The sequence below is a fragment of the Oryx dammah genome, unplaced genomic scaffold (genome assembly GCF_014754425.2).
Source record: "Oryx dammah isolate SB20612 unplaced genomic scaffold, SCBI_Odam_1.1 HiC_scaffold_28, whole genome shotgun sequence".
Taxonomy (NCBI): domain Eukaryota; kingdom Metazoa; phylum Chordata; class Mammalia; order Artiodactyla; family Bovidae; genus Oryx; species Oryx dammah.
In genome coordinates, this window is record NW_024070212.1 from 55,670,915 (window position 1) to 55,743,003 (window position 72,089).

At 36.4% G+C, this 72,089-nt stretch overlaps 1 protein-coding gene and 1 long non-coding RNA gene across 9 annotated transcripts; one reads left to right on the plus strand and one right to left on the minus strand.

Annotated features, from left to right (window-relative positions):
* Window positions 1–8,659: 8,659 nt before the first annotated feature.
* On the minus strand, window positions 8,660–10,543 carry LOC120856918. The gene is made up of 3 exons (XR_005719515.1): window positions 10,462–10,543; window positions 10,027–10,113; window positions 8,660–8,699 (listed from the first exon to the last, which is right to left on the minus strand). It is a non-coding gene; the product is annotated as an uncharacterized LOC120856918 (long non-coding RNA).
* On the plus strand, window positions 10,436–48,191 carry ODF2L (outer dense fiber of sperm tails 2 like). 8 transcript variants are annotated; one of them, XM_040232412.1, is made up of 16 exons: window positions 10,714–10,839; window positions 17,922–18,090; window positions 19,934–20,066; window positions 22,740–22,799; window positions 22,927–22,998; window positions 23,535–23,651; window positions 26,964–27,149; window positions 29,545–29,654; window positions 30,401–30,536; window positions 37,248–37,358; window positions 38,591–38,695; window positions 40,882–41,040; window positions 42,339–42,424; window positions 42,508–42,670; window positions 44,981–45,106; window positions 47,227–48,191. In XM_040232412.1, the coding sequence occupies exons 2-16, from the start codon at window positions 17,978–17,980 to the stop codon at window positions 47,353–47,355; spliced, it is 1,806 nt and encodes a 601-aa protein (XP_040088346.1). In that variant the 5' UTR covers window positions 10,714–10,839; window positions 17,922–17,977; the 3' UTR covers window positions 47,356–48,191. The 8 variants fall into 8 exon arrangements, with proteins under 8 accessions (XP_040088339.1, XP_040088344.1, XP_040088342.1 ...); XM_040232405.1 differs by lacking the exons at window positions 10,714–10,839; window positions 40,882–41,040 and adding an exon at window positions 10,436–10,627; XM_040232404.1 differs by lacking the exon at window positions 40,882–41,040 and having other exon boundaries at window positions 10,700–10,839.
* Window positions 48,192–72,089: the final 23,898 nt, after the last annotated feature.

The window sequence follows — 72,089 nt, forward strand, 5'->3', positions numbered from 1 at the left end:
ACCTCCAGACCTGTGAGTAATAACTTTCTGTTGCTTAAGCCACCCTGTCTATGTTATTTTTGTTTGGGCAGCCCAAACTGACTAAGATACCAATTAGATACAGTTGGATAACTCTATATAGCAAAGATAACTTTAAATCCTACTTCATTTCTTACAAAAAACTAATCATACACTTAAATATAAAAGCTTAGAATCATAAAACTTTTAGAAGAAAACATAGAATATCTTTGCAAATGTGGAGTTATGAAGCATAAAACCATAAAAGGAAAAATACTGATCAATTAGATTGTACCAAAATTTTAAAAATTCTACTCATCAAAAGAAGAGTACAATTAAGAACTGTGAACTTCCAGATGTTCAAGCTGGATTTAGAAAAGGCAGAGGAACCAGAAATCAAATTGTCAACATCCGTTGTATCATCAAAAAAGCAAGAGAATTCCAGAAAAACATCTACTTCTGCTTTATTGACTATGCCAAAGCCTTTGACCATGTGGATCACAACAAACTGTGGAAAATTCTTCAAGAGGTGGGGAATTTCTCCTGAGAAATCTGTATGCAGGTAAGGAAGCAACAGTTAGAATTGGACATGGAACAACAGACTGTTTCCAAAGCGGGAAAGGAGTATATCAAAGCTGTATATTGTCATCCTGCTTATTTAACTTATATGCAGAGTACATCATGAGAAATGCTGGGCTGGAGGAAGCGGAAGCTGGAATCAAGATTGCTGGGAGAAATATCAATAACCTCAGATATGCAGATGACACCACCCTTATGGCAGAAAGCGAAGAAGAACTAAAAAGCCTCTTGATGCAAGTGAAGGAGGAGAGTGAAAAAGTTGGCTTAAAGCTCAACATTCAGAAAACGAAGATCATGGCATCTGGTCCCATCACTTCATGGGAAATAGATGGGGAAACAGTGGAAACAGTGAGAGACTTTATTTTGGGGGGCTCCAAAATCACTGCAGTTGCTGACTGCAGCCATGAAATAAAAAGATGCTCACTTCTTGGAAGAAGACAGCTTATTTAAAAGCAGAGACATTACTTTGCCAACAGAGGTCCATCTAGTCAAAGCTATGGTTTTTCTAGTAGTCATGTGTGGATGTGAGAGTTGGACTATAAAGAAAACTGAGCACTGAAAAATTGATGCTTTCGAACTGTAGTGTTGGAGAAGACTCTTGAGAGTGCCTTGGACAGCAAAGAGATCCAACCAGTCCATCCTAAAGGAAATCAGTCCTGAGCATTCACTGGAAGGACTAATGCTGAAGCTGAAACTCCAATACTTTGGCCACCTGATGTGAAGAACTGACTCATTGGAAGAGACCCTGATGCTGGGAAAAATTGAAGGTGGGAAGAAAAGGGGATGACAGAGGATGAGATTTTTGGATGGAATTGCTGACTCAGTGGACATGGGTTTGAGTAAACTCTGGGAATTGGTGATGAACAGGGAGGACTGGCATGCTGCAATCCATGGGGTTGCAAAGAGTTGGACACAACTGAGCAACTGAACTGAACTGAACTAAGATACAGACTGAGAGGAAATATTCACATTATATTTGATTATAGTACAAATATAAAAGACTCCTACAAATCAGTAATAAAAAATAACCCAATAAAGGTGAACACAAATCTTGAATAACACTTCATAAAGATATACATATGGCCCATAACCGTTAAAACGGTGCTCAATAAGATTGTTAGTTATCAGGGAAATGCAAATTAAAATCACAATGAGAGGCCACTTAATATCTATTAAAATAGCTTTAAAAAGGTGATTATAATAAATATTGGCAAAAATGTGAAGCAATTGGAACTCTAGTTACATTGCTGGTACGATCACTTTGAAGATGAATATAGCATTTTGTTATAAAATTAAAGATATGTATATCCCATGACCCAGCAATTCCACTTCGAGGTAAACAAATGAAAACAGGTTCATAAATGTCTTTTACAAGATTGTAGCAGCCTTATTTATAATAATCCCAAACTGCAAGCTACCTAGATAGCTATCAAGAAGAGAATTGATGAATTGTGATATATGCATATAACTGAACACTACTCAGGAATAAAAGGGAACAAAGTACTAAAATGATGCAAGGAACGTGAATGAATCTAAAAAACATATATATTGAATAAAACAAGCCAGACACAAAATAATATATAATGTATGGTTGCATTTATATAAAGACCAAGAATAGGCAAAATTAACCTCTAGTGATGAATTAGAAAATGGTTATCTCAGTGTGCACATAGGTGGTGAGAAGGAGTGAAGGTAGTTTTGGCTGATGAACTAGAAAGGAATACAAATAAACTTTCTAGGTTGATCTAAGTTTCTAAATCTTTGTTTCAGATAGTGGCTTTATCGGTGTATATAATTGTCAAAACTCATGTTCTGAACATTTAATATCTGTTTTGTACACTTTATTGAATGTAAATTTTAACTCAGTTTAAAAGTGACCTGTGGTGATCAGGAAATAAGTACTTATTAAAGGCAAGCCTTTGATGAGAATGGCAGAAATGAAGAATACAAACATTATGAGGTGGGTTTGATCTTTATCACTGTATTAAGAGGCTTGAAGCAAAATGCGATAAGCTCAAGAACTGGATTGGATCCCTGGGCTGGGAAGATCCCCTGGAGGAGGGCACGGCAACCTACTCCAGCATTCTGCCTGGAGAATCCTATGGACAGAGGAGCCTGGGGGGCTACAGTCCACAGTGTCCCAAATAGTTGAACACAACTGAGTGACTAAGCACAGCACAGCACAGCGGTCAGGAAGCCTTCTGTGATTGCTTTAAAAACATCTCTAAGGGTTGCTGGGATGACATGGTGGTGTTGGTTTAGTCACTAAATCATGTCCAACTCTTGCAACCCCATGGACTGTAGCCCACCAGACTCCTCTGTCCATGGGATTTCCCAGACAAGAATACTGGAGTGGGTTGCATTTCCTTCTTAAGGGGAACTTCTGGACCCAGGGATCAAACCCACATCTCTTGCGTTGCAGGTGGTCTGTTGTATTGCAGGCAGATTCTTTACTGCTGAGCCACCATACATATCTAAATCAAATATTAACGCTGTGAAGAGCTGAGTTACAAAGTAAGTTGAACAAACAAATTGACAAGGTGAAAAATTAAGGCACTGATTGAAAATGAGTTGGATCTTGAGATTGTAGTGAAGCTGTCTAAATAGACAGATAATTCTGTCATCTTGATACACAGACCTTATAGAGCTTTGGACTTTCTGAAAAACTCCTCCTTCCCTGTCTTATGAGGCTGATTCTGTCTTTTTTGAAAATTCTGAAATAACATTGACTGAGGAATTTACCGTCTCATAACTCAGTGTTATCCTTTCTTTATCCTTCTAAACCAGTGCTACCCAGTAGAAATATGTGAGTCATATACAAATTTTAAATTTTCTAGTAGCCACATTAAAAATAGTAAAAAATAGTTAAAGTATAATGATATATCCTTATTTAATTCCATACATTCACAATACTATCATTTAAACATGTATTCAATATAAAATTATTAATATATTATTCAGTCTGTTTCAGTCACTCAGTCATGTCTGACTCATTGTGACCCCATGGACTGCAGCACGCCAGGCTTCCCTGTCCATCACCAACTCCTGGAGCTTGCTCAAACTCAAGTCCATTGAGTCAGTGATGCCATCCAACCATCTCATCTTCTGTCGTCCCCTTTTCCTCCCACTTTCAATCTTTCCTAGCATCAGGGTTTTTTCCAATGAGTCAGTTCTTCAAATCAAGTGGCCAAAGTATTGGAGTTACAGCTTCAGCATCAGTCCTTCCAGTGAATATTCAGGACTGACTTCCCTTAGGATTAACTCCTTTGATCTTGCAGGCAAGGGAGTCTCAAGAATCTTCTCCATCACCATGGTTTAAAAGCCTCAGTTTTTTGGTGCTCAGCTTTCTTTATAGTCCAATTCTCACATCTATACATGACTACTGGAAAAACCATAGCTTTGACTAGATGGACCTTTGTTGACAAAGTAATGTCTCTGCTTTTTAATATGCTGTTTAGGTTGATCATAGCTTTTCTTCCAAGGAGCAAGCATCTTTCATGGCTTGAAATGGAGTGTCTTTCATTTGCAGTTACCATCTGCAGTGATTTTGGATCCCCCCAAAATAAAGTCTGTCACTGTTTCCATTGTTTCCCCATCTATTTGCCATGAAATGATGGGACTGGATGCCATGATCTTAGTTTTCTGAATGCTAAGTTTTAAGCCAGCTTAATATGCAAAATCAGTGTGTATTTTGCACTTAAAGCATATCTCAATTAGAAATAGTCACATTTTAAATGTTCAATAGCTAAAAGTGACTAGTGTATTCTCCATATTGAACCAAGGTTTCTTAATGTCATCACTATAGACATTTAGCCTGAAAAAATATATATATATTTTTTTGATGTGAGGGCTGTCCTGTTCATTTAAGAATGTTTAGCAGCATCCCTGGCTTCTACCCACCAGGTGCTGGTAGTACCCTCCCACACCTCCAGTTTTGATTCCAAAAAAAATATGTCAAGAACCACTAGTATAGATCTACAGTGTGGGCTCTCAGTATATTCTAGGGCATAAGTAAAAAGTCTGGCCTAGGAAAAGGCTTTCACATAAAAATTAGCAAGGTTTTGCATATTTGTGCTGGCAGAAACCTATGGAATACAATAATGAATTTCAACGGTGTTAGAACAGGCATGAAAGAATACAATTTTTGATGAGACAAATATTTTTAATGAGTATACTTTACCAGAGACCATAGATTTATCATGAGCATCTGGGGTGATTCTAAAGATTTTCTTAGTCTTTTGGTTGAAACCTGAACTTAGTGGTGGCCTGCACTTAAAGTTGAAATGCTAGAACTCTCTCAATATATTTTAGAGAATTGATTTAAAAGATTTAAGGAGATAGAATAGTTGGAACAGATTTATCATGTGCAACCCAGTCATCCATCTCCAAATATGTCCTGAAAAGGCCCGGAAGACCTTCTCTTCACTAATCCTTTCACAGCACTGTAGCTGCTATCCTCTAAGACCAGGGATGAAATTAGGAGATTATGCCATTTAATGGGGTCCCCAATTCCCTAATAGACACGGTAGAATCCAAAAATGGCAGAGGTCAAATGACCACACTTAACCATCAGAGGTGATGTAGTTGTGGTTATGGTGATAGGTAGGAGGGCCAGAGCAGTAATTATAGTCATTTGACCAAGAGGCATCTTTTAGCTGTGGATAATTGAATATGGTGTCCTTACAGTGAAATGGACAATCTACATGATAATGAAAAATTGATAGATATGATGAAGAGAGACCTAAACTTCATCACCTTAATGGAGATTTACAATGTCTTATCATTGGCTTCTTAACTCATGGCTATTAAAATAGGAAGCCCAGTTGGAAGCTTTGGAACTGCCTTTTCTACAGAAAGAGTAAACCAAAAGCAATACCATATTTCTGGGGAAATTCTAGTGATTAGTGCCAACAGCAAGGACTCGAAAAATGCAGGGTGGTGATTCTGACCACACTCCCATTTAATTTGCCATTTGACTTGTGTAGAAGATGAATGGGTTGTGTAAAATGTTGATTCCTAGCAATTCCTAGGAATTAGATGCAATTCCTAGCACCTAATATGCAGATATCACTTTAACAAATGTCTTTTATTCATCCTAATGATATGGCAACCCACTCCAGTGTTCTTGCCTGGAGAATCCCAGGGATGAGGGAGCCTGGTGGGCTGCCATCTATGGGGTCGCACAGAGTCGGACACGACTGAAGTGACTTAGCAGCAGCAGCAGCATCCTAATATGCATGGAACCACGGAAACTATTCAGTTTCATTTGGAAGTGAGAGAATGAGGGAGAATTTATTTATGTAAAGCTTTGATAATTCTTTCACTCCCACTCATAATTTAGTGTACAGGAACCATGATGATTTTATCACCTTATGGGACATCACTTTTGTCTACTCTGTTTATGATATTGTGCTGACAGGACCCGATGATCAAGAAATAGCACATACCATAGATGTAGTAAATTGTCTCTCATAGATGCTATGGACCTTGACACTATCTCATTCAAAGGTGGAATCCCTCACATTTGGGCTGACTCTCTGATATATTTTAGATAACAAAATGCAGCGGAAGAGATTCTGTGTAAGTTGTGTGGCCACAGAGCTGCAGTTTCTGCCTTTTTTGCCTGGAACACTTACTCTTGGGATACAGTTGCCATGAGGAAAAACTCAGGTATCACAAAGAGAGCCACATAAATAGAGGGGGAAGAGGTCTTAGACCCTCAAGTGAACCCACCAAGTCACTAGACATATAAAGTCATCATGGATAGTCCAGCTTCAGCAACAATCCGGTTGCAACTTAGAGAACCCAGGTACTGCCACATGGACCAAAAAAAACATCCAGCTGAACCCTGCCTGAAGTTCAGAACAAATAAAACAGTGTTGTTTCAAACCACTAAGTTTGATAAAACAACAAAAGAAAACTAAAACAAACTGGAAAGAACACATACAATTTGGGGGTGATGGGGAGGGTGGTTTAAACTGTGACAGTTGAGAGTTCTCATACCTCACTGAAATTTCTGGGGTCCAAATGGTCTTGGATATATTTGCTTATTCCCTCAAAATGAAAGTAGTTTCAATTTGCGTCCCTTTGGATCATGATGTTGCATTGGCTAGGGTCACTCATTCAGTTGTATTCACCTGGGAACAAGGCTGTGACTTGAAAGTCAACTGGCCCACAGCTCTAGCACCTCAGGTGAGAGGCTCAAACAGCTAGGATCTGGCTAAGTCTCCTTCCTCAGCAGGGTAATTTGATTTCTTATATGGTGCCTGGTTTCCAAGAAAGGAAAGCAGAACCTTCTAGGTCTCCCAAGGCCTAGGTCTGGAACCAGTCTAGGATCACTCTTTAACTACACTGTATGTTCAAATTCAAGAGGAGGAAAAATAGACTCCATTTGTGACATGTGTACAGGTCTGAGAAGAATTGTTTGGAGGCCATCTTTGGAAACAGTTTATTGTACCACCAAGCTATTTTTTAAATTGCTTTTTTACTTTGCTAAGTATTTCTATTCATCAAGTATCTTTAACCTATTATTTCATTGTTTGCTGTTTTACATTATAGTGTACATTTGGTGCCATGAGGGGAAAAAAAACCTCCATAAATTTTATCTAACACTGCTGAGAGGGAAAAAAAAAACACCAAACATAATTTTTATCCAACTCCACATTGTTGCATCCTACACACAAAAGTCCCACTAATGAGTTTAATGCTTATTAGTCATTTGATGTCTTAAAATGCTTTATATCAGAGGTTTGCACACTATGTCCCATAGGCCAAATCTATCCTGGTACTCATTTTTGTAAATAAATTTTAGTGGAGCACTGACAAGCCATGTGCTTATGTATCTTCTATGGCATCTTTTATGCAACAGTGACAGAGTTAAATACGATAGAGGCTGTATAACCCACAAAATTGAAAATATTTACTGTGTGACCTTTTCAGAAAAAGTATACTGGCCTTTGCTTTAAATTATGCAGAAATCCTGGGCAGATTGTTTCACAGGTGGTCAAGTATTTAATGATTAATCAAGTATTTGGGGAAATTGGGGTTTTTGATGGACTGGAATGTTTTACCATTATGTAAAAATGGAATAAAAGATATTTCTATCCGAAAGTTCCCTATCCAACTAGATTTCAGGAACAGATTAGAGTCAGACGATGAGGGATGCCATATTTACTTTACCTGAACAATTCAGTTAAATAGGTCAATTTAAGAATTTTATGTAACCACTTTGAGATTTTTGTGAATGTTTCCTCTTGAATGTTTATCAGTTCAGTTCAGTCCCTCAGTGGTGTCCAACTCTTTGCGATCCCGTGAATCACAGCACGCCAGGCCTCCCTGTCCATCACCAACTCCTGGAGTTCACCCAAACTCATGTCCATTAAGTCAGTGATGCCATCCAGCCATCTCATCCTCTGTCGTCCCCATCTCCTCCTGCCCCCAATCCCTCCCAGCATCAGAGTCTTTTCCGATGAGTCAACTCTTCTCATGAGGTGGCCAAAGTATTGGAGTTTCAGCTTTAGCATCAGTCCTTCCAAAGAAATCCCAGGGCTGATCTTCAGAATGGACTGGTTGGATCTCCTTGCAGTCCAAGGGACTCTCAAGAGTCTTCTCCAACACCATAGTTCAAAAGCATCAATTCTTCAGCGCTCAGCTTTCTTCACAGTCCAACTCTCACATCCATACATGACCACTGGAAAAACCATAGCCTTGACTAGACGGACGTTTGTTAGTAAAGTAATGTCTCTGCTTTTGAATATGCTATCTAGCTTGGTCATAACTTTCCTTCCAAGGAGTAAGCATCTTTTAATTTCATGGCTGCAGTCACCATCTGCAGTGATTTTGGAGTCCCCCCAAAATAAAGTCTGACACTGTTTCCACTCTTTCCCTATCTATTTCCCATGAAGTGATGAGACCAGACGCTATGATCTTCGTTTTCTGAATGTTGAGCTTTCAGCCAACTTTTTCACTCTCCTCTTTCACTTTCATCAAGAGGCTTTTTAGTTCTTCTTCACTTTCTGCCACAAGGGTGGTGTCATCTGCATATCTGAGGTTACTGATATTTCTCCCAGCAATCTTGATTCCAGCTTGTGCTTCTTCCAGCTCCGCGTTTCTCATGTTGTACTCTGCATATAAGTTAAATAAGCAGGGTGACAATATACAGCATTTATACAGGTGGTAAACAACAACAACTTATAATACCAATATAATTTAAATAAGTATTTTTCTTAACAAAAGCCTAACTTCTGTGTACAGTTGTTTTTCTAATTATGACAAGTTAGCAAAGTTAGCTAGAATCCTAGTTCAGTGCTAAAAAGGCCCCAAGAATTATGTTTTTTGGGCTTCCCAGGAGAGGGCTTCCCAGTGGCTCAGCAGTAAAGAATCTGATTGCTAATGCAGGAAACACAGGAGATTCGGGTTCAACACCTGGGTTGGGAAGATCCCTTGGAGTAGGAAATGGCAATCCATTCCAGTATTCTTGCCTGGAAAATCCCATGGACAGAGAAGACAGTCCATGTGGTGTTGCAAAGAGTCGGACAGGACTGATACGAACCATGATACAGCCTATAAGCCATGCCGCAACTAGAATGTGTCCACAGCTGCTAGAGAAAGCCACTCTGTTCTCATCCCAGCTCAGATAAGGTTCACCAAGGGGGTACATAGAATGCTGAATATGGATTCTAATGTTGCGATTTTTACCTAGCTGTACAGTCTGAAACAAAAGCTTGTGGCTCAGAAAGGGCTTCCCAGGTAGTGCTAGTGGTAAAGAACCTACATGCCAATGCAGGAGACAAGAGAGGGGGTTCAATCCCTGGGTGGGGAAAATCCCCTAGAGGAGGGCATGACAACCCATTCCAGTATTCTTGCCTGGACAATCTCATGGACAGAGGAGCCTGGCAGGCTACAGTCCATTGGGTTGCAAAGAGTTGGACACGACTGAGGGACTGAGCATGCACGCTTGCCTCAGTTCTACTTATCCTTTTGTTTTCAGGTGAGAAGATTAGCTCAGAGAAATTGACTTGCCAAAGGTCATGATCCATCAATTAGAGTAGGTACTTAAATGTGCAATTCCTAGTGCTTTTTAACATTTACATATATGGAAGTTAATGTATTGTGAACTTGTGCTGGGGCTGGGGGTGGGGATGGGGGAGCATTGCTGGAATCATCAACGGAAATTGTTCTTTAGTGAAACCAGTAAGAGTTATGCCACGGTTAAACTGCTCAGTTTTGATAGTTTCTTTATTTGTGAACCTAATGTGATACTCACTATTTTTAACGTTAGGTTGAAGCGTTGGATAACCTTTTTATTTTTTAACTTTTCCAAGTAGAATTTTGCCTTGTTCAATTTATAAAAGTATCAGATTACAAATAATCGGAGACGCGAAAGATGGCTGGGAGGTAGCCGTTCGGCTCTCTCATTTAACAGGACAAAACAGAAGCCCGGAGAATTACCTCGGATAAACGGCTTTTAGCTGTTTACATTTACAGCGAACTTTCTTAAAGTCGCGATTGCCTTGTTTTTTTTTTTCAAATTTCCCCCTTTAAAAAACAAAAGGAGGGCACTTTAGATGATTCAAGCCTAGTGTCAGAAGATTTGGAATGCATCGGCCTTATTTCCCTTTCTGGGTGAACTCAACAGTTAAGACTCTTGGTAACTATACACAAGCGCTGCCCTTCTCTTAAAACAAAAGGTTGGGGGTGGGGGAGTTTACCGGGAGAAGCAACTCGGAGACAGGACGCCTCCCCCGCGCCCCGCCCCCTCACTCCCGACAACAGCAACAGACGCCGGCGCTCGCTTTCCTGAACTCGGCCAATTGGCTGCGCCGCTGCGGGCGACCGAAGGGGCGGGGCGGCCGTTGCCAGAGAAGCTACTTGCTGGTTACCAACCCGGTTTTGTCCCGCTTGCTCCCCGTTGGGGATTCTTCCACTCAGGCCGTTCTAGGAGTTCGCCTGCTTCCGGAGTCGCGTCCTTGCCTTCCTTCCTAGCTTTCATCCACTGCACTGCCCCCCGCATCCTGCTCCCTGCTGGCCCACTCAGGGCTGGGGAGCACAGGTATGCTCGCCAGGGTTTGCACTAAAGTTTACCCAACGTCAGCCTTCCGGGCCCTAGCGGACCCAGCGGCGGCCTGACGTCACGGCGGCGTGATGACGCAGTGGTGGAAGCGACGGTCTGCATTTGGAGGGGAAAATTTTGGCTTGCGCGGCGGAGGGTCGTTACCTCGGGTGGCTTTAAGGGTCCGGGTTGGGGCCGTGGCCGTGGCCTTGGTGAGTTACGGAAGTGAAAGGCGCTCGCGTCCACCCAACACTAACCACAGCCCCTTTCTGCCTACACCTCCCACTCGCATCCTTGACTTGGGAAAGGCAGCGAGGAAGGGTGTGGTCCCTGGAACAGCCTGGCAGATCTTAGTGAGTTGGGCTTGTCCAGGACGGAGACGTGATCCTGAAGGCGCTGGTAACGGCAGCGCTTCTTTAGGAAATACTGCTCCCTTACGTATTCGGCTGATGTTGAAGTGCCCGCTATATAATATACCGGACTCTAGTTGGCTCCGGGGCTCCTTTAGTAAAGAATACTTCAGGCCTCGGGAAATCATTCCTTTTCCAGGGCCCTAGATTTCCAGCCTCTATTCTTTAAAGTGTATGGTTTGGACAATTCACTAACTTCTCTGGTTTCAGTTGCCTTATTCGTAAAATGAGGAATAAGTCACTTTCGAGTGGTTGTAATAGGATTTAAGTTAAGCAATGTCAGGTTTTGAGTAGATGGTCGGTAAGTGGGGCTTGTTCAGGGAGAAAACCACAGCCAGACTTTGGCTGGTGTTGGGGAGAAAATATTGCAAAGAGAGTTTCCCTATCACCTCACACACAGGTTTCCGTTGTTTTGGATGCATGAGGGCTTCCTTGATGGTTCAGTGGATGAGGTTCTTGGAGTAATTTTAAGTACCGTTTGGTTGGTTATGGTTTAAGGAATAGACTGCAGAAAGCCTGTCTACTTTTAAAGTGAGTTTAATGCCGTCCTGCTTACAATAGGATTGTCGCGGTCATGGTTGTTACGGTCCTTAACAGCTAGGTATCCATTTTCTTCTCTTTTGCTTATTTCAAAATTGATGTGTATTAGTAAGGTAGTTTTTGCATCGAAAACTCCCAAAGGTATGAGAAAATGGCTTTGTTTATACCGCTGCTAATCACTGCTTAGTTTGTGCAAATGACTGAGACCCTAGAAGCTGGGTATAGCAATGAGGTTAACATAACATCTATTCCCTTGGGCACAGTTCTGTTGGAAGTCAATGATTGTTCCCCTGGGCTCTGGCTTTAGTAGAACTCAGTCAGTTTTTTGCTACATTGAAGATGATTTGTAATAATTCTGCAAGAATGAATTTTGAAAGAATTATTTTGAAGTTGAGTTGATTCTGTACAGATATCTCTGAGAAGGAAAAAATAATACATTTATTTTTGAAAATTTTTTTGATATGGACCGTTTTTGAAGTTTTATTGAACTTGTTACAATGTAGCTTTTATGTTTTGTTTTGTTTGGCCATGAGACATGGGATGTTAGCTCCCTGACCAGGAGTTGAATCCATGCTGCCTGCATTGGAAGGTGAAGTCTGAATCACTGGACAGCCAGGGAAGTCCTAATACACACTTTTAAAAGATTTTCTTCAAACTGGTCTGTTAATTTTTTACTTAATGGGATAAGCGGTCATTTTCTGCAACTTAAATGTTGAGCATCCATTCATGAGTAAATGAGGGGTTCAGTTCAGTTCAGTTCAGTCGCTCAGTCGTGTCCGACTCTTTGCGACCCCATGAATCGCAGCATGCCAGGCCTCCCTGTCCATCACCATCTCCCGGAGTTCACTCAGACTCACTCCATCGAGTCCGTGATGCCATCCGGCCATCTCATCCTGGGTCGTCCCCTTCTCCTCCTGCCCCCAATCCCTCCCAGCATCAGAGTCTTTTCCAAGGAGTCAACTCTTCGCATGAGGTGGCCAAAGTACTGGAGCTTCAGCTTTAGCATCATTCCTTCCAAAGAAATCCCAGGGTTGATCTCCTTCAGAATGGACTGGTTGGATCTCCTTGCAGTCCAAGGGACTCTCAAGAGTCTTCTCCAACACCACAGTTCAAACGCATCAATTCTTTGGCGCTCAGCCTTCTTCACAGTCCAACTCTCACATCCATACATGACTACTGGAAAAACCATAGCCTTGACTAGACGGACATTTGATCATTTCCATACTGATCTCTTGCTTTTCCTGTATTCTGATTCCTTCATTGTTTTCCGTGGGGTTTTGTTTGTTTGTTTTAATCACCAGCAGGATCAACTTTTGATTTTTTCAAAAATTTTTGTTGCAAGACATGTTGAAATTTCATCTCTCTTGGGACCTATTTCTACTCTCCTCCATATGCCTAACCTATTTTCCAAAACACCACTGGGTTTATCTTTAAGAAATGCACTTCTGATCTGGCATTCTCCTGCTTAAAATTATTTAATGGTCTGCCTTAACCTTTTGGGAAAAAAGCTCTTGAACTTTGCATAGAATTACTGCTTTCATGTGTCCAGTCAGTCTCATCTTTTGCCAAGTGCCCTTTCAAATCATGTTCTGTATGATTCCTTGTTCTTGCTGGTACTTTACTCTCTATCTGGAATGCCTTTTTCTTTTCCCTTTTGCCAGCCTCAGATGCTGCTGGACTCTACTGCAGATTCACCTCTGGGAAGTCTCCCAGGATCCTGCTCGTTGCTTTCAGGGTCCCCAGTGAGTCCCTTATAACCGTTAGCATGCTGGATTTTAGTTGTCTGCTCTCTGTCTTCTCTGGGGCTTCCTAGGTGATGCTAGTGGTAAAGAACCTGACTGTCAATGCAGGAGACATGACACATGGGTTCGAGCCCTGGGCCAGGAAGATCCCCTGGAGAAGAGCCTGGCAACCCACTCCAGTGTTCTTGCCTGCAGAATCCCGTGGACAGAGGTACCTGGCAGGCTGCAGTCCATAGGTTCGCAGAGTCAGATACAACTGAAGTGACTTAGCATGCTCACAGTCTTCACTCAATTTAGACTTGTCTGTGCCTTCAAGGAGCTCAGTCTTACTCATCCTTTATTTCCTTGTACAGAACAGTTTTCATTTCTAAAATATAAACTGAATTTATAAGAGTATTATTAAAACACAGAAGTTTGTGTGTTACTTTCAGCTGTGTAAATTTTATATTTTAGTATCTGCTGGCTTTTGCTTCAAAACTGAGTTCCACCACTTCCTTACTTATAAACTTGAGCAAGCTATTTAACCTTTCTAAAACTTGGTTTCTTCACGTGTAGCTTTGGGATGTTAATAGAAACTGTGTAGGGTTTTTGTGAGGTGATGTTATAAGGTAAGTTAATGCTCTGTTGATAAATGGCAGCATGTCCTTATGCTGTTCATGTGTTGAAGGGAAAGAAAATGTTTTATTTTTATTTGATAAAAGGATACTGACTATTTAGGGTGAAATGGTACTCTGAAGACTTTGGTCCAGTCTTCTGGGTAATTGGGTTCTCTATGAGGCCCACTTGATCTCTTAACTGTTTCAGGTTGAATAATAAATTATTTGCTCACCATCACTTATATATTGGAACCTAACCTATGCCTTTCACTGTATTATGTAATTTTTGAGGGTAAAGAGTGACGAGTATATTGCCTTCACAGATTTAGTAGCCATTTTAAAATATTACCGTTTATATTGCAATTAAATTCTAAACTGTATAGTTCTGAAAATATTATTAGATGTTTAGGATTCTTGGTGGACTGAATCAGTGAGAGAAATATTTTGAGAAGGAGGGAGGACTTGTGCCTTGAAAATGTGTATGTATCCTTTATTTACAAATCAGACACTCTTCCTGTCAACTTTTTTCTCAGTATTATCCAATCTGCAACCCTTTTGTTTTTAAATTCCTTTATTCATTGGACAGAAGCATTAGCTAACTTTCAAAGTTAATCTCTGTCTATATATATAAAAAAAGGTTTTTTTCAATTTTGATAGCTTTCACTCATAAGATCTGTTTTCCATCTCTGGCTATTTTTACTCTGCCTAATACCAAATACCTTTCTTTTTTTTTTTTGCTATGGAGTCCAAAAAGCTATACAATTACATCTCTAGTAAACTTTTGACTAGTGTTTAGTGAGGGAAATGAGTAGCATTTCTGTATCTACTTGATGTTCTTTGCTGAATATTTCATAGTGAATATTTCAGTATAAGCTGCATGCTTTTGTTTGACGCTAAATGGAAACTAGTTTTCCAAGGGTTAGTATTTGGCAAAACAAATATGAAATATGCAAGATTCATATGCTTTTCTCTCCAAAGAGGTTAGTTTTGAATGCATATTTAAAGCTGATTAGTTTGTATAGAACAATATAGGTGCTATGGAATGTCATGGACTATGAGCTTTCCTTTCTGTGATCATGGCAGCATCATGGTCCCTGAACAGCCATCGCTCAAATGCTTCTTATTGGCCAAAATGGAACATAGTTTAGTGAATGTAGCTGAGTTGCCAGAAACCCATGACCACTCCTGGAAAAGGCTTTAAATATATGCCTTTTGGGTAGAAGACTGAAAGTCATTTCTATATAGGAAATTTAATTCTTTAACCATTAAAAATATTTAAAAATTGCTGTTCTTTAGGGATTTGATCATTAAAAGTGTGTGTGCAGAATACATGTCTTTGTTTCACCATGAGCAAATTGGACAAAAGTTTAATACATTTGTAAATTGGCAGTTTATTCTACACAATTGATAACATTTCCTTGTGAAATATCTGCTCTTTTTCCATGCAAAAATACATTTGGTGCACCAAAATGATAGCTTTTTCTTTTTTTTATAAAGGCAAGACTTTTTATGTTAAAGAAAATTATTACATTTTTCAGCATACATATGTTTCTGCTTATAGTATCATCACAACACAAAAATAGTGGAGTACCTTGGAACCTTTCAACAATATTTTGAGAAGTTCCTGTATTCCTATATATTATAAGTGAATAATCCTATATTCATTTCCCACAAAGCCAAGCAAGAACTCAGTTAAAGTACTAATACCAAGCTGAATCTTTTTTAAAAAATATTTCTTTTTCTTTATTTATTTGCCTGCATTGAGTCTTATTTGCCACATGTAGGGTCTTCGTCACTGCATGCAGGATCTTTAATTGAGGCATTTGGGATCTGGTTCCCTGGTGGCTCAGACGGTAAAGCGTCTGCCGGCAATGCGGGAGACCTCGGATCGATTCCTGGATCCCCTGGAGAAGGAAATGGCAATCCACTCCAGCACTATTGCCTGGAAAATCCCATGGACGGAGGAGCCTGATAGGCTACAGTCCATGGGGTCGCAAAGAGTCAGACACGACTGAGCGACTTCACTTTCTTTCACTTCACTTTGCCTGACCAGAGATTGAACCCAGGCCCCCTGCATTGAAAGTGTGGAATCTCAGCCACTGGACACATGGAAGTTCTCAAACTGAATCTTACCTCATAAAATGTTTTCAATAAATTGAGGATCCTTATCCTCTTATACCGGTTTGTAAACTTTTGTTTTAAATATATGAATTTATTGTTCTTTTAGTGATCCCCAGAAGATGACTCAGGGGTGAATAGTTATAAAAAGCATCAGTTTTAATTCATCATATTTCTAAATTACGCCAAGCCTTGAGCCCTCTCCTTCAGTTATTGCTTAGCTTTTACAAGGCTTATAGGTGCTAAGGATTCTAGTAAAGAAGAACTTTTTCTTGAGATTCTGTTGTACAGAGAGACAGATATTTAAACAAGTTAATGGACAAAAGATAAGTACCAAAACTGAGCAAATGAGTAGGTGATAATTTCCTTGATTGCAGTGACTTATCCAAACATATTCGTTTTCATCTTTAGGTTTGGTTTTTCATTGATTTTGTATATTCATGAAAGAAAGTGAAAGTGAAGTCTCTAAGTCGTGTCTGACTCTTTGCGACTCTGTGGACTGAGGCCCATGAGGCTCCTCTGTCCATGGGATTCTCCAGGCAAGAATACTGGAGTGGGTTGCCATTTTCTTCTTCAGGGGATCTTCCCAACCCAGGGATCGAACTCCAGTCTCCCACATTGTGGGCAGACTCTTTACCATCTGAGCCACCAGGGAATGCCTGTATATTAATATTAAAAAAAATTTTTCTGGACTGCCAGTAGCTCAAAATATTGTTATGCCCTAATAACAGATGTTGCATATTTGTAGCAGTCACGTAAATCATCTTAGACTATATGTATCTTATTCTGCATTTCCATTTTGACATGAGTTGCTAGTGTTTAAAAAATATGAGCATACTTTCATTGGCCTATATCCTAAATATCTCTCTGATATGTAGAACCTTCAGACAAAAAAGAGATACATTTTTTACAGACATTTTAAATTTCTGAACTGCTAATTAAATATTGTGAATACTTTTCAACCTTTAATCTCACATCCATCTAAAGATCTGAAAATTCTTGAACACATGTATTTTATGATACAGAAAATTAAAAATAAATTACAAGAAGGTAAAGTATCTCTGCAAAAATGCAGAAGACCTTGAGTAGGATGTTTGATTTTGTATAAACAGAATTAGGGAGACACATGTCCATATATTAGAATTGTGAAAATACAGTGCTAATGATTGCCAAAGCACTAATTCATTACTTAAAATGGAGTAGCTTTGAAGAAATTCATAAATGTCATAAATTTAAAATTCACATTTTAAAATGACATCTCCAAATTTGAGAGAAAACAATTAGAGTATTTAGTAAGACTTAAGATGTAATATCATCTGCCCATTCAGTATCACCAAAGAATACCCTAGATTGAACTTTTTTTAAAAAATAGGATTTATTTCTAGAAATAAGTGAATTTAATGTTGAAAAGTCTACTTAAAAAAAAAAACCTTTATCTTTGCAGCTACTGTTGCCAAATACTTTCAAAAGTATCTTAAAAGTTTACTGTTACAGGGATGAATAACATTCATTTCTTATTGACTAGATCTAACAAAACTGAAATTGATAGTTATGCCATGACTTTTATGTCCAGTTTCTAGTCTGTTTGGATCAAGATATTATTTTAATAGTTCAAGAAGTTCAAGAAATAGACTAATAGTAATTTATACATTCTTATGAGTATCTAGAAAATAGTGACTTTTTGGAAACTGGCAGTTGGTAATTGTTGAATGATTGTACTATGCAATTTTGATACAATTTTAAATTAGTATCACAATGAGTAGCAGCTACAATTTGAGTTTTGTCTGTGAAATATTTTTCTTTTATGCATCTTTAGGATTTTTATCTTATAGGGTAATAACAAAAAAAAGAATCTACTGAAATGTTTAATAATGAAAATATTTCCTAGGTTTCAGCTTATGTGGAGAACTTGCTGTGGAAGCCACCTATAAATCCATTTAATTTATGGAGGAGACTGCAAGTGATGGAAATCATTCAGAAGAACTCTTTTCCCATTTTGAAAGTAGATCAGAGAAAGAACATTTACCAGAGGATGCCAGTGAAAGTCATCTCAGCTGGTATTCTCAACAATAGCAGGGGATAAGTTAATTTTCTTGATTTCAGGGTTTCATATTTTGTCCATATTGTAAATTATTTGAATAAAATATAGCATTCTTTCAAAGATATCATCTAACAGTCTAGTAATTAATATTTATTTAATTTGATTACAAAGTACTCATGTAGCAGAATGTGGCTGTTTTGGAATTTTAATGAAAGCAATTAAAATTGAAAAAATTACCTATAAAAATTTATAAAGTAGATACCTTTTTACCTAAGATAAATGAAAATATAAATACCATGTAATATTGGAAATATAGTTAATGAATACTAATTCACTGTCAGTTGGTATATTGCTATCTAAAAGATACCTGTCATACTTTGCTTCTTTGGTATGGGGATGCACTTGTTTTTTGTATGACTCATTGCTCCTCAAAGTGACAATCTTAAATATGTTTGGTCATATATAATTATTTTTGACTTTCTGTACATGGTTTTTAATAATGATAATTGTCTTTTGTAGCCAGCATCTTCCTTAGGCCCATCATTTTAAGCCAGTGGTACTTAAGAATACAATGTATTTCTTAGAGACATAGCCTCTAAGATGCTATGTCTAAGCATGCCTCTAAGATGCCTCATTGTTGTTGAGCTATTATATTATGTTCCATAGAAGAAAAGTGGTGTCAATTAAAGACACAGTGCTTTCTTGGAATGCTTGGAATTTTATTTATAAATAGTGTAGAAGCCCCTTCAAAGTTATACTTAGATTTTTGTCCAAATGACTCTGCTCATATAAAGATTAAATGAAATAAATTAGTGAAGGTATTCGCAAAGCTTCTTTATACTCAGAATCCACTTCTTTGAGTCACTTTTTAACTCAAAGTTCTCTCTGCTATTAGGAGTATTAGTGAAATGGTATTTCGTAAGCACATCTATATCTGAAATGAAAATTATTGGTGATAGGCTCTTACTTACAGTATACAGAAAGCCTACCTTGGAATCTTGCTTCCAGAATGTTGCTAAACATTCTTACTTCAACAGCTCCTTCAAGCCACTCTTTCAAGCCCTCTATGTGACCCTTATTTGCTAGAGGTTAAAAAAGTGCTGTATCCCATCTGTGGGATATTCTTCATACTATTTGATGCTCATTCTATAAGTTTTGGACATGTACAGGAGAGACAGCTCAAGACAGCTTCCAGACTGACAAAGATTATTAAGAAGCATCCCTATTTCGGGATGTAAAAGTATGAACTTCTTGTCTACCCCCCAAAATGTATTTTATAGTGATACACAGTAGTGTAGATAAAACATAACCAAGAAAGCAAATATTACCAGTTTCACTTTAAATGATAATGTTTTATAAAACCAAATGTGAAGAATTTTTAGGTGTCTGGAGCAGTTTAGTTTTTTGTGTTTCATTTGTTTCGCTTACACATTCTTCTGGAGGAATTTTTTTGTGAAGAACAATAGATTTCAAGAAAGGATTGGGAATAAGGGCTAGAAAGTCAGATCTTTTGTTTTTGGACTAGGGAGAAGGGAGGGAAGAAAAAAGACACACACTCACATAAATCATTTTACAAACTGGAGAACAGATGTTGAATAATTATCAAATAGCAGAGTGATATATTGCTGTTGGTAGTCTTCATATCTTAACATTTTAGAAACTGTCTTACCATTTATAGTTAAGTGTAGAAAAAATATGGAAGTATAGAAAAAATTCATACGTTTTCAGTGACAGTTTAGAGTTAAATTTTGCAGATCAATTTATGGAACTGTAATACTTAATCAGGCTATGCTTAGTTTGCACAAAAAAGGATAACAAATTTATGAAACAGTTTTAACCTAAATTTTCTTTGTGCATAGCCTAAAGCAGGACATCCAAAATGAGAAGACCGAATTGGAAGCATTGTTTAGGGAAGCCGAGTTAGCAACTTGTTCTGCAGAATTACTTCTGCCATTATTTAAGGACACCATTGAAGAGATTAGTTTTGAAAATGTGAGTACTTGACTAGTGAACATCTAATAAAATGAGGAGCTAGGATAGTACTCAGAATGCATTTACTGAGGTCTCATATCTTACAGTAATTACGTTCACACACTGGTATTTGATATAAAAAATGTAAGTTTATCAGTGTTCTTTTTTCCTATGTCATTAATTGCAATTCTTTTCATCAAAGATAATCTCAGGAATGCACTTGATGAGAGGCCAGGCTAGAAACTGTGTACCTTGGTGCTTGACTTACCTGGAGTTGAACTAGAGCCAACTTCTCTCAAGAGTGAATTTAAAATATTCTGAGATGAAATATATTTTCTATAGTACTATGTGGAATAAAAACCTCTATTCTAAAATTACAGTATACTAAAGTTTGAGTTAAGGGCAAAAAATAGATTGTATAATATTAGTTTTATTATAATAAATTCCTGAAATACTTTAGGGTTTAAGCCCTTATTTTGATTTCATTTTACTTTAGTGTACCACGTAACAAATACTATTCACTGCTATAAACTTGGCAAATTTTACTACTATGTGCAAAAGAGGGCCTCCCTGGAGGCTCAGTGGTAAAGAACCCACCTGCCAATACAGGAGACCCGTGTTCGATCCCTGGGTCAGGAAAATCCCCTGGAGTAGGAAATGGCAACTCACTCCAGTATTCTTGGCTGGAAAATCCCATGGACCAAGGAGCCTGGCGGGCTACAGTCCATGGGGTCGCAAAGAGTTGGATGTGACTTAGTGACTAAACAACAGCAACATGTGCAAAAGAATGATTTTTTTTTACTGGGAAAAAGTATTCTTTGCTAATAGTAGCATTACATTTTAGAGTGTCTTAATGCAGTGTCTTAAAATGTGTTTGTGGCTCTTATATTTTGTCAGGCTAATCTTTTCTGCATCCAATTTGAAGATTTCTAAACAGATGGAAATATTAACAATAGAATTAGATACTTAAGCATGTAAAACAAACTTTAGAACATCTTCTTAGAAAGACAGAATATCAACAAGAAATACTAAGCACTATTTCAATAGTGATATTTCTCACTTGAAGGGTATATTGGTTTTTGAACTGTAGAAATTAAAATATTGGTATATTTGAAATGGAAATGATTCTTGAATTTTTGTTTGAAATGACAATCATTAACCCCCACTTTCAGTGTTTCATGAGTAGTTTTACATGAAAGCAGCATATTTTATAGAAAATACATTTTTTCCTTTTGAATTTCAAGAACTTTCATTATTTGTTTTACTTGATTTCAGTTGATTACTATAAAAACTCTTGGAATTTAAGCTCTTGTATTCATTTTTACTTATGCATTCATATATTCCTTTCTTAATGGTTTTATTTAGATCTAATTCACATACCATACAGTTCACTGGTTCAAAGTGTGCAATTCAGTGATTTTTGGTATATTCACAGGATTGTGTAGTCATCACCATCAGCCTTGGAGCATTTTCGTAGCTGCAAATAGAAACCCTTAGCCCTTTAGAATTTTGCTTCTCATCCCCATCTACCCTTTCTTTGTCCCTTATCTGCTTTTTCTGTATCTATGATTTGCTGATTTCACATATTTTTTATCAAGTGAGTGAAAGTCACTCAGTTGTGTCCCACTTTTTGAGACCTCATGGACTATATAGTCCATGGAATTCTCCAGGCCAGAATACTGGAGTGGGTAGCTTTTCCCTTCTCCAGAGGTCTTCCCAACCCAGGGATCAAACCCAGGTCTCCCACATTGCAGACAGATTCTTTACCAGCTGAGCCACAAGGGAAGCCCAAGAATACTGGAGTGGGTAGCCTATCCCTTCTCCAGTGGATCTTCCTGACCCAGGAATCGAACCGGTGTCTCCTGCATTGCAGGCGTATTCTTTACCAACTGAGCTATCAGGGAAGCCCTGATATTTCATATAAATAGAATCATGGTATGTGTGACCCTCAAAGTGAATAAACATTCTCTGCATTCTCATTTAAAATATCTACATGGAGTTCTTTTATTGATTTGCTATAATTCTTTAAAACATTTCTTTTTGCTAGACTTTAGGCTGCTTATAATTTTTACCTGTTTACAAACAGCATTGTGAGCCTCCTTTGTATACAAGTTTCTTGTGATTTTTATGTCATTGGCTTGTACTTTATGAGGCATTATTTAGACATTAATTTTGTAAATTGTGGACAAAAATTGATTTGGAACACTTAAGCAAAAATCTTTCTGGTTTTTAACTTTAAAAAGCTGAACTATGCATAGTAGTTGTCCATATTAATTTCCTTGGAAGGCAGCTGTGGTCACCACTATATGCTGCACCACATTAGTTTCTTCAGTTCAGTTCAGTCACTCAGTCGTGTCTGACTCTTTGCGACCCCATGAATCGCAGCACGCCAGGCCTCCCTGTCCATCACCAACTCCCGGAGTTCACTCAGACTCAGGTCCATCGAGTCAGTGATGCCATCCAGCCATCTCATCCTCTGTCATCCCCTTCTCCTGCCCCTAATCCCTCCCAGCATCAGAGTCTTTTCCAGTAAGTCAACTCTTCGCATGAGGTGGCCAAAGTACTGGAGTTTCAGCTTCAGCATCATTCCTTCCAAAGAAATCCTGGGGCATAAGTGATGCTTAATCCACTTTCTGCTATTGTGTAGAGAAATATAGCTTGTGAACACTGATTTATAACTTCTTTTTTCCACAGAGAGGGGAAAGTTTATTCAACTTGTTAGAGAAACTAACTGATAATGAAAGTGAAAACATTGTAAGTCTTTTATGCTTGGAAGTCTAGTTTTCTGAATTTTTTTGTTTATATGCTGGTTAGTTTTATAAAATTAGCCAACATTACCCAGGTTGTGATATTTCTAACTTTTACATTTTATTTATCGAAGAATCTTAAGAACAAGGTACTTGAAAAGGAGACCTATATCCAAGAACTTTCTTCTTTGTTTCAGAATGAAAAGGTAAGCAAATTTTGACCTTAATTCATCATATTTTCTTAATATTGACTCCTTCTTTCCCTTCTTTCCATGTTGGCCTCCTGTTTATCCTCATAAATAGACACAACATTTTTTAGGTTATTTGGACATTTTCCCCAGTTTTATATCAAATATAATATCTTAATTTTTTAAGTTGTTTTTTTCTTTTTAGATTTTTATGATGCTTCATTCAGGGTACTTGGCATAAGTCCGGGACCTATGTATAAATATATATTTCAGTTTTAGTATAAATTAAGGTATTTCTGTGTTTGTAGGATCATTTTAGACATATCCATGATTTTACTTAGGAGGATAGATAGGAACTTGTAACAAGAGATAATTAGGAGTTATTAAAAAGGGGAGTAGAAAACATCCCCTTGATTTTATATAAAATCCATTCGTAATGGGATTGTTGTACTTTGCTCTTTAGCAAATTTTTAGATAATATCCAAGTACTGTAAAGTTTCATATTGTAGAGAAATACATCAAATAACACATTTTTGTTTTGTTTTCTCTTCTAGGCAAATGCTTTGAAAGCAAGCCGTTTTTCACAATCAGTGAAAGTAGTACATGAACGACTGCAGTCCCAAATTCATAAAAAGGAAGCAGAGAATGATAAATTAAAAGAACACATAAAGGTTGTAAATACTCATCCATTTTTATAGTTTTAAGTGCTAAAAGTAATGAATGACAGTATAGTCTTAATTCTGGAATTTAGTGGTTTTGAAAGAATTCAGTTTAAGTGTTGCCATGGGAAATTCATATTTGAGGCAAATCTTAACATTTCTGGTCTTTCTAAAGATTTGGCTCCAGATCCTAATATGAAAATGCTATCTCTCTTTAGTACTGATCTAGGAAGAATTTGTAAAGATTGAATTACTTAAAAAAACTCTCCTATTATTAGTTACGTTATATTTATTTGGAAAAGCTATTAAATATAAGAGAAAATTAAAATAACCTAAAAATACTGAAGCTATTAATATTTGGTATACAGTCATACCTTTTATGTGCCTATAATATACTTAAATACTCTTGCACTTATTTAATGAAACAATAATGTTTATTATATTGTTTTTGTTACTAATGATAATAACATTAAGATCAGGTAACCTAGCATTGGTGTTTAGATAATCAAGGAAACTGTTATATAGCTTTTTTAGCAGGGAAATTAAGAGGAATTCTCTGGTTTAAACTGCATAGTTTAAATATTCTTGTGGAAGCCTCACAGTCACTTTGAGGTGAGAGTTTGAGGTTGCTATGGTATGACACAAGCTAACTGGATCTACTGTCATTTTTGCCAAAGGAAAAGAAGCAGTGTTGCCACTTTTGAAAGAGAAGTGTACAAAGACAAACCCCACTGAGTGTGAGGACTTCTGTGCTGGATTTCTGTTTGCTTTTATCTTCCTGAATCACGGCAGATACCTGTAGCCCAGGCACATGTTTTTCACGACTGCATATTGAGGGTTGTTTTTTCCTTTAGTGGCAAAAAGCTTTTGCCCATGAAAGAGACATTAAGCAGACTTACGTGAGACATAAATCTTGTCTTTTGTCTGCCATTAGGTGCTTTTTAGCACTTTCCCTGAGATTCCCTGTGTTCTTTGTGTCCGTGTCTTAGGGCACTGCAGATGAACTAGAGTTGAAATTGTACTGCGCTGTCATGGTAAATATAAGAGAATACATGTAATTTAACATCTCAGATTATCTACTACAATTTCTTTTTTTTTTTTTTTAATTATGTCTTTAAATAGCAGTTGGGGAAGTTCTTGAAAATATTTTCTTTAGTTTAAAAATGAAATAGTAAAAATTTTTTAAAGTTAAATTTGACAGTCCTTTTTATATTCATGATATTTAGGAGAGCAAATATAAAGCTATAAAATCCTAAGATTTTGCCATCACATTCACCTGTCTATTACTTTGAGTTTACATTCTCTTACAAAATTCTATTATTTAGAAATAATTAGAAGTTGAATTAGCTCATGGATTTTTTTTACATTCCTTCTAAGACAGTTTTGGAATTTATTTAGGGTTGACAAGTTTTGTTGTTTTTTTTTTAACGAATGCATGCACAGTGAACTAACTCAGTTTGCCAACATAAACCTCATTTTTTTTAGTACTGTTGATGACTCAACAATTTTATTGGGTCTTTTAAATTTTTTAGTTACATTTTAATTCCTTGAGAACTACCTTGAAAATACTTTGAACTCATTTTCTTTCTAGATCTTTAAAATATGTCAACTAGAGTTAGAAGATTTTCACATTTTAGAAGAGACAGAATAATTATCTTTATAATGTACTGCAAGTATAATTCTTTGGAAAAAGGAAAAGGCAAATAGTTGGTTTAAAATATATATCCATTCATTTGGCAAATGACTGACGGGGTTATTTTGAAACTATAAAAATAATTTGATAGTTTCAGCACACTTCCTAATAGTGGTTGAGCATGGGATTTGATAATCTAGTAAGAAAGTCCTGTGGATCCATGTTCAAAATAAATCTATTTCACCCTTAGTGATAAGTGTGCCTGTCATTCATGATGTGATGATGACACCCTGTGGTATTTTAGAGAAAGTACAGCGGTTTTTCTTGGGTTGGGGAGGGTTCTTCCTTTCTCTAAAGCTGATTTAACTATATTGCAGTTTGTTTTCCCCAACTACTTATTAAAATGGGGTTTTTTAGTTTACAGAGATTTTTAAAGACTAAGAATGTTTTGCTTCTCTTAGTTTGTGAAGTTACTTTTTAAAGAGATCAAGCCTTTGGATCTTGTTTAAGATGTATCTCTTAAACTCATTTTTACTGAAAGTTAAGTGTAGTTTTTTGTTGATCATAAGGTAGAAAAGCTCCATCATTTACTGTAACGCCTTTTTTTTTAAAATTAAAATGATTGTCCAGGAAATGGAAGATTAAAACTCAAATTCTTTAATAATTTTGCATTATTTTCAGAAACACACAACTTTTAAGAAAGGTAGAAACGTTAAAACCTTAAGTCTTTAAGTTCTTAGTTAGTACTCAGGTGCTTTAAAATACAAAGTTTTAAGATAATTTGAAATGAAAACATGAGTTATCACACTAAATCATATTCATCATTGACCCAGCCTAATATTCTGTATTTAGTTATATCCCCAAGAGATATGTAAGGAGTTATGTCAATTAACATTATCAGACTCAGTGGATAAAAACATGCCTTACCTTTGCGTAAAAAGATAGCCAAATATCTTTTTACCCTTAATGACTCTTACTGATCTGGTAGTCGGTTCTTGAACCCTGTGTGGTCTTAGAATAATAGCTTCAATAAACTTACTATTTACTGGTCAAAGTAGTACTTTTGTTGTCTTGATTCAGCTCTCAAATGTCAAGACTTCCACCTTAATTCTAGTAAATTAAAATATAGCAAATAAGTTTTTGTTTATCTCATCTATACTCTTCATGATCTATAGATTTTGATTATATATCCTTTAAGCATTTATAATTTGAACTAGAGTCCTAATATATTTGGGGAGCTACTGATTCCTTTGAGCTTTATGTACCTACTGTTTGAATTGTCTCCGGCTTAATTACTTTTTTTTCTTTTTTTTTTGATTTGCAGTAACTAGTGAGTGGTATATATAATATTCTAGATGTGAAATTAAAAAAAAATTCTAGTTAATCAAAAAGGTTTTAAGGGAATTAGTGTTTCTGCCATAATCACCAGTATTAGCTTCTTAGTAAGAGTAGTATTAGTTTTATATAGGTTTATACATTTTAAATTTGCACTAAAATAATAAATAAATTTGCATTGTATAACTGATTACAAATAAACATTGGTGAAATCACCTTTCTTCACTGTTTTGCTTTTTACTAAACTTATTAGTCTTTTTCATAAATTCTATGTGGAAGATTACTTATATATTTTAACAATGTTTATGTCAACATTGGCATTCTAAAATAACTTAACTACTGCTGATATTTTTTAGAGTTTAGAAACCCAAATATCAGAATGGAATTTGCAGTTGAAAAAGAGTAAGTATGAGGCTGTAGCAATGAAAGAATCAAGTAGGCAAAAAACTATCGCTCTGAAAAAGGCATCTAAAATTTACAAACAAAGGATTGAACATTTTACTGGAGATATGGAAAACCTTACTTCCCAAATTAGAGAGCAGGTGAGTTATATACATTCTTCCTTAAAGAATTGTTTTATGTACTTAGTTTATGTACTTAACTTCCTAACGCTTAGTATAATTATCTTGTTAGAAAAACTTTACTCATACTAATTTTGCTTTATTCTTTATTTTGAAAGATTACATAAAGTGACAAATTTATGTTTTGAATTACATCAGTGTTTCCTTGGGACTTTATTTAAAGGATATGTAAGTCCCAAAGCATCTGTGATTAACTATGGGTTTTACCACTTCATACATATTGACCCTTGGAAATTTACATTGCATATTAACATTAAATTAAAGTACCGTTAACAAAGGCCCTGAGAAGGCCTTCAGTGTCAAGGAGGGTATTGAATTCAGAGTTCTCCACCACTTAGTTAGCTGCAGAATTCTTTTATTCACAAAGTAACTCTTGGAACTGATTCTGAGGAATACCAGTTTGGGAAATGCTGATTTGTATTATTAGACCATATGACTTTATTCAGTAATTCACTTCACTTAAAATCCATAATGTATTTAAATACATGTGCTGATGTAAACCCACCATGTGAAAGTTATCTTTGGGTTTATTAACAAAGTTGAAAATTGACTTAGTGCTTTGTTTTTGATGAATTATGTTTATTCAATTACCAAATAATAAAATATTTACTCTTTTTAAGTATCATTGGTATCCCATCTCTTAAGAACTTAGATATGAATGAAATGAAAACAGACTTGCATAAATGCTTATATAAACAAAACAACCTAATGTTTTATAAGCTCAACTGTGAACATTTTAAAACTCTTAATATTTAACCTACATTCAGAAGAATTTAATTAGATAAAAATTGTGGGACTAAGTGCAAAATCTGTAAGGCTGAAGGCCTAGTTGAATGCCTGAAAATATTCCTGTGTGTTAAAAACTAATTGAGTCATTAACATTCTTGGGATTTTCTTTTAACTAGCACCATGTCACTCATGCCCCAGATCATAGTATAGGAAGACTTTGCCACTTGTTAACCTGGTGACTTTGGGTAAGGTACTTAACCTCTCTAAGCTTTAGGTTCTTTATCTATAAAATAGGGGATAATAATACTGCCTGTCTCATATAGGAATAAATGAGAAAATATATGTCAAAGCACAGTGTCTGTCAGACTGCATTTTTGCCACATTAACCTCCTTTCTATTCCTCTATTGCGGGTAGTATGTTTGTTTCACTGTTCTATGCTGTTGCCTCTGGCTGTAATGTTCTTCAGGTTCTATAATAGCTGATTGTTTTAAAAATCATTCTGGTATCTTTTTACTTGATATCTCTTCACAGGGGCCTTCCTTGACTACTCCTTTTGAAATAGCCCCACAACAGTTAATCACATCAATGTCTTAAATTTTTTTCTTAGCATTTATTTTATAGGCAAGATTTCTAAATATCTTAATTTATATTCTAATATAATTGCCCAATATATCCTTCATAATGCACATTAGTATTCATTTGCATGTAATATAAAAACAATACTAGTCTTTTTTAAATACGTTAAAAATATTACGGTAAAAATGTAAAAAAAAAATGTCTCGCACATAGTAGAGGTTGAATAAACACTTGTTCAATGATAGGAAAGAAGGAAGCACCCAATAAATGTAAACTGCTCATATCACTACTTCTAAGTCTTCTGATTAGTAATTATTGGCACCGTTGTCATTCTAGTGAATTTGTCTTTCTTTAGAGAAAGGGTACAATGGCTACAGCTCTTTAGGTGAATTTGTAAAGAGCAGATTCATTTGACAGTTATTTGTTGAGAGTCAGTAGGGTGATCTATACAGAATAGCTTGGCATAGAACTATCATATGACCCAACAATTTCATTCTTGTACATTTATCCAAAAAAGCCCCAAAAGCTAATTCAAAAAGATATGCAGCCTAAGTTCATAACAACATTATTTGTAATAACCAAGATATGAAAACAACCTAAGTATCCATTAACAGATGACTGGATAGAGAAGATGTAGTGTATACACACACAGGAATATTACTCAGCCATAAAAATGAACTTCTGCCATTTGCAACAACGTGGATGGACTTGAAGGGTATTCTTCTAAGTGAAAGAAGTCAGAGAAAGACAAGAGTTCAGTAAATATAAAGGGAATTATCTTCAGTAATTATGAAACATTTTTTAAAAATAGCTCCGTTAACATCCTTAAAATGTTGTTGGAATTGTTATTATATGCATATAAAGTAATAGTATTATAAAGTCATTAAAATTTACTTTAAAGTTTTCCTGTGTTCAGATTTGTACACTGAAATTTTCTGTAACACAAGTTTCATAACATAGCATGAGTGTTTCCTTGTTAATAATGTATTTGTTTTTAGAACAAAGCTAGTGTTATTAAATTACAAGATGAGTACTTTATGTATTTTTTAGGAAGCCAAGTTGTCTGAAACAGTTTCAGCTTCCAATGCCTGGAAAAGTCATTATGAGAAAATAGTAATAGAGAAAACTGAGTTGGAAGTTCAGATCGAAACAATGAAAAAGTAAGAAAAAAGAGTCTTTTTACTATTGTATAAGAAATGTTTTCAGTACTTTCCTCTTTGAGTAGTGTATATATGGTTCCTATGAATTACATATGGTAAAGCTATTGTCTGATTTGCTGTGTTTGCTATTTATAATTTATAAACTTTTCTTACTCTACTTTAAAAATACAATAAAAAATTATTACCCATTAAAATGCATTTTTATTCACAAATTATTGATCCTTAAGGTGTCTTAAATGCATAACAAAGAAAATCTGAGTAAAAATTTGTATGTTTTTTATTTTGTTATTTATTATTAATAAGTTAACAGTAAAGAACTATAAATTTGCTTTTGAATGTTTCACTTTCTGTATATTTTCTTCAATTTTTTTCATTGCAAAGTAGTGTATATTATTTCCTTCTAAAGATTATTTATTATCTCACTTGATCCTTTTATTTAACTCTTTCCCAAAATTGTATATGTGTGTGTATGCATGTATGAATGACAGAAAGACAGGCCCACCTGTGGATCATAGTTTAGATGTTTTACTGACTAGCAAAGAGAATATTGTTTTTCATTAGTGTCATCAATGGATAATTATTTCTAATCAGTTACTCAGGTAGAAGTAACCTTATAGATTATGATTTCCTATTTCCTTTGTTCTGAGTGTGATTAACTTTTGAAACTGTACTTTACAAAGAATAACTTCAGAAGCACACTTAAGATACATATTGTTTGAATGAAAATTTCTATGGCTTTTATAAAGGCAAATCATTAATCTTTTGGAAGATCTGAAGAAAATGGAAGAGCATGGAAAAATTTCATGTGAAGAAATTCTTAGAAAACTTCACTCAATTGAATATGAAAATGAAACTCTAAATCTTGAGAATATAAAATTAAAGGTATGTGTTTGTGTGTGTGTATATCATGTTGTATAAGGACAACTTAGTCCTTTGTAGAAGTAGCTTGAAGTAACAACATGTTTAGAAGTATGCTGTTGTATCATTTATCTTTTATGTTTCTCAGAGTTTTAGAATATCATTATAATAAGTAATTCTAAAACTATATCTTTGTATCTTTACATACATAAATATGAACAATACTTATATATTTGAATGTTTACAGTTATATACACAGATACATGTAAAAATTGTTTTCAGTAGTACTGAATAAGATTTATGAAGCTGAATAACTGTCTCTTTGTCTCAACCTAAGAGAATTTGTTTATTCTCCAATTTTAGCAGTTTAGGTGAATCTCCAAAATTACATTAACTTTAATGCATAAGATTATTTCTAGGTGTCATGGTTATGATAGGATATAGCCTCAGGCTTGGTCCTTTGAAACCAAAAAGTATATTTTTGGCTGCTTCATACCTGGAAAGAATTTTCCAACTTAATCAAATCTGAGGGATAATTGAGTTTTTATGTACCAGAGAAAAGATGTAGACGCTTTTATACTTCCTGAGAAAAAGGATATTTGAGTTCCCACTCATAGATATGTGTAACCTGATGAGACCTGACTAAAGAGGATGACATCATTTTCAGTTCTTTAATACTGTTTTTGGAGGACAGTAAATAGAAGACAGAAAAAAATCTGTTTATGGGAAAAAAGGTGAAAATTGGCAGCTCAAAACCAGAGTGGCATCAGAGAACTGAGCTACTTTTTAGCTCTCTACCCTCCCATTCAGATGAGTGATGGGGCACAATCCATTATATATCCAGATTCAAACAACAGGATGGAGGGAAACAAAAGATGAATTATCTCTCCCCTTTTCCCCATTTCCTCCTCTTTATGGAGACTTCTGAAAGTTCCATACCACTTGATTCTTCTCCTTATTTAGGTATTAATATATGGCTTCCTCTAGTTACAAGGAAGACTAGATAATGGAGCCTTCTAGTGATCCTGCTGCTGCTAAGTCACTTCAGTCGTGTCCGACTCTGTGCAACCCCATAGATGGCAGCCCACCAGGCTCCCCCGTCCCTGGGATTCTCCAGGCAAGAACACTGGAATGGGTTGCCATTTCCTTCTCCAATGCATGAAAGGGAAAAGTGAAAGTGAAGTCGCTCAGTCGTGTCCGACTCTTAGTGACCTCATGGACTGCAGCCTACCAGGCTCCTCCGTCCATGGAATTTTCCAGGCAAGAGTACTGGAGTGGGGTGCCATTGCCTTCTCCAAGTGATCCTGAGCTCTAGCCAAATGTGAATACTCCTTATTTCCTGCAGTTTGTTCATATTTTCCTCTATCCGTATAGTTTTACTATTTTTACAGTTTGGAATTTTTTTTCTCAAGTATTTAAATCCTACCTTTTCTTTAAAGTTCAGTTTAATGCTCCTTCTTCCCCAAATCTCCTCAATTAGGATAAATCTTTCCTCACAAACTCCCATCTTTTATGCAGAGGATGCCTAGGGGAGGTGTGACATATAGTTAGTTCTCATTCAATATTTATTGAACAAATTCTTTTTTTTCCTATTAATTTATTTTGATTGGGAGATAATTACTTTACAATATTGTGATGGATTTTGCTGTACATCAACATGAATCAGCCACAGGTATACAAGTGTCCCCCTGTCCAGAATCCCCTTCCCACCTCTCTTCCCACCCCATCCCTCTGGGTTGTCCCAGAACATCAGCTATGGGTGCCCTGCTTCATGCCTTGAACTTGCACTGGTCATCTGTTTTACATATGGTAATGTATGTGCATCTTTCAATGGTATTCTCTCAAATCATCCCACCCTCACCTTCTCCCACTAAGTCCAAAAGTCTGTTTTTTACATCTGTGTCATCTTTGCTGCCATTCAGGTAGGATCATTGGTACCATCTTTCTAAATTCCATATACATGTGTTAATATACATATATATGTGTTAGTATAATTTGTCTTTCTCTTTCTGACTTGGTTCACTCTATAATAGGCTCTGGTTCACCCAGGTTCATCATTAGAACTGACTCAAATATGTTTCTTTTTATAGCTGAGTAATATTCCATTGTATATATGTACCACAACTTCCTTATCCACTCATCTACCAATGGACGTCTAGGTTGCTTCCATGTCCTAGCTATTGTAAATAGTGCTGCAGTGAACACTGGGGTACTGAAATGTGTCTGAAATGTGTCTCTTTCAGTTCTTGTTTCCTGTGGGTATATGCCTAGCAATGAAATTGCTGGGTTGTATGGCAGTTCTGTTTGCAGTTTTTTTAAAGAATTCTCCACACTGTTCTCCATAGTGTCTGTACTAGTTTACATTCCCATCAACAATGAAAGAGGGTTTGCTTTTCTCTTTACACCCTCTCCAGCATTTATTGTTTGTGGACTTTTTGATGATTCCATTCTGACCAGCATGAGATGATACCTCATTGTAGTTTTAATTTGCATTTCTCTAATAATGAGTGAAGTTGAGCATCTTTTCTTGTGTTTATTAATCATCTATATGTCTTCTTTAGAGAAATGTCTATTTAGGTTTTTTGCCCAATTTTTTATTGGGTTGTTCATTTTTCTGGTATTGAGCTGTATGAATTGCTTGTATATTTTGGAGATTAATTCTTTGTCAGCTGTTTTGTTTGCTGTTATTTCTCCCATTCTGAGGGCTGTCTTTTCACCTTGCTTATAGTTTCCTTTGTTGTGCAAAAGCTTTTAAGTTTAATTAGGTCCCATTTGTTTATTTTTGTTTTTACTTCCATTACTCTGGGAGGTGGGTTATAGTGGTTCTTGCTGAGATTTATGTCAGAGAGTGTTGTGCCTATGTTTTCCTCTAAGAGTTTTATAGTGTCTGGTCTTACATTTAGGTCTTTAACCCATTTTGAGTTTATTTTTGTGTACAGTATTAGAAAGTGATCTAGTCTCATTCTTTTGTAGGTAGTTGATCAGTTTTCCCAGCACCACTTGTTGAAGAGACTATATTTTCTTCATTGTACATTTTTGCCTCTTTTTGTCAATGATAAGGCATCTATACATGCATGGATTTATCTCTAGACTTTCTATTTTGTTCCATTGATCCAAATTTCTGTCTTTGTGCCAGAACTATACTGTCTTGATGTCTGTAGCTTTGTAGTATAGTCTGAAGTCAGGAAGGTTGACTCCTCCAATACCATTCTTCTTTCTCAAGATTGCTTTGGCTATTCAGGGTCTTTTGTGTTTCCATAGAAATTGTGAAATTATTTGTTCTAGTTCTGTGAAAATGACCATTGGTAGTTTGATAGGGATTATATTGAATCTACAGACTGCTTTGGGTAGTATACTCATGTTCACTGTACTGACTCTTCCAATCCAAGAACATGGTATATTTCTCCATCTATTTGTGTCATCTTTGATTTCTTTCATCAGTGTTTTATAGTTTTCTATACACAGGACTTTTGTTTCTTTTGGTAAATTTATTCCTAAGTATATTATTCTTTTGAATGAATTCTATCCTAGAAGAGGAAGCAGCTTTATTGATTATGTTTATATTTTCTTAATTTCCTTAATATCCTTCAGAGAGGAAATTAGGATATTTCATTAATTATAAGTATGGTTTTTAATTACATAAAAAAAATCATTGAGTTAAAGTTTAAATATTATCATACTCTATTAATAATTGAAAAATATGTATTTTTAACACATAATTCTCTGAATTTTATTCAAGGAAAAACATCCAGGTATTTTTGGCATATGTTATATACAATGTAAAATTGTCTAGGTGTTGTATTTTGTTACTTTCTCTTATTTCAGAATAATTTTAGATTTTAGTTTCAAATGAAGATGATACCAGCTGATACTGTTTCCAAGGCCCAGTGACCTCCTCTATGAAAAACAACAAAAATTATTTGGAGGTTTACAAAGTTCTATTTGTTTATTATAGAAAGTTTGAAAAACAGAAAAGCACAAAAGGATAAATCTAAAAATCACCTATGATCTCACAAATGAAAGAAATGAAATTACTATTTTAGCATATATATAATTTGGGGGGGTTTTGGATTACTTTCAGATTTTTTTGCTATTATAAATAAAAATGTGGATGGTTTTAGTCTTTTTTGCATATATATATATGTATATATATTTTGAGGATAAATTTCTGGAAGTAGAATTATATGGTCAAAAGAAAGACCCATTCTTAATTTTGATATTATATATTTCAAAATCACCCATCATAAATGGGTCCTTATACTTTTGGCAACATTTGACAATTTTAAAACAAATCTCTTCAAATTTGGTAAGTGATCTTACCTAATTTTGGGGATTTAGATACCATCTATATCCTGAGGGCTCTCAAATCTATATCTCTAGCCTAGACCTTGGCCCTGAATTCCAGACATATTATGTATTCTACTGCTTACTTGAAATCTCCTCTTGGATATTTCATAGATGTCTCAAAGTTATCATGTCCAAAATAGAGCTCCTGTATTCTTCAGTATGGTTCATCCTACAAAGTTTCCCTTGCCTCAGTTAATAACAGTCATGCTTTCTATTACTTGACTCCTTTCTTTCATACCTACAATCCAGTTTGTCAGCAGATCTACTTCAAATACATCCAGAATCTAACCGCTTCTCTCCAGCATCACTGTCGTTGTCCTGGTTCAGCCCACCATCATATCTCATTCCAGTGACTTCCTACCTCTTCTCTGCTTCTGCCATTGCCCCTGCAGTCAGCATTCAGTGTAGTAGTAGAGTGGTCCCTATAAAAATGTAAGTCGTCTTCAGACCGTGCCACTGCTGTTGGTTAATAGAGTAAACATCCACAAGGCATTATACTATCTGACCTCTGACATTACCTCTCTGACCCTATCTTCTTCCACACTTCTCTTTTTCTTGCTTTCTGCTACATTGGCCTTCTTTCTGTTTTTCTCTAACTGACCAGGTTTTCTCCCACCATGGCCTCTTCCCTCAAAAGGTAAACACATCCTTTTGGTGTTTACTTCAGAGTCTTTTTCAGGAGGCCTTCCTGGTGGCCCATTCTCAACTTGTCCTTACTATCTTGCTATCATGTATGATATATCTTACATCTTGTTCTTGTTTTCTTTGTCTGTATACTCCTTGTTTTTTTCTGTCTATACATGGAGTACGTTAAGCTCATGATGGAAGGGTTTTTGCTTTTTATGTTCACTACTAAAAGACTATATCCAGTGCTTCGGGCATTTTGTAATAACTGGTAAGCATATTTTTTCATGTATTTTTCATCATTTACATTTCTGCCTTCTGGAATTACCTACTAATTATCCTTTACATGTCTTTTTTTTTTTTTTCAAAATTATTATATAAAGGTTCTCTCTATATTAAGGGTATTAATCTGTTGTCATAATCCTTTACTTTTTTGCACATTTTGTTAGCCTGTTTAATACCCTGAGGGGTTCTGAAATTTTGGAGATACACATGAACTTATGTATGTATATGTGTATGTGTGTATGTGTATAATATATATATATATATTTTTTTTCCTTTATGACTTCCTTTGGGAGTCTCTCACGTTTCTGCATATCTTGGGAGCAACGTACTGACTATGATCCAGAAAAAGACTTATCTTTTCAAGGATGTTTGTATAGTGAACATCCTTGGAAGATAGTAATGTTTCCTTCTACCAAAAGGCATGCTTACTGCCTGTTATAAGAGATTTGGGTTCCCTAAATTTGGAGTTGCTTCTCTGTACGTCTCACTATGTGTACAGGTGTCATCGGCCCTCTTGGTATTGCTTTGGGGGAAGTGAGGCTTGGGAAACTAACACAAACACTGATATAAGACTCACCCAGGAGTCTTGTGTCTTCTGCTAGTATCCATGAGACTATGCTAGACTAACTGGTAGTCTTGGAGGGTAAAAATTTCAGACTCTTACAGTTCTTGATATCGTCTTTTGATTTTATGCTTAGTTAGGTTTTTACTATTCTAAAATTAAATCACATTTTACCTGAATCTTCTGTGAAAAACAGTGTAAGCTTAATTTTTTAAAAATATTTATTACACATTAAAATAAATGCATAATTGACCAATGTAAAAATCATGTTTGCTGAAGGTGTATTGTTAACCTGTTTTTTCCTAATGAATGATTGTCTTATTACCATTATAGTGATTCATATTTTCCCCATTTATTTAAAAATCCAACCTTTGTCATATGATAAATATAATCTTAATTTATTTTTTTCTCTATCCCATAGACCCCTGTATTATATAGAGAGGGGTCGCGAAGAGTCGGACATGACTTGGCGACTGAACAACAACATACATTTTAATATCTAATAAGTACTGAGATGCTGTACTTAGTATCCTTTAAAATTTTTATTAGTCTCTTCTATTTTTCCATATGAATTTTAAATTAATTTTCTCATATTCTTCTTCCCCTCAGCTGTTTTGCTTGTAATTATATTAAACTTGTATTGATTTGTAAAAAACTGATATGTCAATAATATTGAGTCCCCCTTCCAGGAATGTGGTCTTTCTATTGTTCAAGTCTTTTATGTCAATAAATTTTTAAAGTTTAAAAATATGTTTTTAATAAATAACTTTTTGAAATTCTTAATTTTAATGGTAATTATATGCAGTCAGAAATAAGCTAATTTTATTAGCTTTGTTGATAAATGAGTTAATTTTTAATGCATTGAAGTACAATGAATTCTAATGATTTATAAAATCTATTTATATATTCCTTAATAGACTACACTTGCTGCTTTGAAGGATGAGATTGCCTCTGTTGAAAATGAACTCTTAGAATTGCAAGAAGTAGAAAAACAACAGAAAACTCTTATTGAAGTTTATAAAACTCAGGTAACCATTGCATTTATTTTAATGTTTGTTAAATTTGGTAGATAATTTAAACACTGTATTTGTTTATGGTTTAAAAAAGCAGAACTGAGGAAAGGTGGAGTTATTATGATAAAATATGATTTATCTCAAAATATTTCTTAAGGTCCCAAATTCATAAAATGATTCTTCTTATCCCTAATTCATATGCACCATGTTTATATTGGATATTCCTAAAAGTGATCTAAAATTAATTGTTAGTTAATTTTGGTTATATTTGTCATCTTGTATTTTTAATGGTATTGATTTAGAATAATGACTCCATTCAAGGGTCATTAAAGCAAAATATTTCCTCTTTGCATCTTAAAAAGTATAATTCATATTTATTCTCATGAAAGACCTGGAAAAGAACATATGTATTGAATAGAGCATGTGTTAATTGGTAATTTATAGAAAAGCTTATGATTTAGAAATACAGTATTTAAGAAAAACTTCATTTGAAAGATGAGACATATGCAGGTCCTTGAATGATGGGTAACAAATTGGTCAACAGGACCTTATTTTTATGAAAGAGAGTGTTTGAACTGAAGGATAATGAACTAAAGGTTAAAGCTGAAGGAAGGAAATAATGTAGGTAAGTAGAAGGACTCCATTCCCATGGTTTAGATGGGAAACTGGAGTTGAGACTAAAATTCAGTTAGAATATTCCAGTTATCCCTGCTGGAGGTAAGAGTGGAGGCTGTGATGGACTGTGTGATGCCTCACTGAAAATATCATCTCGGTCTTCCAGCTGGTTGTTCTGATTTAACCCTCCATCAAGAATACTGTGGATGAGTATATTCTTGGTTCTGGGTCTTGTATAAAGTGCTTAGGTTTTTTGTTTTTTATTTAACAGATTTTGATTTGTAGAGTGAAATAGTTTCTTTGGGAGCTAGTTTGGACCAGAGACCAATTCTTTAAAGTGACATTGACTTGCTAATGAAGGTCTCTCTCTAATATTCAGAGCTCAGGTGAAGATTCTAGAAATATTATGGGAAAAGACAGGTAAATCACAAAAGGATTGTGGATTAGAGTAGAGCAATGAGTGATTCTTGTATTTAAAGAGGGAATAACATTAGATAAACATACTGATGGTACTAATAGGGTAATGATAATGGGTTTAAAATAGAAATTTTAAAATTTAAATTCACATTTTTAGCTTTTTATTTCATATAATGGTCCTAATAAGCAAATACTGTAAAATTTTTTATTTTCAGATACAAAAGGTGCAAGAAGCAGCTGAAATGGTAAAAAGCAGATGCAAAAATTTGCTTCAAGAAAACAGCCTAATAACAAAAAACAAAAATAAAAAATTAAAAAAGGTTGGCTTGACATTTAAAATAATAAAATATTTTATTTATGTTTTGTACTGTATGAATTTTATATGAATTCTTTTATATAAATTTTATATAAATTCTTTCATTTTCTTTAGTTTAGACTTAGGAATTATCTGTTCTCGATGTCTATGGCAATTTGTTTTCTAAGGAAGTAATGTGTCTTCCAGACCTGAAAAGTGTTAATATATCTTTAAAATTTTTCCTAAATATTTAAAAAATAACATAAATGTTTAATTTCTCTGATACAAGAGGAGACTTAAGTAGCATCAAAAAATGGTTATCACTGAGCTTCACGCAAAATTGACTATCTTTCATTTTTAATCTCATCTTTTTTATTCTGATACTAAATCTTTTGTGTAAACCAAAATATTCTCTTTTAAATGCTTTTTTGGAAGAAAAGTAACATTAAAAACAAAAAGAACCCAGAATCATTTCCTTTTTTTTTTCACCCTATTGCAAAAGAATTGAAGGGAAGGTCAGTGTTGGCAAGTTATGATGTTTTTGTGAATATTTTTAAGTTTTTAAATGAAACCGCATCCTTTTTTGGGTCTTCTCACGTTGCTTTTGGTAAGGAAACGGTGAAACTTTTAGAACATTGACACCCCTGACTCCCGGCTGGGGAGGTCATGGGATGTTACTGGTTAGTTGAGTGTAATAAGGTCTCTGGGTTGTCCCCACATCTTGGAATTGAGAAGTCTGAGTAAGACACCAGTGTGAAGAAGAGGTCAGTCAGAGCAGGCATTCTCTGCTGGTTAAAAGAGAGAAAGGTAGCCCATCAGATGTGCAACTTACTACTTTTCACCTATTTTTAGCAGACCAGAGAAGAAATCATTTCATACCTCTTGATTACTTTTTCTCATGAGACATACCAATGCAAATGCCTCCTCTTTTATAGGCAACACTATAAATAAAAGTCTATTTTAGAAAACTTGTTCAAAAAGCTGAAGAGGCTGGAGCCTGTGCAGGGTTTCCAGATACTGTGAGGTCACAGTGTTTTCTTACTGGTATTAAACCAGATAAGCTGTTTTTTAAAGTGAAATGCTTCCTTTTTCTTGTCCACTGTTTTAAGTCTCTTGTCTTTCTCATGGGCTCTTAGATGTTTGGGGTCCCAGAGGCAGGCATTTTTCTAATTTTATCATTTGTGATCCAGAAGGTGTGATGTTGCATAGTAGCTCTCGGTATTCCCCGTCTTGGGGAAAAGTCTAGCTTTTGTTTTTCTTCCCTATGAATATCCTAGGTGCCCTATGTCTTGTTATTTCTTCTTAATTATCAGTTCAAGCAATTTTTATGGTTGCTTCTTGTCACATCTCTACAAAAGTGCTACCGTGAGGAATTGTAGCAGCCCAGAGATAATATAAGTACAATTAGATTTGTTCTTAGTAACATAGTAACATTAATGATCAAATTATAGTCTCCTGAATACTACTGATATTAGGTATTTTGAATTTACATACAGCAAACCTCACTAATTCCGACTGAGTGCAGCAAGGCTGCTTTATTCAAAATATCTGAGTTACTAGATCAAATTTTGGACAGAAGTCTAAAGTCACTTCAGACTGATGGCTGGACAGCAGCAGATTACTGTACCAGCTTTCTTAGTAATGTCTGTGCTTGCATATAAATGACAGGACGGAGTCAAAAGTTTACTTACCTAAGTAATTTAAACATTCGCCCTGCAAGCTAATATCACCATATTCATTTACTCAACAAACTTTTTGTACACTAATTAAAGTCCAACCTACTTTTGTGTTCTATATTCTTATTTAGCGGGTGGGCTTCCCTGGTGGCTCAGATGGTAAAGAATTAACCTGTCATGCAGGAGACTCAGGTTTGATCCCTGGGTCGGGAAGATCCCCTGGGGAAGGGATTGGCAGAATGTGCCTGGAGAATTCCATGGACTGAGGGGCCTGGCAGCGGTCCATGGGGTCATAAAAAGTCAGATATGACTGAGAAAGTTTCACTTTTCATTCTTATTTAGCAGAGTCGAACTTAAAGTTTATTCTTATTTATTTGGTTAAATCTCTTTTTATAAACTCATATACCAAAAAAAAAAAAAAACTCTTATACCTAAAATATTTATTATATTACAGGTATATCTAGTATTTAAGATAGTAAAAACATGAATGCTGAATGTGTGATCTTGCACTTATTTCCCTAATGCTACAACTCAGATGAGAGGCCAGATGGAGTCTCATCTGAAGGAGTTAGAATGTGTCCGCGATTCCTTGACGGCGGTGGAACAGAGGCTTCAGGAGTGTCAGGAGAGTCTGCAGCACCACAAGGGGAAGTGTGCAGACCAGGCACACACCGTTAGGGAGCTTCAGGGCCAGGTGTCCAGCCATCATTTTGATTTTTGTTAGACGTGTTAAATGCTTTGGAATAATTTCGCCAGTTGAGGGCACTCCTGTCAGGGGTTGATTATTTTACTCTTATCTAAATAAGTTGATAAAATGTCAGTTTCTTGTGAACACTGTTATTTTGTAAGCTATTCTTGTTAGTATTTTATAATGAAAAATGGTAGTTAAAATTGCTAATTTAGTTTATTCATACAAATCTATATTTAGACATTTGAGGACAGTAATAGCATGAGAGAAGGAGCAAAGCTAAGCCTACAAGTATATTTTTGATGTCAGGATAAGATGAATTATTGTAATTTACCTTATAAAAATTAGAATTTATTTCTGTTAGAATTATGTGCAAGTTTATTTGGATTACTCTCAATTATTTTTTAAACATATACTTTTTCACTGCATCAGAAGAGAGAGATCATGGGTTTCCTATAGCCATCTCTTAATTAAATGCCTAACACATAGTAAACACTTAATAAATATTTTTTAATCTTTTTTTTCAAAGAAGCATGTCCAAAGGTGGTGGCCCATCTTTTTATTTGTGAAATAATTTTAGGAAGAATTCCCTATCTTCCAGATTAATCTGGATTTAATATTGAAAATCATCCTCTTTTTTTAAGTATAAATTTATTTATTTTAAAAAGAACCCAAACAAAACTTTGCTGAGTTTATCTCCTGAGAAGAGATCTTTCTAGGAAAATGTCAAATCACACTAACTGAAATATGAGAAAAATTCTTTTTTCAAAACTGCATTATTTAAACATAGCTTTTAAAGCAGTGGGAAGAATATTCTATTTTGGTGTAGGCAAGTGTATCTTTGCTTATCTGTTTTGTTTTGCTTCTCACAAATATGTTTTTTATTCAATAGTTACAACTTTATAGATATTCTATTATTAATCACTGCCTGTAGGTGAATCAGAAAACTGTAAGAGTAATCCTAAGTATCCAACAATAGGAGGTTACTGTTTAAAATCTTCATATTTACTTAACAAAATACATGTTCTTTTTCAATAAAACATTACTCAGAATGTTTTAATTGCCATCTGTTAGTAAAAATTTTAGTAGATAATTTTCCATGAGGCAGCAATAGTTTTTTAAAAAAATCTAGGAATTTAACAATTTGTTTTTTAACATTGTAATATTTCTTGGTGTCTCTCTGTGTAGGGATAATAATATTTATACCATCTTCTTTTTTATATTTGTTCTAGCAATAAACTATGCAGACTTCTCTGGAAGTCACTTATAAAGAAAATAACCAAGAAAACTTTTTTCTCTTTTAGGTTGATGAAAATCATAATCTTCTGACAAAGCTTTCTCTGGAAGAGGAAAATTATCTTATTCAGTTAAAGTGTGAAAACCTTAAACAGTAAGTATTAAATTGACTTAAAGTTGGTATTACATTTTTTTTCTACACACTATAATTTTAAAATATATGTCTTCTGTAAAAAGAAAATTAGAACAGATGGATGCAGAAAATAAAGAGCTTGAAAAGAAGCTGGCAAACCAAGAAGAATGTCTTAAGCACAGCAATCTTAAGTTTAAAGAGAAATCTGCAGAATATACAGCACTGGCCAGACAGCTGGAAGCTGCTTTAGAAGAAGGAAGACAAAAGGTACAGATGGCCTTTATTTAGAAACGTTTTAATTAGATTACCAAAGAGTCATCTTTTTAAACAGACGATATCTCATCTTGCCAAACCTACAGTTATTGTTTTTATCCTGATGACAGGGTGAAGGGAGCAATTACATTTTTGTTTTTTATCTACTTTTCCCTTTTGGAGCTAAACAGATATGTTACTGGTCCAGAGTTGCTTCACTAAATAAATGGTGATGTGGCAGGGAAAGGGCAAGAATGGAAAACGCTTTATAGGAATCGCCCTTTTTTTAAAAAATGAAACCAGAGCAGATATGCAAGTTACTGAACCTTTTGGTTTTGATTGAGATTCAGTGAGCTATAAAGCTCAACTCCTTTTTGGCAAATGTTGTAAAAATAAATTTGGACAAGAATTAATTTCCAGTTATATCCATGTGATTAGCATTTAATAAATATCTCACTGTCTGTTGAGAAGTATTCTGTTAGTGCTTCTGATACAAAGATGAGTAAGAACTGGCCTCAGCTCTCAGGACACTCACAGTTCAGTAGGGAAACAACATGTGAACAGACAGTATCATCCAGCAAGTAGTTACAATGTAGGGAAGACACAAGGGACACTGCCAGATGGGTTAGTTCAATCTGGAGATGTGGAGAAATGATTCAGGAAGATCTCAAAGAAGAAGTGAATTTATCAAATGACTTGAAACTGTAATCTTGAGAGACACAAGGTGGGCTTTGGAATTCACAAGAGGTGGATTTCAGTTCTGGCCCTGACACATTATATCCCAACCCAAGGCAAGCTACTTTCCAAACTTTAGTTTCTTAATTGGTAAAATGGGGATGATGAGTTTCCTCATAGGATTGAATGACACTGGAAAGAGATTGTCTATACCCTGATGACTCTCAGAAGTATATCTCTGCCACAGACTTCTCTCTTTCCTGACATCTAAATTCGTATGCTCTGCTATTCATTTATCTCCTCTTAACATTTTTAGGCAGCTCAGACTTAACATGTCCAACACCAGATTTTGAATGTCTCTCTGGACTCTTCCACCGGTGGTCTTTCACAAGCCTGTTAAAGGCAATTCCACAAGAGTGAGAGAACTTCTGATACCCTTGCACTCTTAAGTGTCACATAGATATATTTTGATTTTTTTTTAACCTCTGGGAAAGCTATTTAAGTTGACTTTGAAAGACATATCATTGAATGAAAGCTGAGTAGTAAAATGTACTGCCAATGATAGAAATGTAATCCAGGTTTCTCAGTCCCAACCTGTGGGAGAAGTGACTTTAGCCTGGGTTCAGACTAAGTGAACCGTGGAAATGCTGGATGCTCTCAGATTCCTTCTCAGAAGTAGTCAGAGCCCTCAGAGATGTGTCTGCCCTCTCCTTTCCTTCCTGCTGCAGTGCAGTGTGGAGCTGCCTCTACTGCCGCAGGAAGCACGCCACTGCCCTCTTGCCGTTGCCCTCGCTGCAGGGCCTTGGGAAGGACACGGATACTTGTCCTGGGAGCTCTTTCTCCCAAAGCTTCAAATCCTGTTAGAATTCTTCTCTCACAATCACCCTTGGAATTTGTGCACAAGAAATCTTTGTAAATAACTTCATAGTAACTTAGAACTTAGTCCGTGGGAGTTAGGTTAGAGGACAATCCTTCCTACCAGCTCCTTGCTCCTGAACTAGTCTCTGCCTCCACTTTCATTCTTGTGGTTCCAACCCACCTTTCCTGCAGATAGGTTCCCATTTATCTGAATCCTTGGATAACATCATGAAGCTAGACTTTCTGCTGAAATAAACCATCAGAGAAATACGAAAACTCAAATTCAGACCATTTTGGAAGTGAATGAATGAAAAACCAATCTCGTGTGTGTGTGTGTGTGTGTGTGTGTGTGTGTGTGTGTGTGGTGTGAATATCATCTACCCTGCCCCCAATTCTCTCCATCCAAGTCTATAATCAGCATTGATTGTGAGCTTTCTATGTCCCACCACCACTTTGGATGCCATGATAAATATAAATACTGTAAAAACATGGCAGTTAATCTCAGCAGATTGTGGAAATATAGTATTGGGGAAAACCTGCCTACATCACATCTGTGGAACTTCCACTTCAAGCTACTTTTTCAGATACTTCCGTACCAAACAGGAGAATGCATGCTTATGCTATATGTGTTTCTCAAGATAGAACACCTTTAAACGCTTTCTAGTTAAGTTGTCTAATATCCAAATAATATCTATTTGGAAAGAAGAGATACAGTATAATTATGTCAAGACTTTAAATTATATCCTAAAGAAAGCACATTTAGCTCTTTTATTCTTTCAATTAAAATTACAGGTTTCTGAAGAAATAGAGAAAATGTCATCTAGAGAAAGGGCTTTACAAGTCAAAATAGTAGATCTGGAAAATGAACTTAGAAAGAAAAATGAAGAACAAAATCAACTTGTTTGCAAAATGAACAGTGTAAGTATTAGTATGGCTTAATGTATTTTCATTAAAAATAAGTTAGCATTTAACATTCTTACCATGGAGTTTTAGTTAAACAGTTAACATACAACGTGAAGGGAGTCAAGGCTATTACTTTACTGATAGTACTAAAAGTAACAAATAATATAAATCATAAAAATAAAAATGTCAGCATTTGGCCAAAGAATTATTATCCTGCATCCTTGGTAGCTTCTATTACATTCCCCCCAAAGTCTCATCAGGCCCCTTTCTCTGCATATTATTTTTACATGACAGATGCTTAATGAGAGTTACAGATATCATTTACTTGTTTTCTTTGTATTATGAATTTTTCATTTTTAATATAAACACTATGATTAGATTTTGATAGTATTAAATGATGAATATTATATTTTAGGAAGTTATAAGTTGATGATTTAGATGTTTAGTTATATCTGCCCATGAGGTGGATGCTTGGGTCTACTCAGTCATAAAATGAGAATACCAATATGAAAGCTAGCATGAGTTGTGATTGACTTAGTTGAAAATTATCTACTGAACAGTGACATAGAAAATAATAATACTTTTATTTTTTCCAGAAGCCAGACTCCATAACTATTTTTTCATTCCCAAGTGTGTAAACCATTGAAAACCTGAAAGGTTCAAAAGTTAAATATTTTAGCCATCATTATTAGTTTAATTTTATTACCATCAAAAGTTTCATGGCAATTTAATCAGAACAAAACATTTCTCATCTTTAGTTTAGCACAGGCCTTCCCTTTATTTCACAATATTTTTTAGTCACTGTCAGAGTTTCTGTTATATTATAAAATGTATGATATTCTGTGTGTAATTGAAACTTCTATAATATTCCTAGTACTTGGTTAAAGCTGCTAAAATAAGTAAAGTTAAGATCTGATGTTTTGTTAAGCTTGATGATTTTTACAGTAGTAAAAATTTAGAATTCTGACCCTGGATTTAGACATTGCTGAAAAATGGGTTTATTTCTGTCCCTTCCAGGGAGCAATTCAGTTGGCAGTTTCAGATATTTGTTTTATATACACGCCTTAGCTCCATCTGAATTGTAAGCACCCTGAGAGGCTCTCTCATAGTTAATTGTATGCTGCTGTCTTTCATAGTGCCCGCCCCACAGTAGCAGGCCTCTACAGATTTTCTGCCCAGTGCTTCAGAGGGAGAGAGAGGGTGGAAAAAATACACAGACCCAAGGTTGACCCTCAGCGGCCTACTCTAGATCAAGAAGCCTGAAATGTCTTTGGAATATATTATATACTTACATTTTAAAATCTATGTACATTTTGCATTCTACCTTATAATATGTGTATTTGTATTAATATTTTTCCCTCCAAGTTGTTGAGTAAAATCAATGTTTCTCAAAGATCCATTATAGTCATTCTATGACTTTGTAGACTTCAGCCTGGCGAGTTGTTTTATACCACCCACTACACTTGCCTTGGGGCCATTGCTCAGTTTCAGAAGGTGGCTGGTGTCATTGAGCACCTGGTAGGAAGGATATAAAAGATTTTTCTTCTCATAGTTCCTACATTTTAGTTGGAAGCTAGGTGATATTTGTAGCCTGTCTATCTAAAATATTTTCAGTGAACAGATCTATTTGGAAATTTACGCACAACTGAATATTTTAAAAATACATTTTAAATGTTTTCCTCAAAGACCACATATGATATTGAGTTCATTTTGTTTTTAAAAGATTCTAAAAATAAAATGTTCATATTATCAAAACTAGAATTCTGTCAGTTTTTAAGATAGCAAAAGTAGTCAGCCTTTTAGGCAAAGAAAATGACAAAAACTAGTATTAAAATATGCCATGTTAAATGTAATAGAAATTGTGACAGTTTTAAGTAAAATCTATTTAAGTTAATCATATTAAATATATAATAATTTAGGGCTAAGTGAGTGTGTATTACAACAAACTGTCACAGAGAGATCAACCATGTATGTGCTGTGTTTATTCTAGATTTTAAAGAAAAGTGAGCTCTAAGATTTTTTCTTTTAAAAAATTAAAAACCATGTGTTCAATATTATGTATATAAATTTGTATATTATCACTATCTTTGATATTAATGTCATTATTAACTATTTTTATTTCTTTTTTTATTTAGAAAGCACAACATCAGGAAGTATGTTTGAAAGAAATACAACATAGTCTTGAAAAGTCAGAGAATCAAAATGAGAGTATTAAGAATTATTTACAGTTTCTTAAAACCTCTTATGTAACAATGTTTGGATAAATTTTTGGCTTTACTGTCTATAAAGAATAGATTTTTACTATGAGTAAAAAGTAATTAGGTAAAAATTAAATAAATATGTTATCTGTTGCTATACTTTATGATTTATGAGTGGTGCTATTAGGCTTTTATGTAAAGATTTTTGAAACATAATTTATTATCCAATTGAAATTTTAAAACAAGATACATGTTAATATTCCTTTTTTGCTGGATAGTCTTCACTTAACTCTGGATTAATATCTATTTAATTTATTTTGGTTTCTAGAATATTTTATATACAGAGAAGAAGCTAGAATCATTCTTTGTGACTATAGCCACCATTCAAATGAATTTGTAGTAAACCTCAGCCAATTATGAGCCAAATACATGATTTTAAATAATGTATGTAATTGTTTTACACTATAGTGCTATATGTGTATATATTAATATAATAAAAGAAAATACTCTGAATATTATTTTTAATAATGATATAATTACATACTTTCTAAAGTTGCCAAATGTCTCAGTGTACTTAATATTGTTTCAAATATATGCTAACATGCCGTTGTAATTTCTGTCAGGTTTTAAATATAGAATTTTAAGTCATGGCTTTATTAACCAACTGACAGTGACAGATGAAAACACGCCGGCACGCACTGTTTCTTTATAGAGAATAGGTCTTTAGTCTTTCCTGTGAATTTATAGTCTCTTTTTGTTCATCTTATGTTAGTGTTTGATATTATTAGTGTAGACATTCTGAAGCCCCTGAGTTAACTGAGAGATTAAAGAGGAGTGATTTTTCCTACCCCTTCCCATGGCCAACTCACATGGGATGATCAAAATAAACACTCTTAATACCAGGAAGCTTTAGAGTGAGATCTTTGTTATTGGGATGGAGTAGAAGAGACACCAAGAACATGTTCTCTGTAATCTCTTACCCTATGTGTCAAGTCAGGATACTCTACAAGGGAACAGATATAATTGACAAAGAATCAAGTAATAGTGACTCCTCTCAGAGAATGACTTGAGAGGTGTTTATTCAAAGGACATTCAGGTCTCAAAAGATCATTCAAAGCAGCAAGTTGTGTACTACGAAGTCCAGCCTATGAACTGAGCTCAGTCCCTCCAAGATGTTTTATCTACTTCTCTAACCAGAAATGAGGGCCTGCTTTTCTCTGATCCCTAAGACTGCCGTATCATCTGCAGGGGCTTACTTCCCAGTGACCTAATTGCTTCATAGTATTTTTCAAAAATACAGTAATTTCAGAAACTGGCCACATTTTTTGCCTAACAAGCGCTAATAATATTAGTGTTACCTTTTAATTTTAAATCATAGTACTTGTGTTACATCCTTGACCCTTGTGATTCTTCATCTCCTTAAGCAAAGGCAGCCTTTCTTCTCAAGAAAGAAAACTAAGGTTCTTGAGCATTTTCCACTAGACTTTGAACTCTTTAAGAACAGAACTGTATCTTATTGACATATCTATTTCAGCTGCAACACAAGACCTGGTATATAGACACTTGGTTGATGTTTGTGGATAGGTAGGTGGATGTTAAAAGAGGGAGGTATTCATATTCCTATTTTAAATATGAAGAGTATAAGAGGAATTAACTCCTGTGGCTGTGGTATAAAACTCTTTGAGTTTTAAAGTTGGTATTTGAACTTGAGTCTTCTGACTCCAGAATCTCTGTACAATACTTTTTTCCTGTTGTAAGCAGTGACAGCAGCATTAGCCCAGTGGCAGCACTGCTATTATTTATTGAGCACTAGTCTATGCCAGTGGCAGCCCACTCCAGTGTTCTTGCCTGGAGAATCCCAGGGATGGCAGAGCCTGGTGGGCTGCCGTCTATGGGGTCGCACAGAGTCGGACACGACTGAAGTGACTTAGCAGCAGCAGCAGCAGCAGCAGTCTATGCCAAAGTTCTGACTCTGATACTTGTATTAATTCATTTACCCTATGTCTAATGAGATAGGTGCTATTAATTACATTTACTTTTCAGGAAACCAAAACACAGAAAAGTAACTCACTCAAGGTCACACAGCTAGTAAGTAGCAGGTATCCAGAATCTCTTCTCTTAGCTATGACCATACTATCTTCATGTATATTTTATAAATAAAGGTAATGGTTTCTTGTAACAACCATACATTACTTCATCTATGAATACTTTCTCTTTTAAACATTTTTAATTTTATCAAAGAAATTTGTGCATATGGTATTTAAAAGTTGGTCCCCACCATATTTTGGCTAGACTACGGAAGGAAAAGACCTTAAGGTTGGTACTTGGATGCAGTGACACAGAATAACAAAGGAAATTTACCAGAACTAGAACTTTAGCAATCTCCCTGCTTAACGTTTCCATGTGAAGCATTAAGCACAGTCATTGGGTTTTTCTGGCATGTGAACTAAACTCAGTGTCAGGGAGGCTCACAGTCAGCCCCTGGGAATCCCCAAGTGGTATCTGCTTCCAGCTTCCCATCATCCCAGAGAGGGAAAGAAGGCCCTTGTTCCCACAGTACTAATAGGCTGGCAGGATTTTCTGTTTATCCTTGATATTCAGGGTCTCATGACTCTTAAGTTCTAAATGTTTCCTTCTATTATTTATGTGATTATTACCTCTCTACATATTCCTCCCCTCTTCCTTATTTTGTCTGCTGGATCTGACCTCCACAGCACTTGCCTTTTCCCTCAGGGTATCTGTTACAGGACTTCTTGTGAGGCATTTCTTCCATCTGATGTTTCTAACCGCTTATATGGTTCTCAGGGGCAGTCATTCTCTTTTTCTGTTGGATACTGAATTTCTAAATAAGAAGTATTAAATTTTAGTTCCTAAAAATATTGGAGTTTCTTTTTTTTTTTTTTTTTTGTATTTTGCACTGTAATTCCACTCTATTTTCATTAAAATTCTCTTGTTTCTTCCATTGGTTCTACTGCAGTAGGCATCTCCTGTTTCTGTTCTGCTGGCCGTCTTTCTTTCAGAGCGCTGTGAGTTTTAATTTTCCTTGCCTACTCGTGGTTGTGGTTCCTGCCATACTTGCCAGCAGCCTGCCTTGCATATTTCTGGGGCAGCAGGAAAGTAAGTGGTGAAAGGCACCATGGCTTCAGTGCTCATGGCCTGCAGTGCGGTGCTGTAGGAAACCCTCCTGCTCCCAGACTTTTCCAGTCACAAGCATCAGTGCTTTCCCAGCTACCAGTATTGGAAGCACATTGCTCCACTGAAGAGTCTGCTTCAAGGTTTTCTGAGATCAGCAAGTTTGTTGCACAAACAATGAGTGAAGTTCCCTTTGGAGGAGAACCACGGGCAGCGCCTCTACGAGGAACAATGTGCAGCAACTTTAAAGAAGGAATTCGGCCTGTATCTGAGATTTGTTCATGATTTTTATTTTTAGGGTAAAATAACTCTCGGAGTTTTGTATTGGGTATGATTAACTTTTCATAAGCATTTATATACACAAATGTATATACATTTATATACATTTGTGTATATAAGTTCACATATGTTGGTATGAGCATGGAGGAAGGAATAGAAAAGCCTACATGCCTTGGTAGGGTTGGAGGAAATAGTAATAACTTTTCACTTATTCTGATGAGATTATATTTCAATTGTTTTTTTCTAATCAGATTAAGAAAAATTCAAACATTAGAGGACAGGCTTGATAGGTATAAAGTGGAAGAAAAGTAGGCTTGATAAGAGGATATGGTCTGACATTGAATCCTGGAATTTGATTTTCAGAGGTGGACTAATTTGGGACAAGGAGAAAGTAGAGAGAAGCCTGATTGAGGAGGAGCTGGTGGGTCCCTGGAGTCCAGGGTGTTGAGCTGAGAGGTCTTGGGTGTGAAGCTATCTGGGATATGGAAAGCTTTGGAATAGAGCTGAAGGATAAGCAACTAACCCAGTTAAATGTGAGCAGATGTGTAATTACTCTGGTAAGGAGTGAAGTTTCTTGTTGCATTTAGAATAAAATCCAGAATCCTCAACGTGACTTTCGAGACCCAGCCCCCCTCCTCAACCCCTCAGACCACTCTCCTCACCCATTTGCCCAGTTGTGCTTGGTTTCCTTGAAAGCTGAGTTGTTTTCTTCTCATCCTTAAATGCTCTCTGTCACTCTTGGCCTGACCAAATCCTACTGATTCTCTCATATACCTTCTTATTCTTTTCTTTCATAATTGGCAATTATTTGCATAATTATATGTTTCATATTTGTCTTACTAGATTTTAAACTTGATGAGGGTTTACTGTTCTATAGTCTGCAGCTAACAAGGTGCCTGGCACATGGCAGGCACTAAGTACGTATTTGTTGGATGGATAGATAGATTATGAGGTAGTGATATTGCTCCTAGTTCTGAACTTCAAAGTAGGGACAGAGGATTTGGCTACTAAAGGGAAATTGTATGGAGTCTGGGAGAATGAGTAGCTTTCACTTCTGAGAGCTGCTAGGGAAGCAATTTCCTGGATGATGGGTCAAGTTATCTTTCAGGCAGAGGTAGAGACAGAAAAGACTTAGGATGTAGAGACCTTGTTTATAATCTGATACGCATGTGTCCCAGAGGCCACAGTGGAAAATGGGAGGGAGCAGGTACTAGAAGTCAGGAAGATAGAATGGGTTCTACTTACAGCTGTTTGCTTCAGATAGTTTAACAGGAATTTCTTTTTTTCTTGTCTAAGAAGGCTGAACGCCGAAGAATTGATGCTTTTGAACTGTGGTGTTGGAGAAGACTCTTGAGAGTCCCTTAGACTGCAAGGAGATCCAACCAGTCCATTCTGAAGGAGATCAACCCTGGGATTTCTTTGGAAGGAATGATGCTAAAGCTGAAACTCCAGTACTTTGGCCACCTCATGTGAAGAGTTGACTCATTGGAAAAGACTCTGATGCTGGGAGGGATTAGGGGCAGGAGGAGAAGGGGATGACAGAGGATGAAATGGCTGGATGGCATCACTGACGCGATGGACATGAGTTTGGGTGAACTCCGGGAGTTGGTGATGGACAGGGAGGCCTGGCATGCGATTCATGGGGTCGCAAAGAGTGGGATACGACTGAGCGACTGAACTGAACTGAACTGAAGAATTAATAAAAATCCCATACATTGTCTTCTTTTCTTTTGATGCTACTGAACTGGGAAGTTGGTTAAATCCTAAGTGTATCTTCGTGATTTTGATTTATTTAACATTATAACCAGTTGCAGTACTTTCAGATAACACATACACACACATGCACACACTTGCACAAATATTTAAAAATAAATAACATTTTCCTTAAAATTTAAGATTTCTTTAAAATCACAAAGTTTAGTCTTATTTTTAAAAATAACTTTAGTATCTTGCCTCTTACATAGGTTTAGTTTGGAGTGGGCACTGGAGGTAAGAACAACTGTTAGGAATCCCCTATATCTAGTTTGTTATTAGATAAAGTTAACATTGACATTTGTTTATGGCCAAAGCTAAAAAAATTAAACCTGTAATTAACTGTCATACATTACTGAAACATTTTAATTATATACTATGAATGCTTTTGGCAGGCTTAAAGTTTATTTTTTGCAGCTTTTTTGTAAAATAGATATCTTCCCCTATCATTCAAAACAATGAACTCAATTAAAGAATTAACTACAGAGGGCATGTAAAGCCAGGGCAGTAAGACATGGTCCTTAAAGCAAATAAAGATTTCATTTTAATAATTAAATTTCTTGAGTAATAACAAAACCTCTTGACTGTTACCTGACTGTAATATTGCCTAAACCTATTCTTGTTTTTAAAAAGTTTGTTTTCACCTCTACAGATAAAATAATTACCTTAAAATTTCATAAATTTTCATTTTTATTCTAGAAGTTTAACTTTTACTATTTTGAACTTATTTGAAAAAAATAATTTTTCACTTTATCAAGTATACATGAACACTATCAGAAGTTAAAGCATTTCAAGAAATAATTTTAATTTCAAATGAGGTGATTTATGCTAAAACTCTAAACATAACACTTGAGGGTAAAATAGACAAAAGATTTTTATGCTTTCTTTTATCTGCCCAACATTTAAAGAGCTGTTACAAATTAATATAAAGGCCTGACAGATGAAATAGCCACAGGTTAAAAACAACTCAGAAGAATCACTAATGACTGATAAACATTTTTATAGGATGTTCAGTTTTTGTTAGTAATTAAATATAAAAGAAAATTAATCTTTTATTCCCCCCAATTCAGTTCAGTTCAGTCGCTCAGTCACGTCTGACTCTTTGCGACCCTGTGAATCGCAGCACGCCCAACCTCCCTGTCCATCACCAACTCGCGGAGTTTACTCACACTCATGGCCATCTAGTCGGTGATGCCATCCAGCCATTTCATCCTCTGTTGTCCCCTTCTCCTCCTGCCCCCAATCCCTCCCAGCAACAAGGTCTTTTCCAGTGAGTCAACTCTTCTCATGAGGTGGCCAAAGTATTGGAGTTTCAGCTTCAGCATCAGTCCTTCCAATGAACACCCAAGACTGATCTCCTTTAGGATGAACTGGTTGGATCTCCTTGCTGATGAAGGGACTCTCAAGAGTCTTCTCCAACACCACAGTTCAAAAGCATCAATTCTTCGGCGCTCAGCTTTCTTCACAGTCCAACTCTCACATCCATATATGACCACAGGAAAAACCATAGCCTTGACTAGACGGACCTTTGTTGGCAAAGTAATGTCTGCTTTTGGATATGCTGTCTAGGTTGGTCATAATTTTGCTTCCAAGGAGTAAGTGTCTTTTAATTTTGTGGCTGCAATCATCATCTGCAGTGATTTTGGAGCCCCACAAAATAAAATCTGACACTGTTTCTGCTGTTTTCCCATCTATTTCCCATGAAGTGATGGGACCAGATGCCATGATCTTAAGGTTTTTGAATGTTGAGTTAGGCCAACTTTTTCACTCTCCTCTTTCACTTTCATAAAGAGGCTTTTTAGTTCCTCTTCACTTTCTGCCATAAGGATGCTGTCTTCTGCATATCTGAGGTTGATATTTCTCCAATATCAATATTGAAGAAATCTGGCAATCTGGATTCCAGCTTGTGCTTCTTCCAGCTCAGCGTTTCTCATGATGTACTCTGCATATAAGTTAAATAAGCAGGGTGACAATAGACAGCCTTGACGTACTCCTTTTCCTATTTGGAACCGGTCTGTTGTTCCATGTCCAGTTCTAACTGTTGCTTCCTGACCTGCATATAGGTTTCTCAAGAAGCAGGTCAGGTGGTCTGGTATTCCCATCTCTCCGAATTTTCCACAGTTTATTGTGATCCACACAGTCAAAGGCTTTGGCATAGTCAAGAAAGCAGAAATAGATGTTTTTCTGGAACTCTCTTGCTTTTTCGATGATCCAGTGGATGTTGGCAATTTGATCTCTGGTTCCTCTGCCTTTTCTAAAACCAGGTTGAACATCAGGGAGTTCACGGTTCACATATTGCTGAAGCCTGGCTTGGAGAATTCTGAGCATTACTTTACTAGCGTGTGAGATGAGTGCAATTGTGCAATAGTTTGAGCATTCTTTGGCATTGCCTTTCTTTGGGACTGGAATGAAAACTGACCTTTTCCAGTCCTGTGGCCACTGCTGAGTTTTCCAAATTTGCTGACATATTGAGTGCAGCACTTTCACAGCATCATCTTTCAGGATTTGAAATAGCTCCACTGGAATTCCATCACCTCCACTGCTTTGTTTGTAATGATGCTTTCTAAGGCCCACTTGACTTCACATTCCAGGATGTCTGGCTCTAGGTGAGCGATCACACCATCGTGATTATCTGGGTCATGAAGATCTTTTTTGTACAGTTCTCCTGTGTATTCTTGGCCCTTTTTCTTAATATCTTCTGCTTCTGTTAGGTCCATACCATTTCTGTCCTTTATCGAGCCCATCTTTGCATGAAATATTCCCTTGGTATCTCTAATTTTCTTGAAGAGATCTCTAGTCTTTCCCATTCTGTTTTAGTATTTTATAGATGATAAATGCAGATTTTTTTATACAGTTCTCAGAAAACCTCTTGCTTTATTAAAAATGTAACCTTTTATCTAGTCACAAATGTTTTATTTAATCTATAAATAATTAGTCCAATAATAAATTGAGAGTTTACTGTCATAGCTGGCAATGTAAAAGACTATTAGAATGTATTTACACATTAGAGTTTAATTGATTCAATGTGATGTCCTTTTATGGGATGATAAATATGTAAAGAAAGCAGTAGCCTATGATTATGGCATTAATTCCTGCAAGAAGTTGATTATAATTAGATAGAATAATCACTGTAATACTCAGCTGGGGGTAACTGGAATGGCTGGGAAAATAAAATTCTCTAGGCTAATTTATAGTCATCAGGTTGGTACTGGTGGTGGGAATGTTATAAATGATGGGCTGCTGTGTGTGTGTTAGTGAGCATCAGCCAAGAAGGACTGTGTATACTATAAGAAATGGTAAAAGCTGTGCTGCCATGAAAAAGCTTTATGAAGCTGCAATAACTTTCTAATCCTAAATGGTTCAGAAGTAAATTAACAAAATCGTTAAAGGCAAAAGGATCCAGTTATGATCCCCTGTTCAACTGCCAATAATGAGGCAATTCTGTAACCATATACTTCAGTTCATGATTTTGTATTCCCAAGTAAAAGGAGACATTTTTACTAAAAGAAAAAAATTAAAGTTACCTATTACATGTTATTGGATTGATTAAGAGTAAAGAGTGAGGTGTATTGTAAGATGGAGTGCATTTAATTTTTAACTTATTAAGGTAATGGGAGACAGTATAAAATAGTTTGTTAACTCTCAGTTCAGTTCAGTTCAATAACTTCGTCGTGTCCAACTTTTTGCAACCCCATGAACTGCAGCATGTCAGGCTCCCCATCACCAACTCCCAGAGCGTGATCAAACTCATGTCCATCAACTCAGTGATGCCATCAAACCATTTCATCCTCTGTCATCCCTTTCTCCTCCTGCCTTCAGTCTTTCCCAGCATCAGGGTCTTTTCCAATGAGTCAGTTCTTCGCATCAGATGACCTAAGTATTGGAGCTCCAGCTTTAGCATCAGTCCTTCCAATGAATTTTCAGGGCTGATTTCCTTTAGGATTGACTGATTTGATCTCCTTGCAGTCCAAGGGACTCTCAAGAGTCTTCTCCAACACCACAGTTCAAAAGCATCAATTTTTTAGTGCTCAGCTTTCTTTATGGTCCAACTCTCATTCTTAACCCTAGTTCCCAATTAAAGTATTCATATCTGTCAGTATAAGTTTTGTTTTCTTCAGACTGCTTATACATATTTCTTTATAAAATTATTTCTATGTATTTTGGAGTTTTTGTGTAGAATCAGAATTGTTAGCTTCTAACTACTAACTAATAATATATATGAATACTATCATTTTTATCTTGTTTTCAGTTATATTACTAATTAATTCTGTTTTCCAGTGGATACTCTGGCCTTTTCTAAATGGACAGTAAAACATTATAATTAGCAGTATTAGTATTAACACTGTAGTTAAGTATCACTTGTGTTTAAAATGTCTTTTTACAAATGATTTATTTATAGCAGGATACAAACAAAATCCACACATTGCATTTGGTGGACATGTCTCCTGAGTCTTTAACAGTTTCTGTTCCTTAATTTTTCATTTATTTATGGAACATTTACATTTATTTATGGAATACATGGATCATTTACCCTAGAGAATTTCTTACAGTCTGTACTTGGCTGATTATATTCTCATGACATTATTTAATAGTTTCTTCATCTCCTGTCTTTCCCATAAACCAGTAATTTGGTCCAAAATCTTGACTGCATTCAGTTTTAAATCTTTCTGGCAAAAATACTTTGTTGGTGGTGCTGTATGCTTTCAACTGCATCACATTAGGAGCAATGCAATGTCTGGGTGTCCTACTATTATTAACATTAAAATGAACCAGTGGATTCAGATGATGTCAGACTAAGTCATTCACTAAAAAAGAATTACATCAACTTTTTACCAAATGCTTTTAAGCAGCCATTGATGATCGTTGCCAAGTCTGTTATTTTATTAAGAAATTTTAATATGGTGATTTTCAAATTCTAGTATTCTTCTGTATCTATTCATTACTCATTTTCTATTAAAAAATCTTTACCTCCTCAACTGTTTAATTATCCTGAAGGAAAGCTGAAATGCTTGACTCAATTTTTAGAGTAATGGGTGAGTGCCTAGTAGCCTCAAAAAGTGACAAATAAGGTTTTGGGTTTTTTAGTATATTCTTACCAATTTTATGTATAAATACACACACACACACACACACACACGTATATATATGCATGCATGCTAAGTTATTTCAGTTATGTCTGACTCTTTGCAACTTTATGGACCATAGCCCACCAGGCTCCTCTGTCTAGGGGATTCTCCAGGCAATAATACTGGAGTGGATGCCATGCCCTCCTCCAGGGAATCTTTCTAACTCAGGGGTTGAACCCCATATCTTTTATGTATCCTGTGTTGGCAGGCAGGATTTTTAACACTAGTGCCACTTGGGAAGCCCATTTGTGTGTGTCTATATATGTAATGTTCATATATATGTATGTTTATATGTCTATCTATATGTATAGATATGTATAGATATAATATGTCAATGTATGTCTCTCTATGTATCCCTCTCTCTCTCTCTCTCTCTCTCTGTGTGTCTATGTATATATATAGAGAGAGACACTGAGCCACCTGCCAACACAGGAGATGTGGGTTTGATCCTTGGATCAGGAAGATCCTCTGGAGAAGCAAATGGCAACCTGCTCTAGTATTCTTGCCTTGGAAATCCCATGGACAGAGGAGCCTGGTGGGCTACAGTCCATGGGGGTCACAAAAGTGTCAGATACAATTTAGCAACTAAACTACAATGTCTATTTTAACCCATCACAGTAACTTATTTTTATTTTGTTTAAAAAAAAACCTCTTTTTCCTATAATAGTGAGTGAGGTCTGGGTAGGTATGTGTGTGCCTGGTTTGCATTTTTTAGTTTGTATTTTTCTTATTTCATATATGTGTTCCTAAAAGATTTTATTGCTTTCATTTTTATATATAATAAAAATGTGATTTCTGATTTTGTGATTTCTGATATTGAGAATTTATTATCTTTTTATAACTTCATTATTAATTTTTCCAAATCTTCCTTATTTTGTCCATTTTATCTGTCATGGAGTAATTCTGATATATATTAAAATCTCTCACTACATGTGTGTTGCTGTCCATTTTTCCTTCTACATGAAATACTTTTTTCTACATAATTTAATGTTGTTATTATTTAATGTTATCCCTTTTCCTTCATAGGTATCAAATTGTGCGTATTTCATTGCTTTTTTTGTTTCAATGACTTTTCATGGAAACAAGGAATTTTCTTCTTTTTCCATCCTCTCCCTTTCTCAGTTTTTGATAATTTAGTCTGGGGTTGTAAATATTTACTGGTTTTTAATAGAGTAATATAAAATTACTTTAAAAATAAAAATTAATGTTATAAAATAGTCATTTGAATTTATATTTTTATCTTTAACTGATTTCATAGAAATCCACACCTAGCCTGAAAACCCTGAGGCTGGCAATAAAACCATGTTCAAGAGACTTTTAAATTGCCATGAAAAAGATGAGGAAAATGCTCTCTCCTTTTGTTAACAAGTAAACTGACATTCAATAAGGAATTTGAGGCTTCTTGATTTTTAAGATAGATTAAAAAAATAACTCAGAATAACATGCAATCATTTCAGTTTTTGTTTGTTTTTAAGACATTAATTCTAAATCTACATTGGGTCTTACTCTTTTGAGACTTGTTCTTATCATATATGAGGCTACTTTTCAAGTTTCAGGGTAATTCTTTTTCAGTTTCTTCAATGATTGTTGATCTCACACATTTTTAAACTTAATTTTATCATTAATAATTTAATTATGAAGATAACAAATCTCTAATTAAAAATAGAGGGTACTGAAGAATGTGATGTGAAAAGTATTACCTCAGCTGATTCTCATCCCAAATTTCACTCCCCAAAGCAGCCACTGATAACAGTTGCCTAATCATACCATTGAACCTTCAAAAGATAGCCTAATTCTCAAGTAGTTTAGTCTAAGAAAGAAATAGAATCTGGTTCTTTTACAAATAGCAAGAATTAATTTTCAATATTTTAAAATTTTAGTAATCCACAAAGCTAGAGGTTACTGAATAATATTTAACATGTTTGTTAATGCTGATGTGGCTAAGTAAAATTTTTTCTGCAATTTATTTTCCTTTATCTCTTCTGAGTAAGAGCATAAGCTACCCTTTTAAAAAAGATGTTTTTCAATATTTCTAATATATATAGAAAGTTTTACTTGCTATTACTATCCACATAAAATCACCGTAAAATTGTAGTAACTTAAGTTCTATTTTAAAAAATGAAAGTATAATTTAGCAGTGGCCTTTTGTATGTTTTTCACTTAATGCAGTCCTTTTAAGGCCATACATTCCAGTATCCAAGTTTTAAAGTAGTTTGTATACACCCAAGAGGCAAAGCCATGACTTTAATCATTTCCTCACCAGAACTTCAATTATGCCAAGCACTTTTTAATTATCCTGCAGCCCACAGTCTATTCTTAGTCAAAAGCCTGACTTGTACACAGGCAATATTCCTCTGTGGCAAGATTTAACTCACCACTTTGCAACCCCACCCATGAAAAAGCTCTGCGAATTAAAAGCTACTAAATTAAGTGTGTATTTTTAACAGCCTCAATTTTAAAGTCAATTTTGGCATGACAGTAGAAGATATTTTTTTGAAGTACAAAAATGCTATGTTGGCATTTCATGGTATTTTCAGAATGCAGCTTATTTTTCAGGTTGTCTATTTAGAAAGTTAGTTTCTTCTAACATTTTTTTTTCCTAAAGGGAATATATATGGTCAGTTTGTCCCATCATTTTTATTTTTGCATTATTTAAGAAAAAAGATTCTGAACACAAAAGAACAATTATAGAAAAGGGACTTCTGTGTGAGGACAGGGGTGTAGGATAACAGGAAAGATCTGGAGCCCCAGGGGGCTGCAGGGGAAGCCCAGAGCTGACATGTAGCTGGACTTAGCATTTCATGCACAGATCAAAGCCTGAAAAAAGTCCAAAATTAAGAGAAAAGTAAACTACATAGAATTATTGTGCTTTTTTCACTCCTTAGTAATGGAAAATCTATTTTTCCCAGTGAATGTAAGTAGAACACAAAGTCATTTCAGGACAAGCTTGTATAATGTTTATATAACATAATCATTTTAAAAATAGTTAATGAGGATCTGTTCCATGTAAGACCCTGTGCTGCTTTTGTCATAAAGTAGCTTCAATAATTTACTGCTTCTATATCCCCTAAAGTCAGGAACAAGAAAAGGGTGCCCACTTTCACCACTACTATTCAACATTGTTCTGGAAGTTTTGGCCATAGCAATCAGAGCAGAAAATGAAATAAAAGGAATCCAAATTGGAAAAGAAGAAGTAAAACTCTCACTGTTTGCAGACGGCATAATCCTCTACGTAGAAAACCCTAAAGACTCCACCAGAAAATTACTAGAGCTAATCAATGAATATAGTAAATTCAGGATATAGTAAATGCAGGATATAAAATCAACACACAGAAATCCCTTGCATTCCTATACACTAATAATGAGAAAATAGAGAAATTAAGGAAACAATTCCATTCACCATTGCAATGAAAAGAATAAAATACTTAGGAATATATCTACCTAAAGAAACAAAAGACCTATATATAGAAAACTATAAAACACTGGTGAAAGAAATCAAAGAGGACGCTAATAGATGGAGAAATATACCGTGTTCATGGATTGGAAGAATCAATATAGTGAAAATGAGGATACTACCCAAAGCAATCTATAGATTCATTGCAATCCCTATCAAGCTACCAACGGTATTTTTCACAGAGCTGGAACAAATAATTTCACAATTTGTACGGAAATACAAAAAAACCTTGAATAGCCAAAGCAATCTTGAGAAAGAAGAATGGAACTGGAGGAATCAAGCTGCCTGACTTCAGGCTCTACTACAAAGCCACAGTCATCAAGACAGTATGGTACTGGCACAAAGACAGAAATATAGGTCAGTGCAACCAAATAGAAAGCCCAGAGATAAATCCACGCACCCATGGGCAACTTATCTTTGACAAAGGAGGCAAGAATATACAATGGAGTAAAGACAATCTTTTTAACAAGTGGTGCTGGGAAAACTGGTCAACCACTTGTAAAAGAATGAAATTAGAACACTTTCTAACATCAGACACAAAAATAAACTAAAAATGGGTTAAAGATCTAAATGTAAGACCAGAAACTATACAACTCCTAGAGGAGAACATAGGCAAAACACTCTCCAACATAAATCACAGCAGGATCCTTAATGACCCACCACCCAGAATATTGGAAATAAAAGCAAAAATAAACAAATGGGACCTAATTAAACTTAAAAGCTTCTGCACAACACAGGAAACTATAAGCAAGGTGAAAAGACAGCCTTCGGAATGGGAGAAAATAATAGCAAATGAAGCAACGGACAAAGAACTAGTCTCAAAAATATACAAGCAACTTATGCAGCTCAATTCCAGAAAAGTAAACGACCCAATGAAAAAATGGGCCAAAGAACTAAACAGACATTTCTCCAAAGAAGACATACAGATGGCTAACAAACACATGAAAAGATACTCAACATCACTCATTATCAGAGAAATGCAAATCAAAACCACAATGAGGTACCATTTCACGCCAGTCAGAATGGCTGTGATCCAAAAGTCTACAAGCAATAAATGCTGGAGAGGGTGTGGAGAAAAGGGAACCCTCTTACACTGTTGGTGGGAATGCAAACTAGTACAGCCACTATGGAGAACAGTGTGGAGATTCCTTAAAAAACTGGAAATAGAACTGCCATACGACCCAGCAATCCCACTGCTAGGCATACCGAGGAAACCAAAATTGAAAGAGACACATGTACCCCAATGTTCATCGCAGCACTGTTTATAATAGCCAGGACATGGAAGCAACCTAGATGTCCATCAGCAGATGAATGGATAAGAAAGCTGTGGTACATATACACAATGGAGTATTACTCAGCCATTAAAAAGAATACATTTGAATCAGTTCTAATGAGGTGGATGAAACTGGAGCCTATTATACAGAGTGAAGAAAGCCAGAAAGAAAAGCACCAATACAGTATACTAACACATATATATGGAATTTAGAAAGATGGCAGTGATGACCCTGTATGCAGGACAGCAAAAGAGACACAGATGTATTGAGCAGTCTTTTGGACTCTGTGGAGAGGGCGAGGGTGGGATGATTTGGGAGAATGGCATTGAAACATGTATGATATCATATGTGAAACGAATCGCCAGTCCAGGTTTGATGCAGGATACAGGACACTTGGGGCTGGCGCATTGGGATTACCCAGAGGGATGGTACGGGGAGGGAGGTGGGAGGGGGGTTCAGGATGGGGAGCATGTGTACACCCGTGGTGGATTCATGTTGATGTATGGCAAAACCAATACAATATTGTAAAGTAATTAGCCTCCAATTAAAATAAATAAATTTATATTTTAAAAAAAGAAGTGCCCTTAAGCACTTCTCCATTATTTCTATATTAAAAAAAAATAATGATCTAAAGAAAGTGCAGGGTTCAAAATCTCTACTTGAGAAACATACCAGAAACTTGTGGACTCCATAAACACAGTCTTCCTTGTTTTTTCTTGCCTTCATCCACCATAAAGGCAGGAATATCTAAAAACTCAATTACCCAGCCTTCCTTTCAGCTAGAAGCTGCATGATGGGATTCTGGCCACTGTGGTATAAAGGGAAAGCTGTTGGTGCCACATGGTTTCTTTCTGCCAAAGGGCTCTGGAAATGCTACCATCGTCACTAAGGGCGACAGAACTGAAAGCCAGGAGGCTGGGTCCTTAGAGGTATCCTGGGCCACTACACTAGCTGTGGACTGCCTGCTCTGGGACTTCTTGTGATGTGACATGAAGGAAGCTCAGTTCAGTTCAGTCGCTCAGTCATGTCCGACTCTTGGCGACCCCATGAATTGCAGCATGCCAGGCCTCCCTGTCCATCACCAACTCCCGGAGTTCACTCAAACTCACGTCCGTCAAGTCAGTGATGCCATCCAGCCATCTCATCTTCTGCTGTCCCCTTCTCCTCCTGCCTCCAATCCCTCCCAGCATCAACGTCTTTTCCAATGAGTCAACTCTTCACATGAGGTGGCCAAAGTACTGGAGTTGCAGCTTTAGCATCATTCCTTCCAAAGAACACCCAGGGCTGATCTCCTTCAGAATGGACTGGTTGGATCTCCTTGCAGTCCAAGGGACTCTCAAGAGTCTTCTCCAACACCACAGTTCAAAAGCATCAATTCTTCGGCGCTCAGCTTTCTTCACAGTCCAATTTTCACATCCATACATGACTACTGTGAAAAGCATAGCCTTGACTAGATGGACCTTAGTCGGCAAAGTAATATCTCTGCTTTTGAATATGCTATCTAGGTTGGTCATAACTTTTCTTCCAAGGAGTAAGCATCTTTTAATTTCACGGCTGCAGTCACCGTCTGCAGTGATTTTGGAGCCCCAAAAGATAAAGTCTGACACTGTTTCCGTTGAAGCCCATCCTTGTTTAAATCACCATTGGTTGGGGTTCCTATTATTCTTAGCTATATGCATACTCTTGAAAGTGAAAGTGAATCCTCTCAGTCGTGTTCAACTCTTTGCGACCCTGTGGACTATAGCCCACCAGGCTCCTCCATCCATGGGATTTTCCAGGCAAGAATGCTGGAATGGGTTGCCATTTCCTTCTCCAGGGGATCTTCCTGACCCAGGGATCGAATCCAGGTCTTCCGCATTGCAGGCAGATGCTTTAACCTCTGAGCCACCAGGGTTAGCTGTATGCATTACTAAATGAGTCAAGAATAATTTGGCAATAAGCGTGACAATGGGCTTCCCCGGTGATGCTAGTGGTAAAGAATCTGCCTGCCAGTGCAGGCGAGATGAGATGTGTGCTTGATCCCTGAGTCAGGAAGATTTCCTGGAGCGGGGCATGGCAAACAACTCCCGTATTCTTGCCTGGAGAATCCCATGGACAGAGAAGTCTGGCAGACTACAGTCCGTAGAGTAGCAAACAGTTGGACACAACTGAAGTGACTTAGGATGTAAGCATGCAGTGGTATTCATATTCCTAATTGCGGAGGTCAGACTCCAAGATGGCCCACGGTGATCCCAGCCTTCCCTCACACCCTTGTGCAGTGCCCTGCCACACTCTGCCAGGGTCACTGCCACAATAAAAATGATAAATTTAGCAATAACTTTAAGATCATTTATATTTACTTTTTATAGAATGTCACACTTCTCTTCTTACATATGACATGTGTTCTGGTCAGTTACAATACATATCCTTTATTAAAATTGGAAAATAAAGAAAAAATAAGTTCTAAAAACTACTTACATAATACTATATGCCAGGCTGTCTTCTATATTCTTCAACTTCATGAACTCACCTTTTTTCTTCAAATAATTTTTTGAGATATTACATAACCCTCTTTGCATTTGGAAAAACTGATGAGGTAAAAATCCTGCCCAAGTCTACACACCCCAGCAGTAGTAGGGCTGAGATTTGAACCTATAGATAGGCTGGTTCTAGTTTTGTGATCCTCTCACCATGTAAATGGAGAAGGTGATGGCACCCCACTCCAGTACTCTTGCCTGGAAAATCCCATGGACGGAGGAGCCTGGTAGGCTGCAGTCCATGGGGTCGCTAATAGTCAGACACGACTGAGCGACTTCATTTTCACTTTTCACTTTTCACTTTCATGCATTGGAGCAGAAAATGGCGACCCACTCCAGTGTTCTTGCCTGGAGAATCCCAGGGATGGAGGAGCCTGGTGGGTTGCCGACTATGGAGTCACACAGAGTTGGACACGACTGAAGTGACTTAGCAGCAGCACCACCACATAAAAGTCACCTGCAATCCTGCTAGCCAGACGAAACTGGCCTCTTTTCTATAGATCTGCTTAAATAGGTGCAATGTGTTAGTTGCTTACTTCTTTAGTGTAACAGGTCAGTTCCTGCTGGCATTCTTAGTTCCTTAAGCATCTTTGCTCCTCCAGTTTTTCACACTTATGTCAATGCTGAATGTCATCTGTATTCTGCTGGTGATGCCGACTCTGTCAGTCACTGTTCACACAGGCAATGAGGGCCACTAGAGGGGATACAGCGCAGGAAAATGGTTGGAAAGATTGGAGGAGCAAAAAAGAGAGGTGTTAATTTTACCTAAAGAAGAGTTTGGCAGCCGCTAACATGCTGAGACAGGAGAAGCAGGATGGAAGATGCTGCTACCCAGACCCAGCCACAATCATGTGCCCTTGAGGCTGCAGGGAGCAGAGAGTTGTGCAGCATTAGAAATGAAGCTAAACAGACTCTATTACAATATGCCAGCAAATTTGGAAAACTTAGCAGTGGCCACAGGACTGGAAAAGGTCAGTTTTCATTCCAATCCCAAAGAAAAGCAATGCCAAAGACTGCTCAAACTACTGCACAATTGCACTCATCTCACATGCTAGCAAAGTAATGCTCAAAATTCTCCAAGCCAGGTTTCAACAGTATGTGAACCGTCAACTTCCAGATATTCAAGCTGTTTTTAGAAAAGGCAGAGGAACCAGAGATCAAATTGCCAACATCTGTTGGATCAAAAAAGCAAGAGAATTCCAGAAAAAATATCTGCTTTACTGACTATGCCAAAGCCTTTGACTGTGTTAATCACAACAAACTATGGAAAATTCTTAAAGAGATAGAAATACCAGACCACCTGACCTGCCTCTTGAGAAATCTGTGTGCAGGTCAGGAAGCGACAGTTAGAACTGGACATGGAACAGCAGACTGGTTCCAAATCAGGAAAGGAGTATGTCAAGGCTGTATATTGTCACCTTGCTTATTTAACTTATATGCAGAGTACATCATGAGAAATGCTGGGCTAGATGAAGCTCATGCTGGAATCAAGATTGCCGGGAGAAATATCAATAACCTCAGATATGCAGATGACACCACTCTTATGGCAGAAAGTGATGAAGAACTAAAGAGCCTCAAAAAGTTGGCTTAAAACTCAACATTCAGAAAACTAAGATCACAGCATCTGGTCCCATCACTTAATGGCAAATGGATGGGGAAACAGTGACAGACTTTATTTATTTGGGCTCCAAAATCACTGCAAATGGTGACTGCAGCCATGAAATTAAAAGACACTTACTCCTTGGGAGAAAAGTTATGACCAACCTAGACAACATATTAAAAAGCAGAGATTATTTTGCCACCTAGTCAAAGGTTCGCCTAGTCAAAACTATGGCTTTTCCAGTAGTCATATATGGATGTGAGAGTTGGACTATAAAGAAAGCTGAGCACCGAAGAATTGATGCTTTTGAACTGTGGTGTTGGAGAAGACTCTTGAGAGTCCCTTGGACTGCAAGGAGATCCAACCAGTCCATCCTGAAGGAAATCAGTCCTTCCAATGATATTCATTGGAAGTACTGATGCTGAAGCTGAAACTCCAATACTTTGGCCACCTGATGAGAAGAACTAATTCATTGGAAAAGACCGTGATACTGGGAAAGATTGAAGGCAGGAGAAGGCGACAACAGAGGATGAGATGGTTCAATGTCATCACTGACTCAATGGACATGAGTTTGAGTAAAATATGGGAGTTGGTGATCAACAAGGAGGCCTGGCGTGCTGCAGTCTGCGGGGTAGCAAATAGTCGTACACAACTGAGGGACTGAACTGAACTGAACTGAACTGAGACTCTATTACATCCTACCGTGGGAAGCATTTTATTATGCTTGTGCAAGCCATCAGGGTTATGTTTCAATCACAATGACTGATAGGCTAACTTCAAAACAATGGCATCAGGAACCTTTCTAGTCTTCCTTTGCTATGTGTTTAGGATAGGAACTTTCTAAATTGTCCCTTGACCTGGATGAAAATAAAATGTAGTTAAAAATCAAAAATGAAAAATAAAACATCCTGAAGATGTTACAGGAGTCTGGGAACCCTCCTTTTCAAACCATGTTGCTTGTCAGAGGCTAAGGCTTACCTGCTGCTGCTGCTGTTTGAGGGCGCTAGCTCCAGGAGAAGGGAAATCCTTCTTTCCACTCTGCCAGGGAGGATGGAAAGATGAATATGCAAACTTCTGCCTCCCTACAATGCCAAGAAGCATAGAAATGTGGAAATGCAACCATGGGGAATGGCCAACCAGCAGACCAGTCTTTAAAACATTTTTCTTCCCTTAACATGTTTTTTATGTTGTTAAATATTCTTCCCAATTAATGGCTGCATCGTGTTCTTTGTTAATTACCAATGCTCTAGTTGTTAAGTTTATTGCTGTCATTTTTAGTGTTAATTTTTCTTATTTTCTTTGAAATTTTAGTTTGAGAGTTTATCTTATGTGAGTGGTCCACCCTCCTCCCCTCCAAGCTTCCATTTTATCAATTTCTCAGTCACTTGCACCCTCTTTTCCCGCACATCTCTAGCCCCGGGCTTGGTCTCAGTTGTGGCTTGAGCTCGTGTCCCTCGGTGACTGGACATATCAGATACCTAGTCATTGAGCTGTCCTTGCCTCCACCTTTAGAAAGGATGCCTTGCTCTGTCACCCCACACAAGTCCAACTTTGTGCTGCCTGAAGCTTTGGCTCCTGCATATTGCCACAGATTCTCTCATCCTGCTTTTGCATATGATTATGGACTTTCTTTATATTAAAAACTATCATTGCTGTTTCCAGTAGCGGGAGGAATGTATAGCACAAATACATAGTGTCACAGCAATGGTACATCTGTCAGTACATTTTGCTGATTTACTTGGATTTTCTAGGTAATCATATTACACAAGAATAACAAGAACTGGAGTCACCATTTAATCAGTACTTACTACACTCTGCCATGCACTTTATCTACATGTCAGGACTTGGAAGTGGGCAAAAAGGATTACTGGTGTCTTTTAGTGGAGGGCTGGCCATTGGCCAGGTGACCCTCAGGACATTTTCTGATTCCAGGAATATGCACTTTCAGTTGACTTTCTTTTGACTAGATTATTTTACAACTCCAAAGCAGTAGCTGTTAAATGGTGAAAAAAATAGCAATGCAGTGTGTGTTCATAACAAGGTAAATGTATTTTGACTGGTAAATTATAAAGCTTAAGTCAAATGCTCATTTGAAAACAGGTCTTACCATCTTATTGGTTCCCTGAAAAATTGAAGAGTTGAATAAAATCTTTGATATATGTCCATTTTATACTTATATAAGTCATAATTTTATTGTTTTGAAAATTGTGCTTTAGCACATGTATCTTCTAATAGGCATAACCTGAGAAAAAGGTATTATTCACATTTAATAGATGAGAAAACTGAGACTCAGATCAAATGGCTTACCTGCTTAGTGTCAATTTAACTAGTAAGTGGCCAAACTGGAATTTAAGTACCACATTTGCTGTCTTCAAGATCTATGCTCTTATATATTATTGCCTGCCTTGGAAAAACTCCATTTGATGACAAATGATTTTAAAAAAATATATATTAACATCAATAAAACAACATCTAAGTGTTTGCCATGTGCCATGCATTGAATTACATGTTTATGTGGATGAACTAATTTAATCAAGATGGGAAAACTGAACCTATAGAGGTTCAATAATTTCCTCAAGATTTTCCATGCTATTTCAGTTTTTATCTCTTCTTTTTCCTAATGCAGTAGTACTCAGCATTAGTTTGATTGTCTAAAACTGTCCAGGGTTTAAATAGAGGAATTTGAAAAATAGAGCTCAGCTGAAGGTCAAATCATAATAGGAGTTTAGCATATTGAGAAACCATCCCAGCAGTAAGTAAATGACTTTTGCATAGACTCACTAAATCAGTAAGATCTGCCTGGTACTGCCAAACAGTAATGTTTATAAAAGTCAGTATTTGCTAAGGAAATGTTCTCTTTCTATGATTTAGAATATTTGGATGACCTAGTAATATTTTTTTAGTAAACTTCCTCATTCCTTTGCCCACAGAGGCAGACAAGGTGACTTAAAACTCATACACAGTCTTTCAGTCTTGCTTTCTTCTACACAGTGTCATGAAAACTAAAATACCTTTCTAATAATCTTTCCACTACTGATGACCCAATTCTAGCCAATAATATATATGTCATTGGATTAAACTTGGAAACTGCATTTAAAAGGAATAAACTAAGCTTCTCTGGTTCAGAAGGGAGAGGAACCATGAGGTGGGCTAGCAACCATCTCTTAAGCATTTGGAGAAAAGCCACCTGCCAAGAAAGGTGAAGCAGAAAGATAGGAGGTCTGACAGTGGGTTCTTGATGGAATCAGGGAGTTCATGTACCAGCCCTCTACAGCCTTACGTGAGAGATCTTACTACATAAAAAATTAGCCCCTTAACTATTCAATCACTTTCAGTTGGTTTTCATTGCTGTTGTTATTATTATTGCTTGCAGCAGAAAGAGGAAAAAAAATTAGCAATGGGAGGAAATATATATACAAATCATTTTACTTTTTTCAGTTTTATTGAGGTATACCTGACAAAACTATAAGATATTTAAAATGTTCATCGCAATGATTTAATATGTTTATACACTGTGAAAGGATTCCTCCCTAGTTAATTCTTCCTGTCCATCACCTCACATATATATCTCCTTTTTTCTGGTAAGAACATTTAAGTTCTACTCTTAGCAAATTTCAATTATACCATACAGTGTTAACAACTATAATCACCGTGCTACACGTTAGGTCCTGAGCCCTTATCATCATCTAGCTGAAAATTTTTTTATATAATTGTTTTACATCTACAATTTTAGCCTTTTCATAGGAGGAGAGATTTACTTCTCAAAAGTGAGTAAATTGTATATAAAACTCATTTTGATTGATGCAAGTAACTCATCCTTTTCTATATGGATTGTCCTTATCGTCTTGATTATTAATGGAGAGAAACACAACCATTGTCATTTTCTCAAAAGGAGATGGGTAAGTTGTGGGCAGCTGGTTTTGAATGAACATGTCATTTCATCATACAAGCTTTATTGAATATGCTCATTAAGGTCTTGCACCAGTGGAATTTTATATCTGTCAGAATCCATGATCCCATTCAGTCTACATGAAGTATAGGTTGACAGTATTAATGCTGCCAGAGGAGAGTCTTCAGAGGACTGCATTTCACCCTCTACAGAAATGTTTCCCTTGATACTGGAGCTATGACATTCCTTTGGCATCATCTCGTGGTATGAGGTTTGCCTATAGTAAGCCATTTGTTATAAAGTTCCTTAATAAAGAGATCAACTATCATGTATTATTTTTAATTTTTGAGTATATATTACTGGCATTTTAAGAGTTGAGCTACACTCGTTGTTTAGTCATTTGGTCATGTCTGACTTTTTGTGACCCCGTCATCTGTAGCCCACCAGGCTCCTCTGTCCACAGGGGTTTCCAGGTGGGGTGGGTTGCCATTTTTTCGCCAGGAGATATTCCCGACCTAGGGATTAAACCCATGTCTGCTGCTTGGCAGGCGGATTCTTTACCACTGAGCCACCTGGGAAGCCATTTAGGTATTAGTAGGTCTCAGGAAGACGAGTACAAAGCATTATATTGTACTGAACACCTCTTGATCAGCAGAGAAGGAACTAGGAGCAGTAACCCACATAAAGAACCTGACTTGGGAGTGGCAAGCAAGCCTAGGATGAGGGCCAGGAGGAGTAAGAGTCTCAGCCCTAATTGCATATGAGTATTCACTAGGTGAGTGGGACACAGTGTTTGAGAAACGTGCTTCACAGAACAGAAGAAAGAGAAGACCTCCCCAGCTTTCTTCCACTCCACCGATGAGCTCACGTGTGTCCTGCTTCCCCTTCCTTGCATCACTCCCATCATACTGGAATCACTCTGCCTTCCCCTGCCTGAACCTAGTCCCGCCACCACGCCCTGAACCCTAGCCCTTTGGTGCGTGCTCTGACCTTGCTCAGTACATCATCCCTGCTCTTTCCTCTGTCCTCACTTCATTCCCTATAGCATTTATATGTATCTAAGGTTTGTCAGTCCCACACCTTGCTTCTCATCAGCATCCTCTCTCCCCTTCTAAAGCTAGGGTTCTTTATGCACTTTCGAAAGTCTGTCTCCACTTCTGTACCTCCCACCCTCTCCTTGCTAAGCCTGCCTTCTGCCACCAGGGCTCCACTGCAACTGTTCCAGCCACTCTAGCTTCACCAGCCATCTCGTCATGCACTTGCCAGCTGATGTGATCCAGCCCTTGTTGCCTCTCAGCCTCATCTCCTGTACTCTGCCCCCTTACTCCTGCTCATCCAGCCCCACCAACCTCCTTTTCATAGTCCAACCTGCACAAATCCTTGCCCATTTCCAGGCTGGGTACTTGTTCTTCTCACAGTCCCAGATTCTCTCCCCATTCTCTCAGACAGCTGATTCATTCTCATCTCTTGGGTCTTGGCTCAGATATTCACTCTCAGAGAGGCCTTTCCTGAACCATACATGGTGTGTGACCTTGGTATCATCACTCAGTGAGCTGGGTTCATAGGAGCTCTGCTAAGAGGAGGGAATGATGGGTGGAGCTGCTCATCATACTGCTCACATATATTCCCTCATCAACTGAAGAGGGAAACCTTGGGCTGAGCCTACAAGTGGGGAGTAAAGGCCTTAGGTTTGCTCTTAAACTCTAGATCAATTCATCATTTATCAGACACCCAAAGTGCCCAACTGAGTTAGGTGTTAGGTTAAAAATATAAACAAT

What these genes read in the sequence shown, in the direction of transcription:
- ODF2L (XM_040232412.1), top strand. Translation starts at nt 17,978, where the DNA reads ATGGAGGAGACTGCAAGTGATGGAAATCATTCAGAAGAACTCTTTTCC. An exon ending in TTGAAGTTTATAAAACTCAG is followed by an intron (nt 37,359 to 38,590) that starts GTAACCATTGCA and finishes TTTTATTTTCAG; the next exon opens with ATACAAAAGGTGCAAGAAGC. An exon ending in TAGAAGAAGGAAGACAAAAG is followed by an intron (nt 42,671 to 44,980) that starts GTACAGATGGCC and finishes TTAAAATTACAG; the next exon opens with GTTTCTGAAGAAATAGAGAA.